Below are 71064 nucleotides of genomic sequence, written 5' to 3' on the forward strand. Positions count from 1 at the left end.
CATACAGTCAGCACCAGAGGTCTGGATTGCCACTTTAAAGCCAGATAGTAAATAAAGTCCCTCGTTTGGTTCATTTGTGTAGCGTGGAGCTCTTGGTACCAGCACCCCCAGATCTCCACAGATTTGATCAGCCACAGTTTCTGCTCCAGGTTGCAGGGTCAGAGGACAACTGCAGCAGATCAATGCCTAATCTGGCCGATAGCCAACACTGCACAGAATGAAGATGGAACTGTGTGTCTGTCTGTTTCTGCACGACTCACTCTCTCCCTTCCCTCCTCCCCTACATGGTCATCTCTGTTCTGTGTCACCCCCCCTTCCCCGACCCCTGTGTGTCAGGGTACACCAATTACAGAGCAGGTCACAAGTTAATCCACTAAAACAGGGGGTGTACAGATACTAAACAGAAGACATTTTGCTTTGAGCAAAAAAAAAAAAAAAACATTTGCTTCACATACAAGATTACATCACAAACATTTATTCTTTTTTTATATAAAAATACCAAGGATTGTTAATATTAATACATGTTAGATACAAGTGAGGATACATTTACAAATTCTTTATTGTGCCCAAAGGCTCCGATTTAAGGCATTGTTTGTAATACAAAACATAACTCCATTTTTATTATGCATCATTAGAGTTAAAATATGGCAACCCCATGTTCCTCGTCTCTAGCTGAAATCCTGCTGCCAATGCTCGCAGTTTTAATAACAAGGTAATCTCAGTGCAAAGGTGCAAAGTTCCCACATTCCCTGCAGAACCAATGAACCCATCAAACACCGAGGTGCTGGAAATATTTAGGCTCCCTCCTTCCTTCCTCTCCATCATTTATCAATGCCTGGACTCTCAGATCACAGGATGTCAGGGTCAGATGAACATCTGCATATTTTAATTATATTTCCTTTGCATTACAGCCCTCTGCAGTCACTGGCTCTCAGGGGAGCATAGGCAGTGAGAATGCCAAACCCAAAATCTCTCACAATTCACACACTAAACAAGTGTACCCGATTATCACCGCCCACACAGAATCAATCACCCTTCCCTAACAAGCATAATCATCCATGAAACACATTCACTCACTACTACCACAGAGTTTCGATCTAGGGCTTTTGCTGGGTGGTGTCCCACTAATTTGGTAATTATGGATGTGGTTTTAGTGAGAGGAGGCTGGAAAGAGAACGGTGCAAGCAGACGCCGAGCAATATTTAATGTCATCAGTGCAGCAGTGAACTAAATCAAACATTATGTAGTGGTGATAAGAGATCGAAAGTGCCAGGGCCATTGCAGACAGGATATAAATTAAATAACATCCTTCAGTATAATATGTGGACTGCAAAACAAAGAGGCCTGGCAATTTAAAAAAAGATTCAAATCTATTTGAATGATTCATATTATTTTCCAATTGCAGCCTTACAATTGTAAAGCAAAACAAATAAGATCAATTTCCCAGGAACAGCATCTCTTTCACCCCAGGCAGTGCCACAATCACATAGAAGCAAAGAACTGCAGATGCTGATTTATACAAAAAGACACAAAGTGCTGGAGTAACTTAGCAGATCAGGCATCATTTCGCCGAGTTACTCCAGCGCTGTGCCCTTTAGTGCCACACACATTTGGCAGACACTCAGGAGCTAAGTGTGGGAAGAGCACATTGGTGGAATAGGATGGAGGAGATTACAAGGGGCAACTTATTGAACAAACATAGGCTCGTCACTCCTGAATGATGTATAAACCACAGGCTACTGAGACTTCCCATGTAATTAATTGCCTGCTCAATCAGTACAGGGCTAACATCCAAATACAAGCATCACTCCCATGTGGTGGGGTCAAATCTTCACCTATTAAAACAAGGAACTACAGATGCTAGTTTACCAAGGAACGACACAAAATGCTGGAGTAACTCAGCGGGTCAGGCAGCATCCCTGGAGGACATGGATAGGTGAGGTTTCAGGTTGGGACTCTTCAGCCTTAGATTTTTGTCTGAAGGGTCCCGACCCGAAACATCATCTTTCTATGTTCTCGAGATGCTGGCTGACCTGCTGAATTACTCTGGTTTTTTGTGTCTTTCAAAGGATACAAGCTATAAATCAAACCAAAAGTAGTAGAGGAACCAGTTTGACCACCCCTCCAGGAACTCAAGATCTCCTGCTAGCAAACTGGCACGGGTAAGATAAAAATCATAGGGGTAATGATGTCTATTTTCATTTATTTGTTTTAAAATAAATATCCGAGATGAGGGAAACAAGATAGTTAACGGACAACCTACAGCTACAGGTTCTCCAACAAATTGTAAAGCTTACTGGATAACTGCTAAAAGAGCCAAATCATTATGGCAAAAGGTCATGGAATGAAAGTTTACAGAATTAGCAACTGTGCTGGGATGGAGAGAAAGCACCAGGTTTGTGCACCCGTTACAATATTATCGTGCTCCAACACTTGTCATATTGATGCCACAATAGGGGTCAACGCCAGAGCTGTTAAGATCCTGGAAATGAATCTTGTGTTTAATGACACCACCCAACAAGGTTAGCTGTGCATTGTTGAGGAGGAAGCTATATTAGGGGAGCAGTGGCTGAAGTAGAATTAGTATCCCAGTTAGAATTCTGAATCCTTAAACCTGCAGTTACAAGAGCCTCATCTGTAAGGCTAAAGCATGGGTTTATAGTTGAAAAAAATCAAATCCCACCCATCCCACTCAATGTAATTCAGACAGGAATATTAAAGGTTTGTATCTCTGGTTAGTTTGTGCAGGTAGAAACCTTGAGGCTCACAATAAATGGACAGAGGGTGTCATGTTCATTTTCAGCAGCAACAGATCCAACAACAGCTGGAGAAACTATTACAAGCTGTGCTGTCCAATGCAGCCCCTTTATGGGAATACAAACTAGCCATAGAGTTGATTTAAAAAGGAATAAACATTTTTTTCTGTTTTGAGTCATTGGCACCAGTCTTTCATGTAGGTATGTATGTCACATTGTTGTCCCATCACGCCAAATTTGTTTTCCTGTTTCGACAGAGCTCCTTTCAAAGTGCTTCAACAGTTCCATACAGATCAAAAAGCAGAGCCAAGCCAAAGACCAAGACAGCTAGGACCAGTGCAGTGTTGGCAGAGTATGTTAACCTTCAGCTCATCATGCCCTTGATTACTTGGATACATACGAGTGACTCATGTTCCTGATAGCTGTTCCCAATCTGAGATGTTCCACTGTTTGAAGGGTACCCGAGTGGGGGATGATTCCATACACCATTCTCCATCCCACAGCAGTAATGCTGCAACTGAGGCTCAAGGACAACTTGTGCTTCCCTCTCGCAGCTTAAATTTGATAAGAGACATTGATTCTCTTTTCAATTAGAGAGCAAATAATCCCCAGCCTCCCCACGTTTAAACCATTTGTGCAATAAAGATCAAAGCCACATCTGAGAAAATTTAACCCCAGGAAATGCTCACTGCAGCAGCCACGTTGCACAGACTCTGCAAAAACATCTCCAGTCCAGAAGATTGGTAACCATTCCCTCCAGTCACAAAATCAGAAATCCACATCTAAATCAAATTGCCCAATGTTGCTGCTAGTTAGTCATCATTTTCCATCAGGACTTTGTTGGACAGTGGCCAGTTGGAGGATAGAATTGGTCAGACAGTTTTATCTCATCCCACTGTGGCGCTTTGAATATTATTATCGCTCGAGTCTCTGGATCTGCTCCACAACACAAGTTTCGACAGGCTGATAAACCACATGGCACGAGATTACATGTGCATCCCAGACCAGGCACACGCACAGCAAACATCCACCATCCTCCATCTAAATCTGTACATTGTGGCACGATCTCCACCTCTTCCTCCATCAGTCTTCCTCTACTTATTCAAAAGAGATTAAGTTTGTGGGAAGCTGCAATAAAAATATACAAGTTAATTATAAAGGATCAGGGGAAAGCCATTCAACCCCCTTGAGCCTAGTCTACCATACAATAAGATCATAAGAAATACTGCTTCATCCACATTATTCTAAGACGATTCCATCTGTTCCCATAAGGGAAACATTCTCCTCAGCATTTACCTTATCAAGTCCCAAAAATATTCAGTTGCATTCTTCAAAACCCACCTGTTCAACTTTCCTCAAAATACAGCTCCTCAATCAGTCCCTCAGTGAACCTTTTCTGAACTGCCTCCATTGATAATACATCTCTCCTTAACAGTACTCGTCGCAGTACTCTAGTTGGCAGAGTATGGTGACACAGTACTCCCTGAACGGCCTTGCTCGAGGCAAATGAGAAGTATTCATTTGATCCTCACCACATTATGCGACTACACAGATTACACTTTGGTCCTCAAGAGAACTTAAACTTTCCCTGCTACCCTCCAGTTCCATTTATAGAATGTCTGTGCTTTCTACGTAATCTTGCTTGATATAGCTCCTCTTTGGCCTCCCAATATATTTCTTAAGATTCGCACCTACATACTCTATATTTCTTGATTCCAGTTGCCTATAGCAGTCATATGCTTCCTCTTTTTCCCCCCCGATCAAACATTTAATATCTAATGTCATCAACAGTTCCCTAATCTTGCTATTTCCCCTCACACTCATACAGAGCATGCTGCCTCCCAGGTTCTTGTAAACTCTTTTAAAAGATTTGCATTTACCAGCCATTGTTTAACCTGAAAGTATCTGCCCCCAGTCTACTTAGACCAGGTGTTTAAGAAGGAACTGCAGATGCTGGAAAATCAAAGGTAGACAAAAGTGCTGGAGAAACTCAGTGGGTGCAACAGCATCTATGGAGCGAAGAGCGAAGGAAATAGGCAACGTTTCGGGTTTTGGCCCGAAATGTTGCCTATTTCCTTTACTCCATAGATGCTGCTGCACCTGCTGTGTTTCTCCATCACTTTTGTCTACTTAGACCAGGTCTTCTTCTTTTGCAATGTTAAAATTACCCAACCCCATTTTTAAGATCATAACTTAAGGACCAAACATATCCCTTTACATTGAAACTTACAGAATAATGGTCATCGATTCTGCAGTGCTCCCGTGATGATATTTACAGCACCTGCCCAGTTCATTTCTTAAAATGAGCAATACATTTAGCTCTTCGACATACAAACCTTTGATTGGGATGCACTAACCTGCCTCCAGTTGATCTTGCAGGCCCTGCTCATGTGCTTGAACCACAGCATGGCATTCATTTTGCTGCCTGCCTGAAATTTATAGGAATTCCCTGCTTTGGGAAACAGAAGGAAACTCAAGGCAGTTTTGAACCACATTTACACAGCACAACACAATGGCAGGCATTACAACGGAGAATCACAAGTCACCATCCAAAGAACCTCTGGGTCACTGTTTTAGGAGTGCAATGTAATCTCTGGCAGCATGAACAGTGGATAGCCATTGACAGTGCACTATTCAGTTCTGCTCTTTTTCTATCAGGCATTCTTCATAACTTAGAAACCAGCAACTAATTGCAAACTTGTCCTTAGATACCTGTGTAGGAAGGAACTGCAGATGCCGATTTACACCGAAGATAGACACAAAATGCTGGAGAAGAGTCTCGACCAGAAACATCACCCATTCCTCATCTCCAGAGATGCTGCCTGTCCTGCTGAATTTCTCCAGTATTTTGTGTCTGTCTTGGATACCAGTGTTCAGCAACTCAAATTCTGGTACATATGAATGTACAGGATTGGTAGAGTCTCCATTTGGTCTGTCCTAGCAAACTGGGCTAAAGGCAGTCTTCACGACCCCCTCCCAATCCAAAGGGCAATGTTGCTTGCAAAACCTCAGTCAAACAGCTTGCAGAAGCATACATTTGTCAAGGCTCCTGACTTTGTGGTTATATAAAGGGCCACTTCAGCATTCCTCCTCTGGAAACATATCAAATGACAAAACCACATAAAAACAACCCGTTTCTCAACCAATCCTACTGTCTACATTGGCCTCAAAGAAAGGCAGGAAGGGCAGGATTGAATAGATTAAATACTTGGCAGTTACAATTCTCTCAAGGACTCCAACCCCCCTCCCTCTTCCAACCACCTCCCACACTCAAAGGAACAGGCTTCCATATTTTTAAATAGGAAGTGCAGAAGAGAGCTTGGACTCACCATGTTCTGGATCCGTGAGCTGGAACATGTCCACATTGTCTGGGTCATCCATCAGCAGAGGTATCCAACCCACGATCGACAAGCTCTTGCTGTAACTTGACTTAAACTGCTCCACAAAGTCAATGTGTTAAATTGATAAATCCAGAAATAAAATGCCAGCAACATTCAAGTACCATGAACACAAGAAAACCACCAGTAGTTATTCGCGACATTTCTAGGGACAAGGGAATATTTTTATTGGGTATTCAAACTTAAGGAAAATACCTTGTCTAGACACCTTTGTTGGAATAGCTTGTTATTCTGGTCAGACAGTGCCAACAGCATCCAAGGCAAGTCGATTAAATATAACTTGTATTTAAATTAAAAAATCCACAGGATGTGGTGGGTTTAGTTTAGTTTAGAGATACAACTTGGAATCAGGCCCTTTGGCCCACCCAGTCCGCACCAACCAGTGATCCTTGGATATTAACACTACCCTACACACACTAGGGACAATTTACATTTATACCAAGCCAATTAACCTCCAAACCTGTACGTCTTTGGAGGGAGGAAACCGAAGATCTTGGAGAAAACCCACGCAGGGGATTGTACAAACTCCGTACAGACAGCACCCGTAGTCGGGATCGAACCTGGGTCTCAGCTGCTGCAAGCACTGTAAGGCAGCAACTCTACCACTGCACCACAGTGCTGCCCTATTGTTTGTTTCTGGAGATTCAATCCAAGCCTCAAATTGTTGGTCTAGTAAGTGAAACAACAAGACACAAAATACAGCAGATGCTGGAATCTTGAGCAAAAAAAAGATTCCGAGGGAGTTAGCAGGTCAGAGGGAATGTACAGATGTTATTTTGGGTCAGGTCTCTTCTCTCTGTTTTTTGGGTAATGTTTCAGATCGAGACCCTTCTTCAGACAGGCAATTCCACCCCCCCAGCAGCACCAACCTGTTCTCTTTCAGTTGATTTCAGGCTTCTGGCTCCATAGTAGACTAGCTGATGGTCACAGAGTGCGACCCAATATGTCGTCCACACTGCCACCTGTGTTAAAGCAGAACAAGACCAGGTTTAGAGTTTCCTACTGCTCCACGACTGAAACAGTGTTACACTCAGCCCCAAGAGAATGAACGGTGATTTCTGATAAGGAAAACTCAATTGCAAACTTATTTTAAGGGTGATTCAAGGGAGTGCAAGTCAAGGGATATTTTTAAGGCAGAGATAGATAGATTCTCAATTAGTACAGGTGTCAGGGATTATAAGGAGAAGGCAGGAGAATGGAGGGAGAGATAGATCAGCCATGAATGAATGGCAGAGTAGACTTAATGGGCCGATTGGCCTAATTCTGCTTCTAGCACTTATGACGTTATGAGTCCAAAGGTATAAAAAAATTGCACAGGATATTTCTGAGTGAGAAATGCCCTAGACCAAAATCCATTCTTCCTTCTCCACAAAACATGTGTCAGGAGTAGCAAGTTAAAACAGCAATTCAGTGAAAATCACCAAATTACAAACAATTCAGAGATTAATCTCAGCGATGTAAATTCCATTGCTTAGCAAAGGATGCAGTTAATGACGTTACCCAGTTACCAGCATGACACCTACCCTAGACTCGGAGGGAAAAGATGTCCCTGTACAAACATCTAAGCACAGTTGAGGCAGGCACTGCAATCATATTGAGAGAGTGCGGCACTGTCCGTTAAACTGGAGCCCCATCTGTCCTTTCACAGCATATAAATCAATCCCATGGCAACTTCCTTCAGATGCTGACCTCAATCTAGTGTCCTGGCCACTCTAGTCATTATCTGCCATTTGGAATTTGCTCTGTGTAAGCTGCTGATGGGTTTTCTATATTACCACAGGAGCAATGCTGCAGATAATGTTTACTGGCTGCAGATTGCTTTAGGACACAATAAAATATTCACTGAGAGACAAACCTTCCTTCCTCTCATCTTTATTATCAGACCTGGAGGTTAGCAGGTAGTGAGGTACAAAGCCTCAAACGCTGGCAGTTCAGTTCCTGGAATATTCCACCATAGCACAAAATAGCTTTTCAAAAAGGTACATTTACAGATTATAAAACAAAGGATCAAAGGGTCTTCAACCTGAAATGTTCACAACAGTCTCACAACAGCTCTTCTCACAACAGTAGCCCAACGCAAATTATTTCTATTTAAACAGGGAATGGGATGGATCTATGAATGGAGCGTCTATTCCGGCTCACAGATCAATTCCATTCCCGGATTGATGGGATCATCAGGGAATGTGGAGTATACATTCTCGATACACATCAAGAATTTGCATAATTTTGTCTTTACTGTCAACATCCAGCGTCTGTAGCTTTTTATTTAAAATTTCATTCACAATAGTAAGGGGTCAGTTGGATGACTAACAAACTTATGTTCTTCAATACAAGAAGAGAAAATACTGGAAACAATCGACAGGAGAGGCAGCATTTATCGAAGAAGAAATAGTCCACATTCTGTAGCATGTCCAGGACTCTTGAGAAAGAGAAAACAAGTTAGTTTTCAGTAGTAGCGAAAGCAATGAGGGATGGGTAGAACCGGGATGCATCCCTTAAGGGGAGTCCAAATGGATTCACCTGGGTAGTTGCAAGTACATTATGAGATTTTGTATCCGTCATGTGTTTTTTGATAGTGCTGATCAAACTATCCAATGTCAATAGATAGACACAAAAGCTGGAGTAACTCAACGGGACAGGCCACATCTCTGGAGAGAAGGAATGGGTGATGTTTTGGGTCAAGACCCTTCTTTCAATGCCCATCCCTCTTTTGCTCACTGATAACTGGTTAATAGAAATAAAAAGGCAATCGATGAGACACAACACGAGGACTACTTCCCTACCAGTGGTTTCTTGCCATTCTTCAGGACGGTTTTCCTTCGTAGAACACTTTCAATGGTTACACATCCTTGACTGTCGGGTAGTACAGGTCTGGGAGAAGCAGAGAAATACAAGAAACCATTACTCTTGAATCAATGGCACAATTTTGTTCATCAAAATCTCCATGACCCACATCCCAACTTGCACCAACTCTCATGTACCATTGCCCCTGTGCTCACTGACCTACAGTGGCACCTGATTGAGCAATGCCTTGAATGCAAAATAACAACTACCCCTTTCCCTATCAGCTATCTCCCTCCCTAATCTATCAGCCTGAAGAAAGTCCCAGCTCAGAACATCTTTCCGGCCATTTCCCTTCACAGATGTTGTTGCCAAGACCCGCTGAGTTCCTTCAGCAGTTTGTTTCTGGTTTAAAGTTGCAGCATCTGCAATCTCTTATCTCCAAAGTAATTATCCCGGTTTTTAAATCTCCTGATGGCAAAGGGTTGTAACGTGGAATGCACGAGCCAGATGGGACTGGGAGATGAAAGGACAAATGCCAGATATTGCCGAGTGTCTCTGAGGATTCACTAACATTGGAGCTAAATGTGTTGGAAATTCATAATAAAAGCACAAAATAAATAAACCTTCCGTTTATTTCCATGACATGGGAGGACAACATTCGGCTCATCCAGTCCATGCCGGCTCCCAGATCAATCCCATTCCCTCGTGGAAAATGAACTCCTTAGCTCAACAGCTGCTCGCCAGGAATCCCCAACTTTCTGAAAGGAGTACCGTGAGGTCAAAAGGAATTTAGAGCTCCGAGGAAAAAGACGCCAAACCTGACTCTTGTATATTGTCGCAGTGTATTATTCTTTTTTTTGAAGGACTTTAGAAATCCAGTGCAGAACCAGGCCCTTCAGCCCACACCAACCTATTCAGACACTTGATTCTACACAGAGTCTTTTACTATAACTGTTTATTACATTCTATTCAGACACTCCCCTAGTAACGCACGGGTTACGTCACATAAACCCTTATGCAAGTCAGAATTTACACCTCAGATTCACCTTAAAACTAGGTAGAAACAAAGAACTGCAGGTACCGAACATAAAAGGACATATAGTGCTGGAGTAACTCAGCAGGTTAGGCATAATCTCTGGAGGACAGGTGACGATTCGGGTCGGGATCCTTCCTCAGACTAATTCAGTCTGCTGAGTTACTTCAGCACTGGGGGTTGTATCATCTTAAAACTAGGTCCCCACGCTGCTGACCTGTGCCAACAAGCCTTTCTTCACGTGCTATCTGGTTGACACGGCTGTTGTGGCTCACGTTGTAGTCCCTGGCCCACAGCGCTTTTTTCAGGCCTCTGTCACTGACAGAATATTCTCCCCCCCCCCCCCCCCCCCCCATTTCATCAGCTGCCACTTCTTCCCATCAACCATCACTTTGTCCATTCAGCCCCTCCACCTCCTCCATCCTCTCCCCCTGCAGTCACCTGTACATTCCTAATGACCAATATCAAGGACATTGATCGACTGTAGACCACAGGCCATTCATTGAAGGTTACATACCCGGCTGAACTCCTGCTGCAGCTCTGCATTCCCCTTGACATGGGGCCCAGAGAACGATAGAGTCGATTCCTGTTGCAGAAAGAAATCCTTGTGAACACACTCAAGGAGCGGGTTGGTGGTAATGAGAGACACATTGGCGCATTCAGCGCCAAACCTGCCCAACCGCTGAGAACACAGCCAATTGTAGCCTAATGTTATCAACTCACATTGGCACTACATCTTCCAACACTTGATCTTAATATTCACACCAAACAACTTAAAGACACTAGATCATGAACAGCAAGGAGTTCCCCACTAGGTTCCCCCATTCTTGTAATCAAAATATCCACTCGGCCCGACTACCCCCAATCCAAATTCAAAGCTTCTCACCTTTCAAAGGACGGCCTTAATCTTTCCTTACCATCACCGCAACTTTCTTCTTGGAAATCTGCAAGATACGAGTGCACATCATTTCTGTTCCAGACAAACTATGTTCTTTTGAATTTCTCCCCTCCTTAGTTAGTTTAATTTGTCACGTGTATTGAGGTACAGTGAAAAGCTTTTGTGGCTTGCTAACCAGTCAGCGGAAAGACAACACATGATTACCCAATACACAATACCCCCCTCTGCGCGCCTCCCATGCATTTGCCCAGACCTTCAACCATTGGGGTGGATGTGGGGGGGGGGGGGGGGGGGGGGTGAGAGAAATCTGGCAGTGAAAGGAGCATGCCCAAGGATGGCACAGTGGCACAGATAATAAAGATGCTCTTTCAGCCCCCGAGACCTGGGCTCAATCCTGACTTTTGGTGCTGCGTGGAATTTGCTGTCAAAAGTTGGCAGCTGAATCAAACATGTCACTGCCAGGTGAAGATCCTCCAGATCCTTACTTGCATGCCAATGTTGTACTGAGGAACTGCTGGATCAGAGATGTTGTGTTGCAGATGAGATATTAATCCAAGTAGATGGAAAAGATCCCATGATATTTTCCACAAAGAGTGATCTCCCCTTTCCTGGCCCAGCATTGGACATCCAATATCTCACTAATAAGAACATAACTTTCTAGAGGATACCACATTTCTTCTGCAGCCACTTGCCGTGTACAAATTAGTGGTCACATCTCCAACTCGAGTGATTACACTTTGTGTATTTCATTGCCTGCTGGCATGAAAAGTACTAGGGAAACATGGGCCTGAAAATGAGCAGAAGGAGAAGGAAATCATTCAGGCAAGCAATGGTCCTATTCACCACCTGGCCACGAGTTACCTGGAGAGTTGTCACAGGCAGGTTGGCCCCTGGTCTGCATCTCACAGACCAAACCATCTTCCATCACACTGTCGTCCAGGAGACTTTGGGGTCGATTTCCTGGGAACGTTGCCCTCTTGGGGTCCGTGATGCTTGTCCGTCTACTGCTATAGAAAATAGGGAGGAATATGGAGAAGGTGCTTATTCTGTAGCCATCCACAAGCCAGATTGCGGACATCAGCAATGCGATGCTGGGATGACAGCGTGACTTTCAGTGGTGGTCAAGTTTCTCCAGCGCCTTCAATGACCAACATCTTTATGAAGTGCAAAGCAATGGCAGGAAACTGGACAGATTTTTGCCAATTACCCACGGCATGGAGTCCATCACTTACTTGTAAGCAGCACGCTGCCATTTCCTATGACGATGCGTCAGGCAGAGACAGGTGGCTGTGGCATCACCATCAGAATATTCAACTGCCTCAGTGGTGGAGCGCGAGCCTGAGACACAGGAGTGGATGGAGTTTAGACACAACCCATTACTCTGTTCAACGTGATGTTCAAGTGTCCAGAATTTACAAATAATATCTTCCTGCCAGAACCAGGTTTCTTCCCTCCTCACTTAAACGTGTTAATACAGTAGGTGGCAATACCACTTGAGATAATTAAGGCTCTTACCTTCAGCTTCTCTTCTGGAGACACGATATGGAGTACATGACACAGGCTCGATCATCAGAGACAATCTGTGGAAAGATATCATGTCACTTGGGAGTCCCTTTACAGTTTAGTTTAGAGATACAACGCGGAAACAGGCCCTTCGGCCCACCGAGCCTGTCATCCATCGATCCCCGCACATTTGCACTATCCTACACACACACACACACTCGTGACAATTTACAATTTTGCCAAGCCAATTAACCTACAAACTTGTACGTCTTTGGAACCCAGAGATCCCGGGGAAAGCCCACGCAGGTCACGGGGATAACGTACAAACTCCGTACAGACAACACCCGTAGTTAGGATCGAACCCGGTTCTCTGGCGCTGCGAGGCAGTAATGATCTACCGCTGAGCCATCATGCCACCCTATTATTGAAAATAATCAATTACTCTGGTATTCTGCAAACAGTGGTAAAGACCAACTTGGCTGTCTTTGAATTTAACAGTAAAAGGAAAAAAAAAAAATGTTTTTTTAAATCACCTTGCGGAATTGTATTGAATGGCAGAAACAATGGCGGGACACACCTGTAGTTGTCTTGTTCCAAGAAGGATTGCAGTTCCTCGATGTATCTCGCAGAATTCAGATACTTCTGGACATGAGGCAATGATGGAAGATCTATAAATAATTCAAGATAGAGGGGAAATGATCAAATCTTTTTCAACATACAAGTATGACTAACATCAGAAAAAATAGACACAGAAAAAATATTGCAAAAAGCCAAATAACATGAATCCGAAAATAAAAACTGAAAATACGTGGTGATGAGCGGTGAGGAAAAAGAAAACAAAACATTAATGTGAAAAATCATAAACCCAGCTTAACGAATCACACACCAGATCTGCAGACTCTGCCATGCTAGGGACAGGCTCTTTGTACTGTTGAATGTCTTTTCCATTGCTGCGACTCAAAGCATTTAGTACCTCTGGATGTTTCTCCAGTTTGAGCAGTCTTGGGCCTAAGATTCCAAAGAGCTGATAATGTTACATTTTTCTCCCCAGAGTTTTCGTCATCAGCCCAAAAGATTTTCTCTGTGTTTCTGGAAATTAACTGATGTGACAAAGCTTGGATGGAGCACTGGTTTTTAGGACCTGGTTGTCAGACATGCAGACAACATGACTTGCTTATCAAAGCTAGATTTGCATGGTCCGAGCCTTGATCTACGGTCTGGATGAATGCTGGTTTACACCGAAGGTAGACACGAACTGCTGGAGTAACTCAGTGGGTCAGGCAGCAAATCTGGAAGAGAGGAATAGGTAACTTTCTTGGTCCCAGAACGTCACCAGTTCCTTTTCTCCAGAGACGTTGCCTGGCCCGCTGAGTTACTCCAGCATTGTGTCTATAGCAGTCTCTTATTCTTTGCCCTTTATTACTCATTCTTGTGAAGGGGCTATTTTTGGCTCCTGCCTAAAAGAATGAGGGGCAACAAGAGAGGCTTTCAGCAGGCGAGTTGAAAGAGGGACAAAGATAAACAAGTGAGAATGCAAAAGAAAAGGGAGAGCCAGCGAGAAGCAACTGAATCAAAGAACAGCAGCTACATCCTCAATTCCATTTACGAGATCAGCAGACAAGCTATTACCGTATACACAGAACTGCTGAAAGTCACTGATAACCCGCAAAACGTTGTTGATCTGATCGCAGCGATGCTCATCTTCTAGAATGCTTGCCGCAGATGGATATGCCGCATCAATGTAGGTGAGATCAGATAAGTGTATACCTAGAAGAGAAAAACAGCCACAGTGAAGAACTATCAGAGGCAGATCTCAAAGTGTAGAAAAATTCAGATCATTTTCCAGAGCTAGTCTTGATTGGACTTTGCTGGCTTGACCTTGCACCAAACTTTATTCCCTCATCATGTATCTATACACTGTAAATGGGTCAACTGTAATCATGTAATGTCTTTATGCTGACTGGTTAGCACGCAACAAAAGCTTTTCACTGTACCTCGGTACACGCGACAAGCTGAAACAAAGCTTTCTCTGAAAGGACAAAAACATCCATATGAAAACCCTCCAGCATCAAGTCTGATCTGTGCCAGCAATCCAGTGGACTTCCAACACCATGGCAACAGTTAACAGATGTCAGCGATCTGGTTATCATCACCCATTGTGGGCGGGTGCAATGGATGCCCGGGTGAAGATACAATATACAGGAAAGCCTTTTATCAGCAGGAATAAATTCTTCGGGTCTCTCTAATCTCCAGAGAATCCAGAACTCCTAATTCTGGCATTTTGCCCACATTTAATCACTCGTATGAGAGGCCATGCCTTCTACTCCCCTTGGCTCACAAACACTCTCCCTGAACCTCTCCACCTCTCCTGCCTGCAGGATGCTTCTCAAACCATTTATCTCTGATCGAGTTTGGTCATATGCCTTAATATGTCAGTCTTTGTTTGATAACCCTCCTGTGAAATGCCTTTATGAGTATTCCCCATATTAAAGCTGCCATATAAATGGATGCTGCTGTATCTTAATTATTAAACCAAATGAAAATATCTTCCACAGTTTTACAAGGGTGTTTATCAACTTCCCATGCATAACATTCGGTATGTATACTACAGCACCACTTTCAGTATGAACATTAAAAGCAATTGGTATCATTTCCTCAGCAGCCAGAGACTGGTTCTAAGTTCACTTACAGCTCTGGAATCTTTCAGTTCTGCAAATCACTGGAATAGTAAATAAACACAGGCTTAAGCTCACAATTTAGTGAGACACTGTTTAGACACAATGGCCAGTGACCCGAATGTATACATTAACATCTGCTCTCATGTCCATTTACGGAAGCCCATCACAAACTAGTTTGGAAAACTCAATAATATTTGAGAACTCCTTTCCCTACCTCCTTCCCCAATCCACCCTCCCCGAAGACACCAACTGACCGACCCTGCACCATGATTCCACTTGGAAGAGGATGGAAAAAGTACAGAGAGTTGGCAGGGAGCTATGGGGGAAAGAAATGTGGTCATTCCCAATTTCTTTACTCCAAGGTTCATTTTCCAACAGCTAATACTGTAACATGAGCTAATAGGAAAGCACATGAAGAAAATTGCTGAACTGAGTATTCTTTTAAACCAATGCTTACACACTGATTGCTGTTATTATGATGACTCTAAAGATTGAAATTCCCTCGTTTGATTTCTTCCCTTTCACTAAAACCTCAATGACCAAGTTTTCAGTCGTCTGCTCTGATGCATCACTCTATGGCCCAGTGTTAATTTTACTTTATTAGCACTCCAATGGAACATTACATGCAATAATGTAAATGAAAGCAGTCCAAGCCATCTTTCCCCACTTATCAAGATGGACCGAGTGATTGGTGCCACTGTCAAATAGTGTGTAAACACTCAGTACACCGACAGACACACTCACACAGACACACTCAGTACACCGACACACACTCACACTCATAATTTCCCCCTATATATTACACAGGATATGCATCTCAAATTATTTTCAGAGATTCATAATATTTCAGTTTACAAATCAGATAAACACAAATCAGAGAATAGGAATCTTGAGGCAATGCAATTTCCTGCCTGGATCAAATGCATCTACATTGCTTTTTGGGGAGGAGTCGGGACAGTTTTCCTGGACTCCTGGCACGGAGACAGCATACCGCCTTCAACCTTTAATCTGACAAACCAAACCTCTAATGGGCGGGGAGATGAGAGGCTGCTGCTTTGAACAAGACTAATAGTAGTGAGCCGAGCTGCACTGTGGCTGCCTCCTGCCTCTCTTCACTGTCCCAAACACAGCCACTGACAAGTTGCAGCTGCTCTCAGCTGCCTTGCTTCAGTATGGAAGCATGAAGAACCAAGCATCGACTCAAATAAGGGGACGATAATCAGACACTGGAGAGATACCTGTGGATGGACTGTACAAGAGCAACCAGGAATCTAGCTAGCTGTGAACATCTACAACAGTATGTTTCACAGGAATTCTTCCCCTTGTCGGAAGCTGAAAACTTTGAGTAATGAAGGTTTGAATATCTGGCAGAGATCACAAGTCTACTGAACAAGGTAGGATATTCACTACAAGATTTAGCATCAGATCAATGTTTATAAGTATGATTGCCTTTTCCATCTTAGAGGGCTTATAAAAGAGCGTTAAAGGTGTAGTAAGGAACTGCAGATGCTGGTTTAAATCAAAGATAGACACAAAATGCTGGAGTAACACAGCGGGACGGGCAGCATCTCTGGAGAGAAGGAATAGATGACATTTCGGGTCAAGTCTGAAGAAGGGTCCCAGTGAGTTACTCCAGCATTTTGTGTCTATCTTTGATTTAAACCAGCATCTGCAGTTCCTTCCTACACCTTTAACACTCTTTTATCTTTGTGTTAAAGAAAGGATTTGTTTCCAATCTGAAAATTTCAATTTTGCTGCTTGGAGATATCAAGACCTGGAGAGTAATGCACAAGAATATCTCAAAGAAATAAATTATTTAAGTATATTTCTCCATTTTCATGGGCTAATAGTAAATGCTGCAATCAAATCTTGGTGTTTAAAGGTTGAGGTTAAACACCCTGCAACTTTGCAAGGCCAGAGAATTATTCCAAACTGCTGGGTAACATTTCTGAAAGAGATATTAAATCAGATATATCTCTCATCTCAGTTCAGCCTGTGTTGCTGTTTTAAGATCCTCCCCAACACATTCCTTCCCTTTCTCCTTCATCTCTTCCAACTGCAACTCTCAGAAGTTATTTTTCACCCCAATCTCAGCTTCCTGATAATCTCCAAAACGAATTATTCCGTTGTTGACATCCGTTTTCTCAGCTGGAAAAGCTATTTGCCTTTAAACTCACTGCATTTGCTCCATTCACCTTGCGTTGTTCAGTATCAATTTTGTTCAGCAATGTTCTGTGAAATTTCTTAAGACTGCTTACGACCTTAAAAAAATGTTTTATGAATAAAAAATTCTTGTAAGAATGGCTGTGGTATTTATCTTCAAAACAGTTCCTGCACTTCATGAAGTAAGTTATCAGCTGTTAAAAAGGTGGAATTAAACAAAAGTCACTCGTCTAAATTATTAGACATGAACAACACATTTATCTGCAAGCAGTTTTACATTAACAAATTAACCATGGGTGGGATGGGGAGGGGCGGGGTAGTGCAGTTCATCTTGTGGTGGCTGATGTCATGCAAAAACTAAGTGCATGAAGCCCAAGCCACATAAAGTGACAGAGTCTAAGTGATTGGACTTGACGCAAAACGTCAAACGTCTATTTAACTTGAATGAATGTGGGGGAAGAGATACTGGCAAAGATCAGAAGAAGAGAGTGTACCACAGGAGGGAGCATCAGGAGTTAAACAATCGGGCCAGGTATCAGGGGGCGGTGGCTGGATCTGCAATTGAAACATACAGAATAGTGAAAGGCTTGGATAGAGTGGAGAGGATGTTTGCACTAGTGGGAGAGTCTAGGACTAGACATCACAGCCTCAGAATTAAAGGACACTCTTTTAGGAAGGAGAGGAGGAGGAATTTCATTCGTCAGAGGAATTCATTGCCACAGAAGCCTGTGGAGGCCAAGTCAGTGAATATATTTAAGGCAGAAATAGATAGATTCTTGATTAGTACGGTGCAGAAGGTTATTGGGAGAAGGTAGGAGAATCTGGTTAGGAAGGAGAGATAGATCAGCCATGATTGAATGGCGGAGCCGACTAGATGGGGCGAATGGCCTCATTGTACTCCTATCACTTACGACCTTATGATAGAGCCAGATGTTTTGGCGAAGGGAGGTAGGACCTCTGCCCCACCTCTTAGGTGGTATTGCCAATAAAGGGTAAAGGTGGGGAAAGTGCACACTAAAAAAAACACTTAAAGCAAGCCTGTCTGCAAGGTTTAAATTCCCTGGCTTCAAACCAGATAAAAGTGGATTTCTTTCAAAGCCCTTTCAGCGTATGTGGTCCATGTCAATTACAAGTCTCCAGCGCACAGAATAATTTTGTGAAAGACATTGAAAGTAATATGGTTTGCTAAACATGCCAAGCAATCTGTAAAATACACCCACCTTACTCCAGAATACAACTTCACTCCCCAAGGAGACATATAGAGATATTTCAGGCAGCTGTGTACTCGACTTAATTAATATAAACACCAAACCCCTCTTTTTACTGAAGGAAGCATAACGTTAAGTCATTTTTCAAGTAGTTTTTGTACAGTGGGTGTATGGAACAAGCTGCCAGAGGAGGTAGGCACAAAATGTTGGAGTAACTCAGTGGGTCGGGCAACATCTCTGGATCACCCCCCTTCCCCAAATTCACATCCCAAAACACTCTCAAACAGTGAGCACAAGGCTGAGAGAAAGGACATAGAAACAAGTCACAAGCTCAGGATTGTTACAAAGCTGTTGGAAGCCACTGGGAAGGAGGGTGAGCAATGGTTTGTGTAGCTGTACACAGGATACAGCTCCTGGAGAGGCTAGAAAATAAACACTCTCGGATGCCCAGCCCCACCACAAATTGAAACTGGTCACAAACTGCAATCTGTAAAGGCTGTTGCATGATACAGTCACAGCAGGGAACAAGGGCAAACAACTCCGGACAAACGGGACCCCCAACTGACCAGATGGCAACTCAAATCTCCGCTGAGACCAAATGTTCACCTTGGAATTTTAATTGTTTCCAAGTCTGTGAGTCTAATTAATTGCTCAAGTTTTCTCATGCATGTCTGGTACATTATCTGTTCCACAAATAGAGTTGTGTAGGAAGGAAATCCAGATGCTGGTTTAAACCAAAGATAGACACAAAAAGCTGGAGTAACTCAGCGGGACAGGCAACATCTCTGGTGATGTTTTGGGTCAAGACACATCTTCAGATAGAGTTCTCAGATAGATAGAACTCACAAATAAAGTTTCTCTTAGGATGCATCCAGCCCCAGTAGATACATTCAAAGGGCTGGATCCTATGTCTGTTGATAGATTATCTCAGTGTGATGGTCAATGGGGTCATGGACCAGTATTCTTAGAATCGGCACCAAGCTGCAAGTATGCAACTCAAATGTTGATAATGGCTTTTCCCCCCAGAACCAAACGGTCTACAGAAACACATTAGATAGACACAAAATGCTGGAGTACCACAGTGGGACAGGCAGCATCTCTGAAGAGAAGAATTGGGTGATGTTTCGGGCCAAGGCCCTTCCTCGAACAGGTTGTTAGCACATGGTGATGATTCTCTGCCCTCTGGAGGAAGCAGTACAGTTTCTTGGCCGGAGGAGCAAGTTGTCCTATGAAAGTGGTCATACCATGCAAGAGTCTTTACAGATGGTACTTGGTGCTTGTGATCGGAATCTAGACACAAAATGCTGGAGTAACTCAGTGAAACATGCAGCACCTCTGGATAGAAGGAATGCGTGACGTATCAGAAGACAACGGGATCGTAATTAAGGGTGCGGAAACCAAGAAATGTTTTTATTGTCTCTCACTCTGGAGAACGAGGCTACCTCTAGCTTGCCACATGTCATGTACCCTGTTGTAAGCTTACACAGCGATCAATGCAGCATATCCTATTCCATGATTGCTGGGACATTCAGATAGGCACTATATAAATGCACATCTGTTCCTGCTTGCAGGAGCTTTTAAAACCTTCAGGAAAAAGTGAGTAATACATGCTGCCTCTGCCAGCAACAACCACGTCTTATAAAATAAAAACAAACCATTAAGCAACATTCCACCAAAGTACACAGAATGCCAACCTGATTGTACAAAGGCTACCGTCTCCATTAAACAAGCTGTGAAACTTCAAAGTGCTTCAGAAATGTTCACAGGGAGTGTGGGGTTACACAGCACAGGGCCAGGTTGAGAAGTGGGTTGCGGTTTCAGCGCATCAATCTCTAGACTTGCATCAAAACCCCACATGTAACAGAGTAAAATCATGGGCAAGTATGTATAAACAATCATAAAAACCACGCAAACTACGTCACTAAGTGAACTAACACACTAGCATGAATATATACAATACCCCCAAAGGAAGCGAAAAGCATCCTTTTCAGTTACATGCTATCACAATTACAATTCAACCACTCTGGACTTGTGTGGGAAGGAACTACAGATGCTGGGTTACACCGTAGATACGAAATGCTGGAGCAACTCAGCAGGATAGGCAGCATCTCTGGAGAGAAGGAATGGGTAAAGTTTTGGGTCGAGACCCTTCTGCAGACCAAAGATCCTACAGCGAGCAAGATGGTCCACTCGACGAAAAAGACGTTGTACGGTCATGGGCAGATTCATGGGTAATTTTCGGCCCCATTTCCGTAACCGGCTTCCGTCTCCGCACCAAAGATCCCGTAGGATACTAGTGCGGAGACGGAAGCCGGTTACGGAAACATCCTCGTAAAAATAAAAGTTATTTGGTAAAAATCTTCTCATTTTCAGAATTTAAATTTATTAACACAAACTGTGCCCCCACATAGTTGATTACACTGCGAGTCGGGTCGGGTTACTGAAATGGATGAAAAAAAGGCCCACGTTCCACTCCGTTTCGTACTACACGTCAGCCCATTGCATTTAGCAGGAGTGGTCTATCTTGCTCCGCTATAGGAACTTTGCTGCAGACCGAGTCAGGGGAGAGGGAAACTAGAGATACGGAAGGGTACAAAGAGAATGTAAGGTGTGAAAAGGACAGATCAAAGCAGACGATGATCAAGGAAATGCAGAATGGTTCATTGTTGGCAGAGGGGAAGGTGACAGATAACAAGGCATACAAACAGTAAAAATAACCAGGGAAAAGAGAGAGAGAGAGAGAGATTACTTGAAGTTAGAGAAATCAATATTCATACTGCTGCCCAATGAGGTGCTGTTCGTCCAATTAGTACTTGGCCTCACTGAGAGTGGGGGATTCTGGATTCCTCTGGATTTTTGCTTTCTTTGTACTACTTGAAACAAAGTTCAGAGGGAAGTTGAGCTTACAGTCAGGATTGAATGATTAAATTGGCTTCACGGGTAATGCTCTCACCACTCAGAACTAAGCTTGAGGATTAAAGACCCACTCAAAAGACGCACAGAAAAACATGTGCTGGAGAACGAGAGTGTGTTGCATTGCCAGAAACAAAACCTTTTGGATGTTAAAACCTTTTGAGTTGTTAAACAAAGGCCCACATTCATGAAAGCTCCTCAAACAAAAATGCAGTGATCATCAGATTTACTTATTTCATTCCCTGGAAAACATTGATCAATCCTTGAATATATTGTGTAACAAAAATGATCATTATCACATTACTGCTTATGGGAGCATGCAGTGCAGAATCTTGTCGTTATCACTTTACAAGATCTTATAACATACAAAGCGTTGGCAGAAAGTGCTTGAGTAACTCAGCGGATCTGGCAGCTTCTTTGGAGAACATGAATAGATGACCTTCCGGGTTGTAACCATTCTTCAGACCAGCAGAAGGGTCCCAATCCTAAAAGTCAACTATTCATGTTCCCCAGAGATGCTGCCTGACCCGCTGAGTTACTCCAACCCTTTGCCGTTTTGTTTTGTAAACCAGTATTTACAGCTCCTTGTGGCTACGATAGTGCTCACATAGAAAATAGGTGCAGGAGTAGGCCATTCGGCCCTTCGCGCCTTCACCGCCATTCAATATGATCATGGCTGATCATCCAACTCAGTATCCCGTACCTGCCTTCTCTCCATACCCCCTGATCCCTTTAGCCACAAGGGTCTCATCTAACTCCCTCTTAAATATAGCCAATGAACTGGCCTCAACTACCTTCTGTGGCAGAGAGTTCCAGAGTTTCCAATTTTGCAACATTGAGTACATTCTACATTTGTAAACATGTTAGAACATCCTGAAAAGGGGCACAAAAGACGCTAAAAAACAAAAATGGAAGCCCAAGATTTTAAAATTGAACTTTTTATTTTATTACAGATTTTGACACTGTTTCAAGCAGCCCAGTTTGAACAATGCTGAAACTCACCATCAGCCTCTTCTTGCTGATCAGATTGGCAGGGGCTGAAAAGGCCACCTCAGAAACGGATGCAGGCAAGCTTGCACAGACTGAGGAGTCCAACAGTCGCAATGCTCGGTCCCCGCAGAGTTCGCCACCCACCAGGTGTACCTACACCTTCATTGTCCCCCAGCAACGGCTGACTGGTGCCATCTGCCTGAGCACCAAGGTACCTGTGAGCGGGTATGACGGCGTGAATAAGAGCGAGCTGCTGGCCGTGAGGGAGGAGATGCACGAGCAGCAGCAGCAGATTGAAGACCTCAGGCAGATGGTGGAAGTGGACGGGCGAGTGATCGACGAAGTCAAGTCTCTCCGCAAAGAGAGCCGCAACATGAACTCCAGAGTAGCGCAGCTCTATGCCCAGCTGTTGCACGAGATCATCCAGAAGAAAGACGAGTCGCTGGAGATCTTCCAGCTGGAGAACAAGGTACTTAACGTCACGACCGAAGTGTTGAGGTTGTCGATAAGGTACAAGGACTTGGAGCGCAAGTACACAGCCCTCACCACCCTCATGAGCAACCAGAGCCGCACGATTGCTCAGCTGGAACAACAGTGCAGCCAAATAGTCCCAAAGCACAATCAACAGAATCAACAGGTAAAAGACTTGAACTTTTCAAGGATAGATATAATTTTACATTCATTCCTCGGGATGCGAGCTTCAATGACAAGCGGGGTGATTATTGCCCAACCCCAAGTGATCTTTCAAACATAGAAACATAGGAAATAGGTGCAGAAGTAGGCCAATCGGCCCTTCGAGCCTGCTCCGCCATTCAAGATGATCATGGCTGATCATCCAACTCAGTATCCTGTACCTGCCTTCTCTCCATACCCCCCATCCCTTTAGCCACAAGGGCCACATCTAACTCCGTCTTAAATATAGCCAATGAACTGGCCTCAACTACTTTCTGTGGCAGAGAATTCCACAGATTCACCACTGTGTGAAAAAAAAAAAATTCTCATCTCGGTCTTAAAAGACTTCCCCCTTATCCTTAAACTGTGACCCCTTGTTCTGGACTTCCCCAACATCGGGAACAATCTTTCTGCATCTAGCCTGTCCAACCCCTTAAGAATTTTGTACGTTTCTATAAGATCCCCCCTCAATCCTTAAATTCTAGCGAGTACAAGCCGAGTCTATCCAGTCTTTCTTCATATGAAAGTCTTGATATCCCAGGAAACGTGGTTGCAAAGCCATTTCAGAGGGTAGTTCAGAGTCATGTTGCTATGTTTGCAGCATCACATGGGCCAGGATGGGAGATTTACTCTCCTGAAGTATATTCGTTGCACACTCTCTGGCCTACCACATCCACACTGGCCACCAAGTACCCAACCGAGCATAGATGTCCAGTCAAAGTCAATTTTATTCGTCTCATGCAGTGAAAAGAATTTGCATTTCATGAATTTTCGTACCTCTTTCAGATGTCCAATTGATGGTAAATAGGATTAATGTCGACATGTACAACATATGGTGAACTGAAGACCCTGTTTCTATGCTGTCTGACTCGCTCACGAATACCCTTGGCAAAGTGCCGTCATGGCCAACCCAGGCACCCCATTCCAGTCACACATTACGTTCCTATGTGATGCAAGATTTGTAAGCGTCGGTATTTATTATCCATTCTTAAATGTCCTCAGAAGGTGATGGTGAAGGAGCCAGTTTATGGATCCATAGCAGTCCGTAAGATAAAACTGCTGCCGCGGGGCTTTTGAGTAGGTTCATCCAGAAGGTAGACCACACAAAGATGAAGGAACAGTAAGAGATTTACAAGTCAAAGGGTTCAAAGTCACAATGGTGTCATTTGAAAAGAGATCTGTCTGCTATCCAAGTCTTCTTAGTGAGATCTGGCAAACCCTCAGCTGTACAAACAATTAATATTCCCCAGCATCGAGTCAACAGATAAATAGAAAATGTAGCCTTGTTGACAGACTAATTAAAACAAAAAATCACTCATAGTGAGAGTTTTGGAATTCTAGAAAACATTCTTAGCAGGCAGAAGGAACAAATAACTGAATTTAGAGTCTGGTCCCGTTACAAGTAAACATGCACTTTGTCTTGAAGGAAGCTGTGAATTGAAGGAAGCTGTGATGTCTGCACCAACCAAAGATAGACACAAAATGCTGGAGTAACTCAGCTGGACAGGCAGCATCTCTGGAGAGAAGGAATGGGTGATGTTTCGGGTGAAGATCCTTCTTCTAACCCTAACCCACTGAGTTACTCCAGCTTTTTTTTGTCTATCTTCGGTTTAAACCAGTATCTGCAGTTCCTTCCTACACATTTTGTCTGCACCAACCATCTGATCCTTTATTCCCCATAATGGAGGTCTGGAGAAGTACAATTGAGGTCAAGAACTAAACAGGAGAAACCTTAGGGATGGATTTTATTCCTACTAAACTAAGCCACATCAGCTGCTAATAACCCAATATTCATTTCTGCTACGTCGGAAGATTTACTCTGCTTGTGGTTTGACCTACAGAAATGTTTCTGCCTTCAACACATGGTCCATATGGTCCGGGCTCTGTGAGTCCTTTCTGGAATACTCCCTCAGATAGTGGTCCATTTCAGCACAAGGGCGCGTTCTCATGCTTTAAGTCAGGATATTAATATTTGTGGTTTTGCATCAGACGGTCCTTTGTACAAGTTGATATCTGGAATTTGTTTACAAGCAGGAGGCAGAACAGATAGCCCTCGTTGCTATCACTGGGAACAGTCTGAATGGCAGCTCCAACAAGAGCAAAGCTCCGGGCTCTGGCAATGAAATATTGAGAGATCAGATATACAGAATGACACAGGACAGACTCAAGAGAATGGAACAGTCTCCTCCCACTACAGTTCCACTTGTGACCACTACTAAATCATCAGGTAAGTGAACAATGACTGAAGAGGGGTATTGACCCGAAACGTTGCCTTTTTCCTTCGCTCCATTGATGCTGCCTCACCCGCTGAGTTTCTCCAGCATTTTTGTCTACCATAATCTACCACGATCACTTGGATCTTGCTGTGCGCTAATTAGCTGTTGTGTTCACTGATCAAATTTCAAAAAGGTACTTAACTGGTTGTACAATGTTTAGGATGCTTTGCAAGAGATGTAAAAGCAATTTTAGATGCAGGGTCTTCTGTAAAAATAAAGCTGAGTGAACACTGCAGCAGTTCATCAAATCTGATCTATCAGAAATTAAAGAATCACAGCACTAAGCTCCCAATGGCACAATGCATCTGATGAAACGGTATACCGGATTTACACAAAGGTAGACAAAAGTGCTGGAGAAACTCAGCGGGTGCGGCAGCATCTATGGAGCGAAGGAAATAGGCAACGTTTCGGGCCGAGACCCTTCTTCAGAGAGGATTTACACATTTGTTTTATGAGTTTTTGAATATTGCATTTGTGTAATTAACACTTAAACCAAATCTACGCACTGAATCATTGAAATAACACACTGACATTTATGCCTGATTAAAAGTACGTTTAATTTAGGCATTTTTGAATGATGCGGCGCTTTTTAAGGAACGTAACCCTCACGTAAATCGTGAGGTGCAGTGTACACTCCTGCACAGTGAGTGAGAAAAGGTTGAAGACTGGGCTTTTTAAAAAAAACCTACATCCCCGACAATTCCCTCCTATTCATCGACAATCTCTAATTTACTCAAGGACTGCATGAGTGTAGGTTGCAACTGTGCTTTGAAGCTCAAAGTAGTAATTAAGAAACTTTAAAACCTATTTACACGAAGCGCAGGGGAGAAAGAACAAAAATGCTTCATTTACCAGTAACGTTGAGCTTTTATTAATTGCCAGTCGCATTTCAGATAACAGAGCATGCCTTTGTCAGCAGCTTTCAGCCTCATTCCCTGTGGAAAATAGGCCGCAGCTATTGCAGAAATGAACTGGACGTAATATGTAATACCAAGTTCCTATTCCCATAGCTCTCATAGTCCCACAATGTAACAAGGTCTGGCCAGCTGTGACTTCTACAAAACTGCAGGTCCGAAGAAGTCGCAACCCAAAATGTCACCCATTCCTTCTATTGGATTAGAGCTATTGGATTAGTTAGATAGAGCTCTAGGGGCTAGTGGAATCAAGGGTTATGGGGAGAAGGCAGGCATGGCGGCCCTTTGTTATTGATTGGGGACGACCAGCCATGACCACAATGAATGGCGGTGCTGGCTCGAAGGGCCGAATGGCCTCCTCCTGCACCTATTTTCTATGTTTCTATGTTTCTATCCAGAGATGCTGCCTGTCCTGCTGAATTACTCCAGCATTTTGTGTCTATCTTCGGTGTAAACCAGCATCTGCAGTTCATTCCTACTCATTCAGGCCATTACTATCAGCCTGCAGAATATCACACAGAAGTGGAAATGAGTGAACCAGTCTGCATATAAACCAGAGTTCTTGTTAGCACTAGACTAGTGGTCAGTCCAGGCTGTACCATCTCTAGAAGTTAAACTTTGACCTCTTAGATTAGATTACAGGCCCAAGCACTACATCAGCTGAAGGGCAGGTCTGACAATTTAATTAGGTACAGCACGGCCAAGTGTTTTGCTGCCAGTAAAATAACCATAGCCACTCAGATGGAAGTTAGACAAACAGCAGGGTCTGATCAACCATCAAACCGACATCAGCAAGAAATTTTGTCTCGTTTCTAAATGCAGGATCACATCAAGCAGAAGGTCACCATAAATGGAATGTAGAATAGTACATCACAGGAACAACATTTGGCCCACAATTGCAAATGTAACTGACAACATCTGCCTGCATGCATCTCCCCCCCCACTCCCCCTTTGACAGCCATTCCAAGCACTCACCATTCAGTGTAAAAGATAACTTGCTTGTCTATCACTCAGCTCAAACTATTTTGCTGTAGCTGAAGGTAGACCAAACTGCTGGAGAAACTAAACGGTTGAGGCAGCATCTATGGAGCGAAGAAATAGGTGACATTTCGGATCGAGACCCATCTTCAGAGTCTGATCAACCATCAAACCTAAATTCAGGATGACATCAGGCAGAAGGAGGTCATCATAAATGGACTCTAGAATAGTACATCACACTGTAGCTGAAGTCTTTTATGTCAGACCAAGGTGTGAATAGATCCCAGACCTTTTGTTTGAGGAAGGAACTGCAGATGCTGGTTTAAACTGAAGATAGACACAAAACACTGGAGTAATGCAGCAGTTCAGGCAGCATCTCCAGAAATGTAGTTTTGGGTCAGGACCCTTTTTAAGACCTTTTCTTTCCAATTTTCTGCTAACCTGCTGGATTTATGAGCAGTTGACCATTCCCTTCCCCCCCCCCCCCCCCCCCAGGTGGTTGGGAAGGCGAAATGGGTACAGTTGTCAAAATAGTTCATGGTAAGGTGGCGTTGGGATGAGGCCCAAATGGGGAGGCAGGTTCACAGTTGTCATTTAAAAATAAATTGGATAGGCAATGGTAAAAGGGAATCATATGGCGAATGCAGGCAGGTGGGACAAGCACTTGTAGGGCCGAGATGGCCTGGTTCCGTGCTGTAATTGTTATATGGTTATATGGTTAAGCTCATGGCCAGAGTAAGCACGTGGATTTTTTAAAAAAAATTTTAAATGCGGGGAATTATGGAATAACAATTTTCATTACGTTGTGACCTCTTGAGCAGGTCCCTGGAAAGACTGTCTCCAGGTTTTAGAAGACGGCCACAGATCCAATGGAATTTATCTAATCAAACCCAAAAATGTCAACCAACTGATGCAGGTGTGGTGTGAACAGCAGAAGGAAGCTGGTGGTTGGACAGTCATCCAGAGGCGCCAAGACGGGTCGGTCAATTTTTTTAGGACTTGGGAGAATTATAAGGTTAGTTAAGCAAGTGTCAAGTATATTGGTCTTGGGTCCATCTCTAGAAGCAAGTATTATGATCAATTGATGGGTAGGTGTGTCAAGGATTTCCTACCCAGTAATTAATGACTATGACAAAATTTGTTCTTTAAAAATAAGAGAGAAAATAATCTAAATTACTTAAATTTATTTTCATTGAGAGGTGGTGACAGAGACCTTGTACTTAAATGGATTTAGTTTAGGTGGCTGGACATATTTTAGATTCGGAGTTGTACAATATAGTCTATGGCTCTTTGGCCCATTCCACATGTACAAATTCCACATGCTTGCAGGACATTCATTTGGCAATTGGGAGGGGAGAAGAAGACCCAAATTGAAGTGTATGAAGATTCAAGGGTTGTACCAGTAAATGGGTAGGTTTGACAATGAGCCTCAATGCTATTTTTCTTAAAATACTGAATAGTGAAGTATTGCAAATTGAAAAATTGAAACAAAGTAAACTATCTACACTAGACAAATGACCTGTGGATTGGTATTGATGTGGCAGATTGCCTTTTAAAGATTGCCTCGTTAGACCTCATTTGGACTACGCAGTTGCAGCATGGGACCCATACACAAATAAAAACATTTCTTCCATCGAACGTGTCCAAAGACAGGCAGCTCGATTTGTTACTAACACCTATGAGAGAGAAGCGAGTGCCACCAAACTTCCGACTTCACTGGTCGGGGTGGAACCCTCTCCAAGACAGACATGAAACTCACCGTTTGACCCGTTTTTACAAAATGTTAAATGGTCAGCTCGACATAGACTACAAGACCTACACCAAACCCAAACCAATTAGGAGCAGACGAGGGCATTTGATCCAATTTGTGATCCCAACTACAAAGACAGATGTGTACAGCAATTCGTTCTTCCCCCGCAAAATTAAAGCATGGAATAATCTCCACCCAACTATAGTTACCCAACCAGATGCAACTACATTTAAAATAGCTCTTTCTTCCCAATAACCCTTTCTGGCTTAAGCCCTCCCTTCACCACCTCCAGTTTAAATTCCATTTGGAATATTTTGGAGGACCAAGAAACCAAGGAAAAAAAAAAATCCAAAATGGGCAGCATGGTGTCGTAGTGGTAGAGCTACTGCCTTACAACGCCGGAGAGCCGGTTTGATCCTGACTATGGGTGCTTGTCTGTACGGAGTTTGTACATTCTCCCCGTGACCAGTGTGGGTTTTCTCCGAGATTTTCGGTTTCCTCCCACACTCCAAAGATGTACAGGTTTGTACAAAAATTACAAACACACACACACAATTTTTTACGACTAAACAAGCTGTTTTCATTTGCAGCAAGGCTTTGGGAACATAGATGGCGAGTACTGGCTCGGCTTGGAGAACATCTACTGGCTGACAAATCAGGATGACTACAAACTCCTCGTCGTCATGGACGATTGGCAAGGGAGGAGAGTGTTTGCCGAGTATGATAACTTCTACCTGGAGTCAGAGAAAGATTTCTACAGGTTGCGACTAGGCCACTATCGTGGGAATGCTGGAGACTCCTTATCATGGCACAACAACAAGCAATTCACCACACTGGACAGAGACCGAGACCAATACACAGGTAGGCTCTTCTCTGCAGTTAGAGCACACAGCCAAAGATTAACCAAAAAGGAGGCTCGTTATATTCATGGACAAAACAAATAATGTCAGTAAGTGATGGACAAAAATCTTTATAGAGGTCATCATACATGAACTGACTTGCTGTGCACAATCATTTTAAAGTTTCAATCAGTTCCAGCATTGATGTATTTTTCTTTCAAAAAACATAAACCCGAGGTGATATTTTAGTACAGCTGCCAATGAGTGTTCGTCCGTTATAACAATTACCTGTAAAATTACCCATTCCTGTAATGAAATAGACTACAAAAATGAGCGATAGGTTCTATAGGTTCTAACGGCATTTCGTTTGGACCTCAAGGGATCCAAATGACAATTAAATGTATCTTGTATCTTGTATTATACATACATTTCAGTAACACCTTCCAAAATGCTTTACAGCCAATTAAATACTTCTAAATATGTACCAAACATGCAGCCAACTGTTGCACTGTAGGCTCCTAACAATCCCAGTGTTAGGATTGAGTAGTACAGTAGACTCTTCTGTCCCTCACTCCTACTCTTTAAATATAAACTTTAAATGGAAAATTACTTCAATTATAAATATAAAATTGAAATATAGTATTTATTCTATGTCTTAACTAGAAGACAGATTTTTTTAATATATCTTTAAAAGTAAAATGTATTCTATGACTGCAACATTAGGTGGAGCTTTCAAAACTGAGAATCTATCTCATCTCTATTAGGGTTTGACATTGAACAATATATGAAGGAACCACAGATGCTGGTTTACACCGAAGATCAACACAAAATGCTGGAGTAACTCTACGGACCACGCAGCATCTCTGGATAAAAGCAATGGGTAATGTTTTGGGTCGATGAAACCTGATGAAGGGTCTCAACCCAAAACAACATCTATTCCTTCTCTCCAGAGATGCTGCCTGACCCGCTGAGTTATTCCAGCATTTTGTGGCTATCTCCAAAATTTCAGTAACCTTAACAGGAATAAATGTTTTCCAGTCTTACTCCTGAAGGGTTCGATATATTATCTAAGCTATTCACGTTGGGGATGTATTTGAATGAATTCTTCAGTACACTATTGCTTTGATCAATATCATTCTATTGTCGTTAATAGGTAACTGCGCCCATTACCAGAAAGGAGGTTGGTGGTACTACACCTGTGCTCATTCAAACCTGAATGGAGTGTGGTACAAAGGAGGGCACTATCGTAGCAAGTACCAAGATGGAGTTTACTGGGCTGAATTCCGTGGAGGAGCCTACTCTTTAAAGAGTGTAGTGATGATGATGCGTCCAAGCTAGTCATCGATGTAACATATTCATATATTGGATTGCAATCATATATAGAATATAATCAATAACTATTATTGATGGGCACCTCTTTATATTTTTTAAATACTGTGTTATAAGCAAAGATACAGACAATATAACTACCAACTTAAAGACTAATCTCTAAAGACAAAAGCAGACCCAAATCTTTCAGGGAATAACCTCTAACAGGCTGAATGTATCAGTGATCTATATGCTGCTTGCTCCTTGTGGTCTGTGACTTTTATTTATGAAGCTATTTTTGGTACAATGAAAAGCATGCTCCTCTGTGTGTATGTAGGAACACAGCCCCTCCCATTGAATAAATCATTTTCCATAAATACATAATTTTCATAAATCAAGAAATGACTGACTGTATTAAAGCGGTAAAGCAGCAAAACAATTTTTCTGCTGCACATGGTGAGTGAATTATACAAAGTGTCTGAAAATGGAGCTTGACATGAAAACACATCTGTCCCTTTCCCTCCACCGATGCTGCCTGATTCGTTGAGTTTCCCCAACAGTGATTTTGTTCAAGTTTCCAACTTCTGAGGTCTCTTTAAATCAAGTTGTCTTTCAATTCTGGTTACCAGCCTGTTAATGTAGGAATTGTCTCGACCCAAAACATCAGGAAGGGTCTCAACACAAAACGTCACCCATTCCTTCTCTCCAGAGATGCTCCCTGTCCCACTGAGTAACTCGAGCATTTTGTGTCTATCTTAATTGTTAATGTAAACTTACACTTCTAAACTTTGTGCAAACAGACCACTGTAAATAGGTGAACAAAAGCATTGTGCTGTATCTTAAGATCAAAGAAGTGCGAGGCAATTAATTAATTTTCAGCGAGAGACCAGGTCACACGCACAAGACAGTAACCTGGATTATTAGACTCAACAGCTATTTTTAAACTGGATGCAAATGAAGTTAGCACCTCACTTCAAATATAGATTCCTGTACTTCCCCAGAGATCACAGCCATACCTCTGCACTGGGTTACAATTAGATTCAACCGCTGTAACTCCAATCTGCTGTTAAGTTGCTTGATGTTAAAGAAACTCTCACCCCAACTTGAAAGCAGCTGATTCCTGCTAAGTCTATTGGTGTATAGCATTTTCTGTTTGTAACAAAAATTATTAACACTCAGGTCAGGCAGCACCGGTGGAAAGAGAAACAGCAATTCAGGTCTGGGACCATTCAATACTGGGTAAGAGAAAAACTTGGATTTGAGGAAGCAGAGAAGGACTAGTTGAAAGAAGGGAACATCCTGGCATCAAGTTGAGCCTGGACATTGTGGCTCAAAGAGACCGTTGGTGCTGTACTGTTCATGTTCCATCTCTTTGGCCATGATCTAATGTGGCCATTATGGAAAAGTGAAGATCAGACTAAACTTCTTAGACTGTACAATATGTTGCTAAATGGTAAAGCTGCAAGATGCTAACAGGCCAACTATACCTCATGAAAAAGAAAGCATTGGAGCTGGTTGCCATGGTCAGGGACAAATTCCCTTTAATGCTTCTTCCTGCTTGCAATCTATCTTCGGTTTAAACCAGCATCTGCGGTTCTTTCCTACACACACCCAGTAGCACTCGAGTGTCTCAATTCTTCTTGAAAATAATCCCAACTTTGATCGGAAGTACAGACTTCCAGATGATTAATCACTCAGCGGGTGCAGCAGCATCTATGGAGCGAAGAAAATAGGCAACGTTTCGGGTCGAAACGTTGCCTATTTCCTTCGCTCCATAGATGCTGCTGCACCCACTGAGTTTCTCCAGCATTTTTGTGTACCTTCGATTTTCCAGCATCTGCAGTTCCTTCTTAACACGATTAATCACTCAGGTTGTCTGAAGAATGTTGCATCTGAACATGGAACACACAACTTTGCTGATAAAATTCAATTGTGCGCAGGTGAGCACGATGGGTGTGAAAGAGGTAAACATCACTTGGAGAAGTTGGCTTCACATCCTGTTCCTATCATTTCCCCATGTTTCTTTCTTCATCCCAAATCATATCACATGGCCACGATTAAATAATGGAAACTATAAACCGACACTTAGTCACCCCATGCCTGTACATTATATTTTTTTTAGTTAATGGCAACCTCCTGCTAACAGTTTCAAAGTCAAAGACTTCTGAGAACCATTAAGCTCTTGAACACATAAATACCATTATACAACAAATTTGTAAAATGCAAGCTTAGGCAGAAGACAAAATAGCCAGACTAAACTGCTGTATATACAGTACTCCCACTGTGCATGAGAACAGGGAAGGCTACATATTCTGTTGTGTTGCTGCAAGTAAGAATTTCATTGTTCCATCTGGGACATATGACAACAAAACACTCTTGACTTTTGAACTGGGCAAATTGGTCAATCATACTGTAGTGATTTTACTGCGGGACAATTGTTTTGCTTTTCCATACTCTTTAAATCCACATTAACTGTACAACATAGAATAGATAGAAAGTTGTCACCACACCAAGAACACAAATCACTGCCTCCAAATACACTCAGAAAACTCATTTGCAAATAGTATCAAGTTTACAAGTAGATAATTACTGTTCACAAGACCCAACAAGCAAAAGCTTTGATAGTTTATAATTTGATTTGTAAATCTGATCTTATTCATGTCTTACCATTTAAGATAGCAATAGTTCAAAGTCAAACATTCATCTGCAAGCTTTAATTAGGAAGGGACACAGCCACCACCCAAGGGGAGGCCTCAGTGTGGCTAAATCTAATCTCCGTGGTTTACTTTAGATCAGCTGGGGTGAAGACAGGGCCAATTAAGTCAAAAATAAAATGCATTAAAGCAGGCAAAATTGCAATCCCTGAAGAATCAGCCTCCTGAAAGAGACATGAAATCAGACTCACCCAAATATGGGATGCATGGTTTATTTCTCAAGCAGTTGATGTAAGTTCTTAGTTGCTTGTAATTGTCTTCTTTGGACATCAAAGTCTCCAGTTTCTCAAATGTAGCCTTATCTTTCCTGCTCAGCAACTACAGTTAAAGAACAAAACAGGACTTTACTGCAACATCTTCTTGCATGTTAAGAGAAAGAATGTTTGCACTTTTCAAATCACCAGCACCATTATTATTTTTAGTATCAACAAAATCACTGGTTAGGGCATCCAGCACAGATTGTAATACTCCAATCTTCCCCACAGACCCGTCAATCTCCGCAATCCCAATGCCCTTCCTACTCTTTAGTTACATTATTACATCAATCTCAAACGAATCTCACAGCCACACTTGCTCCCCAAAGCCCCGTATATATCCAAAAAAATCAACACCAACTCGCTACTTCACCTTAGTTTTACACCAATACAAATTAATCCCACAGACCCATTCTGACCAGAGCCCTGTATCAACCCCAAGATAATACCAATGTCCCATCCTTTCACCACAATCATTTATCATTCCACTAGTGCCACTACCCTTTAAAACAGTCCGTGCAAGCCACGAGGACATGTAATGTGTTATTTTGGTCAAAGTCAGTGGATAGCCACACGAGAAGAAAATTCAAGTTGAAATACATACAAACAAAACCACTGAATAAACTGAGCAAATCCAAAGACACAACATTGGTGAGAATGATTCTGAAAACTAATAATAGGCTGTAGTGACTGTCCAAACAAGATTAATGAATCTTGGGTTTTTTTGTTTTTTATTAATGTAGTTTAATTAGCAAATCAGATTTCTTCTGTCACTTCTACTAACTATAGATTACAATTTATTTTCATTAGTGGCACAGACATCAGAAATCGCTGTCAGATCCCAGCATTTCACAATCTTGCTTTGAAATTATCAAGAGCCTTTCCAATAATAAAACTTTAAAAGTTTGAAATATTCAACTCGGGTAACATGTATGAAGAGAGAAATGAACATTTCCAGTCAATGACCTCACATCATGCTGGAGTCTTGGTGGACAGGTATCCTTATTAAACAAAAGCAGTGAATTATAATCTGTAATATCTCCAGTTTCAGAAGTCACTGGTCAGAAATATTATTTTTCTTTTCCACAAATGCCTTTGAGTATTGCAAGTATATTCGGTTTAAACCTTACAATTCCACCAGCATCTACTATTGATGTACCACTAATGCATGTTAGATCTGCATTGAAGAGATACCACACAAGGCCATAAGACAACATTCTCAGCATGGTACACTTCAGCAATGCAGAAGCTCTCGTGAAAAAAAAATTTAATCAAGAAACTCAAAAAAAGGGCCCTTCACTTGCCATCCATGTTTTTGACAACCTGAATATTGGTGTGCTTTGTAAAGCTGAGATGACCGCCATCAAGCCATGGAGATTATTGAGTTCCTGCAGTTTCTGCAACATGAACAAATATTTACATAATGCTTTACATAATCTCAGAACAAATACTCAATAAAACAATTGGAAGGCTAGTAGAAACAAAGAACTGCAGGTGCTGGTTAAAAAGACACAAAGAGCTGGAGTAACTCAGAAGGCCAGGTCTCCTACCTGGAGAACATGGATAGTTGATGTATTGGGTCAAGAAGTGCCTGAAGGAGGGTCTTGATCTGAAATTTCACCTATCTACATTCTCCAGAGATGCTGCCTGTCATGCTGAGTCAATCCAACACTTAATGTTCTTTGTCTAATTGGAAGGCTAATTTCCGTTTGGCTTTTCCCCCCATTCACGGAATTCACCAAAAACCATTCCACAAATGCCCAGGCACCAGCCCCACACCAGAATCCCATCATTCCCAACCCTTGGGTCAATGGTCTAAATCTGCACCTGGTTTTACATTGTTGAATACTGCCAGCTGTTACTTGATAGCAAACTGATGGAGTGAGATTACAAATAGACACAAGCTGTTCCATTCCCAGAGTCCACTCTCAAATTGCAACCATAACAATATCCATTCAGCTATTGATCAGAGGTGCCGAGCTTCTGCACTCCAATACATCTGACCTTTCCATAAGATCTATATCATTTCAAATAGGTTGACCTTTTTTATGACATGTTGTCCAAGAGAATGAAGAATGGCTCTGCTCAGACTAGTGCAATGGGCTTTGTTCAATTTATTCTCCCAAACCTGGCACACCTTCCATTTCATTATCTTCGAATGACAACGTACAAGGGCACAAATAAGCGTGGGAGTGGGATGGTTAATTCCAAATGGCAGCAACTGGATGCTTAGGGTCTCTTCTGCAGATCACCCAATCTGCCTTTAGCTCTCCCAGTGAAGAGGAGACCATTTTGTGAATATTGAATACAGTCTACACGATTGGAAGTGCAAGCGAACCACTGCTTTGGTCTGTGGATGGTGGGATGGGAAGATGCGAAAGGACAGATGCATCTCCTTTGGTTGTATGGAAAGTTACCATGGATGGGAAATTGTTGGTTTGGATGGAAGAATCAAGTAGGGAGTTGTGAAAGGTGTGATCCTGTTGCAATGCTGAAAAGCAAGAGAATTGTATCTCTTTTTCCTCTACCAAACCACAATACCCTCTATGCACCCCACCCCCCCCAGCCCATAATCTCCTCCCTTAAACTTCTGAACAGATAGTCTGTAACGGAGTTCAGTTAAATTCAGTTTAGTTTATTGTCACATGTACCATGGTACAGTGAAAAGCTATAGGTAGTGAAAAGGATACTGCTGTTGGACATGTAAATAACATGGTCTGGATATTGTAGCAGAATGAGACAAGTGACAAGGGCTGGAGATACTGGCCTGGGAGAGGATGATAACATGTCCTTCCACTTAACCCGAAGGACGCGAGCGCTTAATGTGTTTTATCAGAGCCTTGAGACGCCTTCCTTAGTTCACATCTCATTCGTATATAGGAAGGCAAGGATTACTAGTACCGTATAAATCATTCGTTTTGTTAGAGGTCTGAGGGCAATCAACCAAAGGCTGCACATTGAAGGAATGTTTGGTGAATTTCATCACCAACTCTGCCTTCCCTGAGATGTGCTCCCAATAGATGAGTATTGATCCATATTTTTGAGGATCTCAATGTGAATCCTAATTGCCAGAGGGCAAGCCTAAAGCAGATGGTACAGGACTTTGGTCTGGAGGATGATAACAGCAAGGCCTAATCTCTCATATGCTTATGCAGCAGAGCTGAGAATGTCTTGAAGCAGTGGCTGCCAAGGTCCTAAACTCTGAAATTATCTACCCAGTCTCCTCCACCTCTCCTCTAATAATCTCGTTAAAGTCTACTTTATGACCAAGCGTCCTTCCTGACATTAGCAAGTACCACCATCCTCAACTGTAGAATAGGCTTTCCACGTCACACAAAGTTCAAGTCATGAAGTGCTCCAAACATAGCCATTGGAAAATTGTCTAACAAACCTGGATCTACCACAAAGCAATTCTTGTGAAAAGCACTTACTTTTGCAATTTTAACTGAGTGGCTGAGAACGTCAACTCTTGTTTTAAGCATCTGTTTGGTGAGAATTTCTCTGACCACCCAGAAACTAACCTGCAAAGAGAGAATCACCAGTTTATGCTCATCCTTCATTCTTTTATCTCATTCCAAAGCAATTTAACAAATGTATAAAGCTGACTACTTTCGCCAAGACCTTACAAATATTTAATACTGGTGAATTTCTTCTAATGTAACAGAATAGAATGACTTCAAAGATTAGGATTTCTTCCACTAATTAAACAGATTTCATTTTTAATTGAGATCAAACAAAAACAAGATGTACATTTGTCAGTATTCAGTACATGAAAGTATCCTGGTAAGAAGCAAAGGCTCAAGCTGAGGACATGTATTTCTCCTAACAAAGGTTTAGAGACAACATTGGCGAATTGAACAGAGCGTTAAAATGACTAGTCACGGCCTCAGCTATCCAGGTTAGTTTCTAACCCCCTACAGTGTCTGTGTGTAGTTGCCTACATTCTCCGTCACCATGTGGACTTCCCAGGTGCTCAGTTTCCTCCCACATCATGAAGATGGGCTGGTAGGTACATTAACTTGCCATTCTAAATTACCCTTAGTGGAGGTGGCTGGTGGAAAAATCAGTGAAGTGTTTATGGGCACAAGAGAGAACAGATTACAAAATTGATGGGATTGCTCCAGAAGCCACCATAGATGAAAATATTTTGGTCAAGTTTATGTTGAAATGAATGCGAATACACATTTCAATTATGCATTGGATGAATAAACAGATTTGATCCACATACTGTAACCTACCTTTTGTGATCAAGACCTTGTATATTACTTGACCCTACCTGGTTAAATCTCTGGGTAAAAGCTACTACATTAGGAGCCAACGCATGCTTCCCCCTCTTGTTCCATGCGCAACCAGACAGTTCCTGTGGAGTGGAGGGAAAAAAAAAAGATTTAAATCCAATACAAGTACAAGATTAATTCAGGATTTAAATGGTTTATTTACAACATATTATTTTGCATTCCTGGCAAAAAGGCCTTTTACTTAATACAACAATTCCTATCCCCATATGCAAGCCACATGTGGAATAGTGTGTGCAAAATGAATTACCTCTTTATCAACACACATTATCCAGATTTGGCTGTTCCTTATTTATCATTGGTCAAAGTGAGGAAGCCCTCAACCCATCAGAACTATGGAAGTACCATGACGTAGACCATATCACAGTGCTGGGGCACTACCACCATCCCAAGAGCAATTGGGGATGAATAATAAATGCTATTCTTGTCAGTGCCACTCGCATGGCAGAAAATTTTTTTTTTGTAAAAGACAATTAAATATCTGCCTGAATGTTACACCAGACAAACTACCATTTGCACAACTCAAGCATCATAAGGCTGGGCAGCTAATAGTCAAGAACAAATACAACACCAGCAAATATGGATGGAATTTCCCCTTTACCCCACTCCGTCCAGAAACTGGACACCATATTCAACATGTTACAGGCAGACTTGCATCTCTATAGTGCTTGCCTAAACTCAGGTTATGCCTCTAAAGCTCGTGAACTAACATTAGAAGTGCAGTCAATATTGTAATACAGCAAATAAACGTAGGCAATGTGTTATTTGTAGTAAAGATAATGAACCAGTTAACCTGCTTGTCATGCTGTTTATCAGAGAAATGCTAGCCAGGATAGAGAAGAACACCCTCTCTTGCTGTTTAAAAATAGCAGTACAATTTTATTTTCTGACTTCAATATCTTTTCTGAAAATCTATCCTTCCAACACTACAGCATATCTATCTCTCTCTAGACTGATAGCTTGAATTTTGTGCTTGACAGTCAGGAATGGGACTTGACCCATGAGTATAGACTAATAAGTGAGACTGGCTTATGGAGCCACAGAAGACCCATGATAATTGTGGAGCAAGAAGATGGAGAGACTTTGAAAGTCTTCATTAAAGAAAAGGTATTTGACTGAAGATCAAATAGTTCAAATGCACATAGAACTGGTCAAAGAATCTGTATAAATCAAAGGGGGTCCACCACCTCTACTACACTCACAACCACCAACCCCTACCATTATTGCCAAGCCTTCAAACACCAACCCAAACTAGGAAAGGTATTTATTCATCCTTTATAGAGCGAGCATAATCTAGGGATCAAATTTAGTGAATGATTGAAACACTGACTGATTGAGGCAGTAAACTTGCTTTTAAAATGGGTTCTGTTTCTCCTCAACCATTGCCCAAGAGATTCCCAAACACCAAGCATTTGGAGACTTATTTTAAACTAATTTCCAGTTTTTGCTATTCAGCACCAGGATTTCCGGAACAGGATTTAAACATCAACATCTGGATTGGCAGCTGACCATCACTTAGCTTTGGTTCAAGGGCCTAACAATGCTTTTAAAGGCTGCTATAAAAACAAGATATCAAGTTCAAACTAAAAACATTGCTTATGAATAGAAACGGGTGTTGGAAATACAGGGGAGATTAAATGGTGCAGCAGCAAATTTATAAAGTTAGGTACTCCGAACTACATGTGCTAAACCCAGCAGATAGTGAGGACTATTTTACCAGGGCTTTTATCAATTTATTATTATTTCTTCTTCTTAAGTATTTCCTCAGAATTAAGAATGACATATTTGAGTTAGTTCTGTGGGCTCCGAGGTGGCTGATGAGGGTGAGCACCAGAAGAGGAGCAGGAGGTGTTTGTTTGGGTAGGCGCGTGGGCAAAAGGTTTACCAGCAAAACACATCAGTGTGACTGAACAAAATCTAGAGGTGGAATTAAAAATGTTTTGCCATCTCAAGCTACTCAGTAATTGCAAATGTAAGAAGTGGGAAGAACCATGGCCTGTTAGTAACTAGCTTGTCTTCTCTGGAGTCCCTCAAGATTGAAGATTACTTGTTTCCATTATAATTCAATTGGTCTTAACAGGCACATCAGAACCAATGTGGAATCGGCAGATTCTGCTGTGGATGGGACACGAGGTGTGTGATAGGAGGTTGGATGGATTTATGGGAAGAGGAGCAGAGTCACAGGGTATATAGTTAATACAGGATATATTTATGTAAGCAAGAATCAGCCTCCAAACTACTTTCATTGAATATATCAGTGCTCTCCTTTGAAGTTGCAAGGTGCAACTGCATAATAAAGGCATTAGCTATTTGAAAACACTAATATTATTACAAAACCGAGTAGCACTTGACACAAATCATCGTATTTATCAAGACAACGATCAGTTCTTCATCAGATACGCATGATATGCACTCAACATTGGGACTGAGTAATGTGACATGACCATGAGATATTAACTAATGTTAAAGATGTTAACCAAAATGCTCAGGGAACAAATGTGCAAGCAGCACAGTGTTACAGCAAGTAGAGCTACTGCCTCACAACTCCAGCAACCCAGTTAAGTCCTAACCTCACATGCCGTCTGCGTGGAGTATGCAAGTTTTCCCTGGCTACATGACTTCTTCCAGATGCTCCGGTTTCCTCCAAAATCCCCAAAATGTGCAGGTCAGTAGGTTAATTAATCATCAATGGAGTGATAGATTATAAAAGGGTGTAGGAGTTGATTCCACTCCTCCAAAGAAAAGGGCCAGCAATCCACCAGCCTTTTTCATTATTTTTCTCTTTCTGCCAAAAAACATTTGAATGACATTTCAGACTCCCAGGTTTCTCTGACTGTTGTACCCAGCTATTCCCCAATTTATGTACTCTTTGAATGATAAAATGGATAAAACGATGGATTACATCACATTCATGTGCATTGCAATTCACTTGCTTCAAGTTTACCCATTTGATTACAGAATCTCAGAGGCTGTTCATAACATCAAGTCGTGCTGCTTTCGTTGAGAACATTTCTATATTTAGACCCATTTCCTTACTCCTTCCCACATCCTTCAAATAATTTTCCATTGTGCATTCCACGGATGGGCACCAAATCCTGGCCTCGCCAAAAATGCTCACAGACCAATTTAATTTAAAAGCTGCAGCAGGTCACCGCCAATACATCTTTCCAACACTCTGGACAATGGTCACTCCGCCCTTCCCCGATGTGGAACGTACCTCGGGCTGAATGGACTTGAAGACAGTAATGTCCAGCAATGTGATCTGACTCTGAAACAGTAAAAGAGAATCAGGCATCGCCACGGGCAAAACACATGAAATGTGGAACACAAACAGAAGTCTTTTACAAATCAGCAAAGCTGCCAAACACACCAGCAAGAAACAACCCAGCTAATTCCACGTTATACCAGCAGTAGCATTTTACAACCAGATGGATACCATGCCAGTGCTCTACAAATTGCTACTTCCTCTCCTCATTAAACACCAAGCCTCTCGAAATTCTACCCCGGGCAAAAGGCTTTAAAAGTACAGAACCAAGCTACTTTTCATGGAATCTGCACGACTCCATCCTTTTGTTTTATCCTGCCTTCATTTTCCAGCCCCCTTTCCCAATTCTCATTTTTCTGCACTCATTAGCCACACAATTCCTCCCCAGGTCATTCCAGAAAACGGTTTGCAACCCAGTTTGCAATTCAGAAATACAGCTGTGAAGAAAGTTCCCATAGTGCTGAAGATGCCTGCAGCACTACATCTCTCTCTCCCGCCAGATTCCCAAATGCTCATTCATTTATACAGGCCGTACCCAAGTCAGACATTCTGAAAAGTCCCCACCCAAAACCTCACCTATCCATGTTCTCGAGGGACGCTGCCTGACCTGCTGAGTTACTTCAGCACTTTGTCTTTTTTCAGACATTCATAAGCCTGGGAGATTCTGCTCAGCCTGATTACAGCAGCGACACGTAACTTCATCTGTCTATTTCCCTCCACAGACCTGATGAGTTCCTCCAGAGCTCTGTTTTTTGCTCAAGATTCCAGAATGTGCATTCTCTTGTATTTCCAGGATGTGTATTTTATTTAGTTAAATAAGTTTATACAAAGGGAGATTGCTCTGCACAGCCTTGGAGAAAAACCCAGCCATTAAAATATCCACATCTTCCATTCGGAAGGCACTCATCCTGCTCACTTGTACCCAGAACTGAGGGTCCATCCTTGACACAATGTGTTGGATCTCTCCAGTCAGCATAGTGCTCTATACAACACAACTATAACACCAGAAATGTATCATCTCTGGGAGAGGGCCAAGTGGCGGAAACAGAATAAATATAGAAGGATGCCAACTGGTTGGTATGGTGGACCAAATCACTGCCATGTGACGGATTCATTTTTATTTACATCTTGTCTGCAGTGACAATGTTAAAAGTATTATACGAATGGAAATAAGTTCAGTTTAGGAACAGAGAGATCACTCATATTTGATATATTTCCCAACAATTCTCTGAGGAAATTTAACAAAAGCTCTTTGGATTCAATTCTTTCAGTATCTCATTGGCACCAAACACACTGAAACACCCCATATCCAGCTCATTACATTGGTTCTTCCTTCCCTCTCCCCCACCGTAACTTTTACTCACTGCAAACTGTTCTGGAGACACCTTGAGAACATCAAATACAACAGCATCGAAGCTCTTCCCGAGGTTCTGAGATCCATTTTCTATGGAAGCCACGGATGGACTGCTCTGGAAGTTTTAGGTTAAAAATACAGAAATTTAGCCAGCTGTGGGTGTACCACCCAACAATAGTTACGGACTTTTGTCACAACACTTAGCATATTTCATCCGCCCCCATATTTCATACCAGTTTCATGAATAATTCTCCATATTAACTTTTTTTTTTTTTTTTACAAATTGTCACTGTAACATAGGGACCATAGAGGAACTAATTTGTAATATAGGAACTAATTTGTGCAAAGGAATACAGTAATGTCAAGAGGCAATTTCAACATGTCCATCTCACCATTCAATACAATCATGGCTGCTCTCTGCCCCATATTACTTAACATTTAGTAAACAAAAAAAATCCCTCAATCTCAAATTTAAAGTTAACAACTAACAAATCTTATAGAAACATAAAAAATCCTTAAAGGATTAGATAGGCGAGATACAGGAAAAATGTTCCCCATGTTGGGGGAGTCCAGAACCAGGGGTCACAGTTTAAGAATACGGGATAGGCCATTTAGGACTGAGATGAGGAAAAACCTTGTCACCCAGGGAGTTGTGAATCTGTGGAATTCTCTGCCACAGAAGGCAGTGGGGGCCAATTCACTGGAATGTTTTCAGGAGAGAGATTTAGCTCTTAGGGCTCCCACCCACCATGCATGGGACTTTGGTAGTGCTGATCTAGCAGAGTTTCTAGATTGGATGTTATTTCATATTAATACTCCAACACACTTATTTACTATTTAAAAATAAGATGCTACACAGTAAAATAAACAATTTTTTAGGGTACATGAGTGACGAGATCCTTGTGGAGCTGAATTTAGTAAAAACAGCAGGAAGAAATTATAACATGTACAACCAACTCTAAAGCAATGTTCAAAGTTCAGTCTAAAATAAATATCTTTCAGTTCAGTAACAAAGTACCTACCTCTGGTCCAATATTTATTTTGTCTCTTGCAGTTGGCTCCATACTATTCCTAGAACATTAGTAGCTCAAATTTGACCTGTAAAGAAAGAATGTCACATATTAAACTACAAGAACTTATTATTTGATTGCTCTTGTTTCTGTAATAAATTCAAGGTGTGTATTAACTAAAAGGAATAGCTGTGACAATAATTTGAGTTTAATCATTATCATTTTGAGTGGATGTTCTTATTACAACCTAGCTAATCCATTGAATTACTATCACCAGTTATTTTCAACTATTCTTTACCAGTATTTGAATTCACACCAATCATCTTTTCCTTAAAGTTTAAAGGGGAAATATTTCATTGGAACACCATAATCTCAGCCATATTCTTGGTTGTATCCTTCATCCTTAGATTTCTTCACAGACTGTATCACAGGGGCTTCTTCACCACACAGACTACGCAATTCAAGATAACCACCACCCACCATAATATTCTCAGAAGCAATTAATGATGGGAGACAAACGTTAGCCCTATTAGTACCATCTTCATCGAGAGTGAACGTATGTAAAACTGACACACAAGACTGCCAAGCTGGTTTATTGGTCTAGCCATTTAAAACAAATGATTAAAATACTCTTTCCCACACGTCCTTTAGTTACACCTTGACATTAAATGCTCAATGGTTGAAATACAATTCAATACAAAAATAAAACACCAGATTGTACTGAAGTTTACCAGAATGGAAAATCACAGACTATCTTTGATTGGATCTTACTAGACTTTATCTTGCGCTAAACATTATTCACATCATTCCATTTATCGGTATCTGTAAACTGTAGATGGCTCGATTGAAGTATGCATTGTCTTTCCGCTGACTGGTTAGCACACAACAAAATTTCTTCACTTTCCACATGACAACAAACTAAACAAGCTAGCTGATATCAGAAAAAATATTTTGCTGCACATGTACTCACAATCTGAATCACAACTACTTTAAAATGAACAACTTTTCTTTCTGTAGAGCCTTTAACAAATTTAAATTAGGTGTAACAAAATCAGAAAAATCCAACTTAAAGAGATGGTACAGCACATGTAGTAATGTTTGGACAAAGAGGTGGGTTTTCAAGAGCATCTTTAGAGTAGTGGAGAAGCCCAGATGTGTAACAAGTGAATTCCTGATCTGGTAAAATGCAAAACAGAAAATGCTTGAAAAACTCAGCAGGTCAGGCTGCATCTGCGAGAAGATAAAGAGAAAGATATCTTTCATATCAAAAATCCTTCATCAGAATGGTAAAGGAGCCCCAAAAAGCTTGTTAAGCTGCTGGAAAGAGTGGGTCTCTCATGGGCTAAAGACAGGACGACCATTGGGATAAGTAACAAAGTTAACTGGTCAATAAGTTGCAGAATAATGAGAAAGTAACAGACAAAAGAACACAGGTAGCACAGAAAAGAATGATTACTACTCTTACTGGAACCAATCACAAAGTTCTGTACCACATCCTACACTATAGAAGTTTAGTTCTAAAAGATGCAAAAATAGTAAATCTGAAAAATGAAAAATGCCGGAAATACTCAACTCACATTATCTGTGGAACATGAAACAGTTATCATTTCAGATTTCCAACATTTTGTTTATATCAGGTTTATTTTTAGATTTTTTTTTTTTGATTTTCAACAAAACTAAAACTTCAGAACACCCTTAATGTATGCATTTTCCATACACACCCGTACAAGGACCACTTAGTCACCCTGGTTTTAGCTTTCTCTACATCATCCAGAAAACCAGATACTCAATTGAATGTCCAATCATTGCCCCTTTATCATTGATTATTCCAATTTATGTGCAATTGCATTTGATCCCATAGCCTTGTGATTTGTTAAATTCTGACGTCCAGTCTTAACTATGCAGCCTGGAATAGAATAGGATGGATGGGGCTCTTCGTCTCAAGAGAGAATTGGCATTGTTGTGGTAATAAAACTGCCTCAGATGAAACAAAATCCCTGAAGAGGATGATATGCAAGGAACCAGATAGATTGCCTTTTTTTTAAAGCTCTATGGACAAGAGTTTATTGCGAATAAGTGCATGGGTCCCACCCCTGACGGAGCGCTCTGCTCCTCTGAATGGCGTCAACACTCCACACGACGACCCTCTCTCGTGCCCAAACGGCCGTTGGTCAGCGGCGCGTGCACGAGACCAGGTGCGCACGCAACACGGCGGGAGCGCGCACCATCCTCACCCCCACCCCCACCCCGTCAGGCACACCCGTCCGCGCATGTGCACTCCGGACTTGCTGGCCAGCTCGGTGTGCGCATGCTCCCCTGAGAGCGCGGGAAAAATGCATGTTGCAATTTAAGAAACACACATAATACCCGGCAGATCAGCTGCAGAATGCCTCCAGGTTCAGTATGCATTGGGATATATAGATAGATAGAGATAGATAGATAGATAGATAGATAGATAGATAGATAGATAGAGATGGATAGATAGATAGAGAGATAGAGAGATGGATAGATAGAGAGAGATGGATAGATATAGATAGAGAGATATGGATAGATAGATGGATAGATAGAAATGAATAGATAGAAATGAATAGATAGAGATGGATAGATAGAGATGGATAGATAGAGATGGATAGATAGAGAGAGATAGATAGAGATGGATAGATATAGATAGAGAGATATGATGGATAGATAGAGATGGATAGATAGAGATGGATAGATAGAGATGGATAGAGAGATGGATAGATAGAGATGGATAGATAGAGAGAGAGAGATAGAGATGGATAGATATAGATAGAGAGATATGGATAGATAGACAGATGGATAGATAGAAATGAATAGATAGAGATGGATAGATAGAGAGATGGATAGATAGAGATGGATAGATAGAGATGGATAGATAGAGATGGATAGATAGAGATAGAGAGAGAGATGGATAGATAGAGAGAGATGGATAGATAGAGAGAGATGGATAGATAGATAGAGATGGATAGATAGATAGATAGAGAGATATCTGTATAGATATATATTTATCTGTCTATTTATTTATATATATATATGGGTTTTTTTTAATAAAAGAGAGGCATAGATAGGATAGACACAGTCAACCTTTTTTTCTCCCTTGGATGGAAAAAGCAAATACTAAATGGATACAAGGTGCTGGAGTAAATCTGCAGGTCTGGCAGCATCAATGGAGAACGTGGCTAGATAACATTTTGGGACGAGACCCTTTAGTCTGAAAGTGATGGGAGCCTCGATGTTTTAAGGGAGAATAGGTATAGTCGTGGCAATAAAACAGTTTCAGATATAATCCTTGGAGAGGATATTGGAGGTTAGCAGGATATTAGCAGTGATTACATTTAACAGGGTTAGCTTATATTTTGCACAACCTACACAGACACAGACATGTTTTTAATTTTGATTATTATCCAAGTTATCTTTAAGTGGAAGAAGATATAATAACAATGTGCAATTAATAACATGATGGGACCTCAATACACTTCACCGGATCATTATCAGCAGAATTTCATACTCAGTCATATAAGATATGAGATAAGATGGGGAAATACTAACTTGAAACATCATCTATTCATGTTCTTTGAAGATGCTGCCTGAGTTCTCCAGCACTTTGTTTCCTTTTGTGTATTAACCTGTAACAGCAGTGCCTTGTTTCTACAAATATTAGATTTAGTTTAGATGACATAGCTTTAAGGTGAGATGGGCAAAGGAAATGTGCAGGGCAGGGCATGTTTTTTTTATACAGCATGTGGCGAGTGCCTGGAATGCATTGCTGAAATTGGTGGAGGCAGATACAATTGTCATTTTTAAGAGAATTTTGGATAAGCAGGGAATGGAGGGATATGGATTATGTGCAGACAGATAAGAGTTGGTCTTGTTATCATGTTGGGTACAGATATTGGGCATTGAAGGACCTGTTCCTCTGTTGTATTCTATGTTCTATTAAGTATGTTCCTCTTTAATTTTAGGAGAAGTATGATTTTGCATATCCATTGATGAAGCAGATGAAGGTGGATAGGTTCAGACACTGCTCTTGGATCGCCTACAGTAATATCCAAAGACAGGGATGGTTGACTACCAACAACCACATTATCTTCCCCTGTGCAAAGTATGACTCCAACACTACTGATGTGTTTTGTTGTCTGATTTTTCGCTCTCGGCTGTTAATTGCTGTCTTGTGTCAAGTGTTGCCTTTCTCGCCTCATCTCTTGAACTCGGCTCTTTCATCCATGTTTGATCCAAGGCTAGACACAAAATGCTGGAGTAACTCAGCGAGACAGACATCATCTTTGGAGAAAAGGAATGGGGGACGTTTCGGGTTGAGACCTTTTGATCCAAGGCTGCATTAAGATCTGGAACTCGTTGTCCCTGCCAAAAGCCACATTTGGCACGTGAAAGCAGGTTAATGGTAAGTATATGCGGCTTGATAGCAAAAGCAGAAAATGCGGGCTATGCTCAGCCTGTGAGGTAACATTTTAAAGGGTCAATAACACAACATCATTTAGAATAAGGATCCTGATGTGCAATGCCAATAATCTCATGTTCTCCAGGGATGCTGCCTCAGAAATCACTTCTAATATCCTCTCAGGAATTTTATCTGAAGCAGTTTTATTTCCACGATTATGCCAATTCTTAACATACCGAGGTCCCCATTGCGTTCAGACTGAAGAATGGTCTCAACCTGGAATGTCGCCTATTCCTGTTCTAATGCTGCCTGACACGCTGTGTCTTTTTTTTTGGTAAACCAGCATCTGCAGTTCCTTGTTTCTACACATTGACAGATGAAGTTTAATCCCAATAAGAATGGTGCGAATCATCTTGGGACGTTGAACAGAAGTAGAACTTGTACAGTAACAGGTAGTGTGCAAAGGAATGTTGATGACAGAGGGACCTTGAGGTCAAGTCCATGCTTCCCTGAAAGTGGTAACACAGGTGGACAGGGTGATGAAGAAGGCATATGTTATGCTTGCCTTCATTGGTTTGGCCATGGAATATAAAAGTTGAGGTGTTCTGTTGCAACTTTACACACACTGATTAATATGATGTGCATTTCTTTTCCATGCTAGAAAATGGATGTGGTTGCATTGGAGAGAGTGCAGAGGAGACCCACCAGATGTTTCCTGGATTAGAGATCTTATGGGTAGAGTTTGGATAGGCTTGTAATCTCTGGGGCAAAGGAGACAGAGGGGTGATTTGATAGAAGTATTACAAAGTTATGAGGCATCTATATCTCTAAATCAATAGTGTGTGTCCCTGTGTGCCTGCCTGTGTGTGCGTGTGCCTGCCTGTGTGTGTTTGTGCACGTGTGTCCCTGTGTGCCACTGCATGCCTGTGTGCATGTGCCTGCCTGCGTGTGTGTTTGCCTGTGTGTGTTTGTGCATGTGTGTCCCTGTGTGCCACTGTGCATGCCTGTGTGCGTGTGCATGCCTGTGTGTGCGCGCGTGCCTGTGTGTGTGTTTGCATGTGTGTCCCTGTGTGCCACTGTGCATGCCTGTGCGTGTGTGTATGCCTGTGTGCCACTGTACATGTATTTGCGTGCCTGTGTGTGTAAGCCTGTGTGTGTGTGTGTGCAAAGTTAGACATCAACTGCAATTCAGACTGGTGCCTGCAGCTAACGGAACTGAAACTGGCCTCTTCCCAGTCACATGACATGGGGGAGGTGGGGAAGTGAGCTGTGGGAGGGAAAGAGAGAGAGAGAGAAAAGGAAGGGAAGATCAGACATGGTTTCACCAGCGAGAACGGTGCTTTGAGTACATAGCTGGCTCTGTGTGTCGGCGAGGGCTAGTTTTTATAATCACAAGCGCATCCCCTCTGCTCTTTGCACAAAGCTCTGTCAGTGGAGTGAGGATGGTCTGTCCTCAGAGGAAGGTAAATGCATTTTTTTTCCTTCTCTCCCTTTTCTATATTCGGCTGGAATCAGAGACAGGGCAACTGGGCAGGCAAGGATGATTTGCATGTATCTCTGTGCTGCCGTTGCATCCACTACATTTAAAGCATAGTGCTATTTGTCAAGCTGCCGGCTTCCTGCCCTTCATTCCAGTTATGTCTGTCAACCCGCTGAAGCCAAGGATGAGAAGAAAACGGTAGCTACTAATAAAGAAAATGATTAGTTTATGTGCAATAGCAAATGCCTTCATACACACCAAGTCCTGATCCCCTTTCACTCCTGACTTGCACTGTATCCTGGTTTTAAAATGTTCATCCTTGTTTCCAAATCCTTCCATTGTCTTGCTTCTCCCTGCCTCTGTAATCTGCTGCAGCTCCGTAACCCACTGCCTTCCCTTGGCTGGTGTGTTTGTGGCCTCTTGCTCGTCCCTGAATTTACTTGATCCACCACTGGTGGCAGTATTATTATTCATCACGTCCAGCAGCTCTCAAAATTTACCCCCTCAACCTTTCTCTCCCCCTCTCCAATTCTCTCCCCCTCTCCAATTCTCTCCCTCTCTCCCTCTTCAATTCTCTCTGTGTTAAAATCTTCTTGCCGATCTTTGCGTCAATAGTGTTCTGTCTAATAGTGTTCCTGCTATCAGGAGTTCCTGACTGTGAGTGATGAGCTTTGTCGCTGCATGGAATCAAAAGCTCTCACTGTTATCAGTGCGTTTATATCACAAAACCAGGCGAAAATGAAGGATCTCGACCCGAAATGTCACCTATACCTTTGCTCCAGAGATTCTGTCTGACCCGCTGAGTTACTTCAGATTTTTTGTGTTGATCTTTGATTTAAACCAGCATCTGCAGTTCCTTCATGCACGGTTCAGGAGGTCTGCTACTGGCCTTCTACATTTTTTCAGAAATGTTCTTGTATCTGTAAAGCTACGCCTTTTAATCGGTCATCACCTGTACTCACAATTGTACTGTACAGAGCAAGGCCATAGGACAAGAACAGGCCACTCGGCCCCAAGTATTTGTGCTATCATTCAATTCAATGATGATGATTCAACGGTACTTTTCTGCCACCGGTACTTAGGTGTAGTGAAATTCTTTGTTTTGCATACAATACACAAAAGAGTTGCCAAGTTTCTGACACCAACAAAGTTACAAAAGTAGTCGAGTTACAAGAGTCACATTAGTCCCTCCTCGCTCTTGGCGAAACCCTTTCTTCCGCTCCCCTCCCCGCCCCCCCCTCACCTCCCCCCGCACACACCGACAAGGTCCCTCTTAGCTCTCCACGGTCCCGACCCCACTAGGTCTCTCTAAGTTCTCTGTGGCACGGAACCTTCTCCTAGACCCGACGGACCGCACACAGCCATGTGTCATCTCCAACAGTCACGTCCCCCCTATAGAGTAACACTCCCTCAGCATTGTCCTCTGATAGGAATAGCAATCCCTTGACGGTGCAGCCCATACCAGGACCACTCCCCTGGTGATAGGTACCTCAGTACTGCCCCTCTGATAGTGCGGCACTCCCTCAATACTCCAGCTTTCTGTGTCTATCTTCTGAGCTACTCCAGCATGTTGTGTCTATCTTCGGTTTAAAGCAGCATCTGCAGTTCCTTCATGCACATCAAACTAATTTTGTTTCTCCCAGCGGAATGTTCTCCTGGCGATGGGTGTGATCGGAGGTGTGTCGTTCCTTGTTGCTGTGGTCCACTACATCCACCTGTCTCCCTATCCCGTCATGCTCTCGCAGCTGGCTGGCAAACCGGCCACTGGCGGCCTGAGCCATTTCTTCGGTGCTTTTGGTCAGAATGGCAAGTTGCTGCGAGGCTATGTCAGCCTCCCGGAACAGCAGGTGAGTCCGTGAATCACCTTGGACAGGTGCGTGGCTTCGAGTGATATGGGCCAAACGCAGGCAGATGGGATTAGCTTAGATGGGACTTCTTGGTCGGCAGGGTGGAGTTGGAAAGAGCTGTTTCCGTGCTGTCCACACTATGAACGAGGCTGCTGCTGATAGCTAACCGAGCAGGTCTGAAGAAGGGTCTCAAACCTGAAACATCACCCATTTCTTCTCTCCAAAGATCCTGTCTGCCCCGCTGAGTTACAATAGCTCAGGGGTTCCCAACCTTTTTCGTCCCGTTTACCCCAGGCAAATTTAATAGCACATAACATTGTTATTTTACTTATTTATGAACAACAAATGATGAACAGAACCAAACACAGTCAGTCAATGAGAACAAATACGTACAAATCCAGAATCAACACATTTACCCCCTGGGAAGGTAGAATTGCCCCCTGGGATGGTACCCCATCCGTTTATGTTGAAGGGGAAAAGATTTAATAGGAATCTGAGGGGTAACTTTGTCACACAAAGGATGGTGGGTGTATGGAACAAGCTGCTAGAGGAGGTAGTTGAAGCAGGGACTATCCCAACATTTAAGAAACAGTTAGACAGGTACATGGGATAGTGTAGGAAACAACTGCAGATGCTGGTTTAAATCAAAGATAGACACAAAATGCTGGAGTAACTCAGCGGGACAGGCAGCATCTCTGGAGAGAAGGAATGGGTGACGTTTCGGGTGGAGACCCTTCTTCAGACAGGTACATGGATAGGACAGGTTCGGAGGGTTGTGGACCAAACGTGGGTAGGTGGAACTAGAGTAGATGGGACATGTCGGGAGACTGTATCACTCCATGACTATATGTTCTCTCTCTGTCTCCAGCCTCTAGACCTCGCCTGTCAACAGTGCAGCATCATCTCCAGTTCTGGGCAGATGTTGGGCATGAAGCTGGGAGCTGAGATCGACCAGTCGGAATGTGTGTGGAGGATGAACAACGCTCCAACGGAGGGGTTTGAGTCTGACGTGGGCAGCAAGACCACGGTGCGAGTGGTGTCGCACACCAGCACCCCGCTGCTGCTCCGCCAACAAGCTTTCCTCTCCGGTCTCAACAGCTCCTTCCACGTTTTCTGGGGCCCGCAGCGTAACATGCGGCGTGACGGCAAGGGGATCATCTACAACATGCTCCGCACCGTCCACAGTCACTTCCCCACCGCCAAGATCTACACCCTGACTGAGGAACAGATGAGGCTCTGCGATATCGCCTTCAAGAGAGAGACTGGGAAAGACAGGTAGGGAGAGCAAGACTGGAACTGACGGTAAAACAGAACCGCTGAGAGAGGAGACACCAACTCCTACACCAGGGGTGGGGAACCTTTGCATGTTGGAATACAACATTAAGTTAGCTGTAATCTAACGAGGCCGCATCCAAGAAACTTCAATTAGATATACTTCAAAATAGAAACATAGAAATTAGGTGCAGGAGTAGGCCATTTGGCCCTTCGAGCCTGCACCGCCATTCAATATGATTATGGCTGATCATCCAACTCAGTATCCCGTACCTGCCTTCTCTCCATACCCCCTGATCCCCTTAGCCACAAGGGCAACATCTAAGTCCCTCTTAAATATAGCCAATGAACTGGCCTCAACTACCCTCTGTGGCAGAGAGTTCCAGAGATTCACCACTCTCTGTGTGAAAAAAGTTCTTCTCATCTCGGTTTTAAAGGATTTCCCCCTTATCCTTAAGCTGTGACCCCTTGTCCTGGACTTCCCTAACATCGGGAACAATGTTAGGGAAATGTACATTATTTTGTAAAATTCTAACCTCCATGTACTAACTTAAAAAAAATGGGGAAAAAAATGTTAATTCTAAAGTTACCTAACCTTTTAATAACTTTGTTGTGACTACTTTTTGTGGGAGATTAACGTACATTCTAGAGTCGCATTAGAACTAAATCATAAAAAAACACTAGAAGCAGAATTAATCGACAATTGAACATTTTAATAATGTATGATTGATGTATATGAAAAGTTTTTTTTACTATAATATGTAACTATACTTTACCATAATATGTTTGCTTCTAATAAAAAAATATATTTTTAAAAGAACTAAATCATGAGCAAAACAGGTGTTAAAATAGCCCTCGTGACTTACTAATGTTTTAATTGTGGCCGTCAGTCGGGGAGGATTATTTTGTTGAATCTTCTTTTACTCTGTGGTATTTTAAATACGTTCATTTTAAGATTAAAATAAAAATAATAAAAGACGAACAAAAACATATTAATAAAAATAAAAGGATTTGTTCTAGACAATTTGGATTCATTCAAAAGGCCGAACTTAATGGCCTAGAAGGCCGCAGGTTCCCCACCCCTGTCCTAGAATGTAGACACACAATGCTGACGTAACGTCAAGCATTCCTTCTCTCCAGAGATGCTGTCTGTCCCGCTGAGTAACTCCAGCATTTTGTGTCTAACTTCTACCCATGTACCCGTCTAACTGCCTGAATAAGGGTTTCGGCCCGAAACGTTGCCTATTTCCTTCGCTCCATAGATGCTGCTGCACCCGCTGAGTTTCTCCCGTATTTTTGTCTAACTGTTTCTTAAACGTTGCGATTGTCCCTGCCTCAAATACCTCCTCTGGCGGCTCGTTCCGTACGCAGCATCAACTACCTCCTCTGGCAGCAAGGTGTTGTCTCTGTCAGAGTTCCCCAGACTTGCTCTCCAATGTTAACCTTGTTCTCTGTGTTGTAGGGTGTTGTCTGGCTCGTACCTCAGCACTGGCTGGTTCACTTTCATCCTGGCGATGGAGGCTTGCAGCAACATTCACGTCTATGGAATGATCAACGACACTTACTGCAGGTACCACAGAGGACAACCATTACCTCCCATGAATCACACCGCCCATCGCTCCTTCCCTCAGCCCCACCGCCTCTCCCAAGTGCCTCCCATTTACCCACCACCCTCTTTTTGTTTTGTTTTAGTATCCTACACATACTAGGGACAATTTACATTTACCCAGGCCAATTAGCCTACAAACCTGTACGTCTTTGGAGAGTGGGAGGAAACCAAAGATTCTGGAGAAAACTCATGGGGAGAACGTACAAACTCCGTACAGACAGCACCCGTAGTCAGGATCGAACATGGGTCCCTGGCGCTGTAAAGGGCCTGTCCCTCTTGGCCGTCATTTACGTGACGTGATGCATCATTATGCGTCCGCACAGCCGTCTGGAGCGCGTGATGTCATTTGAAGATGGACACAAAATGCAGGAGTAACTCAGCGGGACCGGCAGCATTTCTGGAGAGAAGGAATGGATGATGGTTCGGGTCGAGACTCTTCTTCAGTCTGAAGAAGGATCTCGACCCGAAACGTCACCCTCCAGAGATGCTGCCGGTCCCGCTGAGTTACTCCAGCATTTTGTGTCCATCTCCAATAGTCTTGGCCCCACTCTGGGAGTAGGAGTCGGGGCGGATCCGCAACGGCCGTGAGCTCCAGGCCGAGCTCGGCGATCGTTTGGCTGTTTCTGTTGCTGTTGAAGGTGAGACGTTGCATCGTGCCAGGGTCTGGGGCCTGTCCCACTTTGGCCGTCAGTTACCCTATCTGTGCCTCTTATTTTACATACTTTTATTATGTCTCTGAACCCCTGGTCTTTCAAAGTAAATAACCCAAGTTTGGCTGGTCCACATGTGTTTAGTAACTTTATTGCAGGATATATACTGTAGCTGGCACTCTGTATCTCCCTTGCAGTGCTGGCTCGAAGGGCCGAATGGCCTACTCCTGCACCTATTGTCTATTGCCCTGTGCATTGAAGTGGTGCCATAGGATCTTGTAGGGTGGGAGTGGGGTAGGTATGATTGTAGAGAACAGCATGTGTGGCCCAGAAGTAACAAAACGTTATCCTATTAGCTTGGGTTATGAATGAATGAATGAATGATGAATGAATGAATAAGTTTACTGGCCAAGTACGTGCACATACAAGGAATTTGCCTTGGTGCTCCACTCGCAAGTAACAACACGACATACAGTAGACCATTAAGAATAAAACATAAAACATTAAACCATTAAAAATAAAACACTATAGTATAAACATGCGAATTAAATAGAATACCAGAGCAATAATAATAATAGTAATATATATTTTATTGTCATTGCACAGAGATACAACGAGATTTGGAATGCACCTTCCATCCGATGTAATAACTTAATTAACTAAAATGTAGACACCCAGAGAAACAAGATTGAGGAGGCAGGGAGGCAGTTTATGGGGGGGGGGCACTCAGCAGGGCCGGTTTTGAGCAGCTATAGCTCTGGAGATGAAGCTGTTCCTAAGTCTGGAGGTGCGGGCATAGAAGGTCTTGTAACGTCTGCCAGATGGTAGAAGTTCGAACAGACTATTGCAAGAGTGTGAGGAGTCTTTGTGAATGCTGACGGCCTTCCTGAGGCACCGTGTATTGTAGATGGCTACAGACCTTTGGTTATTGAGTAGAGTTACTGCTCGTGGAAAAATCTCACGGAGCAAGAAACTCTTGCAAGACATCTAGCCGGGGAAAATAAGCTTGTGTGTTTCTCTCCTGCCTACAGGACCGAAGGCCACAGAAATGTCCCGTACCATTACTATGAGCCCGGTAGCCAGGAGGAGTGCAGGGAATATTACATGCATGAGAACGCACGTTACGGAGGGCACAGGTTCATCACGGAGAAGACCGTCTTCGCAAAGTGGGCGAAGGAGAGGAACATCAAGTTCTCCAACCCCGCTTGGCGGGTCTCCTGACCAAGGCATTCCCTCTGGACTCCACTCCTTGGACATCACTGGTAGTGGTCAGGACCTCACCAACTCATAGCTCCACTCTATCTCCCTATGCCGCAAATAAATATCGCCTCTCCCCGGCCTATTTGTGCCAGCACCGATTTGCAACTTTTCCATTTGTGCTTAAAAGAACAAATGTGTCGGCAAGCGAAAGTCTTGCTGGCGTTTGTAAATAGTGTCTTGTCAAAAATGCCAACCTTCAATTGAGACTTCCTGCGCTGCATCAGAAAAGTACTTTGTTGGCTGTGGAACACTTCGGGACATCCTGAAAGGGACATGAAAGGTGTTTTAGAAATGAAGCTTGTCTCTTAAAGATGGAGGAGGTCACCACTCCAGACAAGGGGATGCAGGAATAATCGGCAGCTGTTCAACATCTTGCAGTCTCTTGTCACTAGAGCCGTGCAGCGTGGAAGGGTTGTCCGTTAGTCTCAGAGCCCAGGTCCGTAAATGTTGCATTTTATTCTCACAGGCGACTTGTTTGTCAACGCCTTGAGATTTTCAGTCTGAAGAAGGGTCTCGACCCGAAACGTCACCCATTCCTTCTCTCCAGAGATGCTGCCTGTCCCGCTGAGTTACTCCAGCATTTTGTGTCTATCTTTAGATCCAACTGTGGGGAATTAACAGAGGGGTCAGGATTGCACCCAAGCTGTAGAAGGATAGAGAATAGGAGCTGGACATCAGCTGAGGGTGGAAATAACCTGGAAGTCATTTAAAATAATAATGGATAATGTAAAAGGTCAGAATTGTATTAAATGCACTATTAGATTCTTGTAAATGCCTTCTTGTTATTGTTTGCCACAATTATTTTCACACAAAGGATGATGGGTGTTATGGAAGAAGCTGCCAGAGGAGGCAGTTGAGGCAGGGACTATCCCAACATTTAACAAGGTGTTAGACAGGTACATGACTAGGACAGGTTTGGAGGGATGCTGGCAGGTGGGACTAGAGTAGCTGGGACATGTTGGCCGGTATGGGCAAGTTGGGCCGAAGGGACTCTTTCCACACTGTATCACTCTATGACAAAGATACAGATTCCAAGTCTTCCACCTCGTCAACTACAGCACTGGTCACCCGGAACAGATCCAAAGCACAATACCGATCTCACAGCCTCGACACCAAACAGGCACCTTTGCACTCAATGTAGCAGGTGAGGGAAACTAATTGAACATGCTTTCAAAGAAATGGTTTCAAAGGTTTGTTTATTGTCATGTGTACCAATTGAGGTAGAGTGATATGTGAATTACCACACAGCCATACTAAAAAAAAGCACCAAGACACACAACTACATAAAAGTTAACATAAACATCCACCACAGTGGATTCCCCACATTCCTCACTTTGATGGAAGGCAAAAAAGTCCAATCTTCTTCCACTTTATTCTCCCGCGGTCGGGGCAGTCGAACCATGCGTCAGGACGATCGGGTGACACCGTACGATGGCAGCCCTGACAACTGTCTGTCTCGTCCTTTTGTTGTCCTTGGTCTGTTGTTAAATGTATGTTTTAGAGTATTATGTGGGAGGTGGGGGAAACTTTCTCTTAATCTCTTTCCTCAACGGAGATGCAACTTTTTCCGTACTGTATCTCCGTCCACGCTGCGGCCTAACATCGTGGAGCTTGCGGTCCCTCTGCTGGGGACCACCTCCGGGAGCTCCAACCGCAGCAGCCTACGGACTTAATATCGTGGAACTCGCGGTCTCTTGGCTGGGGATCGCATTCGGGAGCCCCAACCGCGGGAGCTTCGATCGCCAGCTGCGGGAACTTCGAGCGCAGCGACTGCGGAAGATTTGACTACCCCGACCGCGGGAGAAAAGGAGGGAAGAAGATAATCTGTTATTGCCTTCCATCACTGGGGAATGTGGTGGAGCGCGCTGTGGTGGATGTTTATGTTAATTTTTATGTCGGTGTGTGTCTTGCTGCTTTTTTTGGTATGACTGTGTGGCTAATCAAATTCCTTGTATGTTTTTACATATCAGGCTAATAAATTGATCACAATACGACGACAATGGCTCGCTGCCCCTGGGACGCCTGCTTCAGTAGTAAGATTCTGATGGTACAGGATCTCATCACTAGCCAAGCCAGGTCTTGGTGCTTGTTGGTGATTTATAGCAATGATGCATTATATATATATAGAGATAGATGTACCAGTCTGAAGAAGAGGTGTGGTCTGAAATGTCAACTATTCCTTTTCTCCAGAGGTGCTGCCTGAACCAGTGAGTTACTCTGGCATTTTATGTTTATCTTCAGTGTAAACCAGCATCTGCAGTTCATTCCTGCACTTGTATAAATGGGTATTCATGGGTTCTTGGCGCAGAATAAGGCCATTCAGCCCATCAAGTCTACTCCGCACTTAAATCATGGCAGATCTATCTTTCCCTCCCTCTCAACCCCATTCTCCAGCCTTCTCCCCGTAACCCCTGACACCCGTACTGATCAAAAGTCTGTCAATCTCCACCATTGACTTGGCCTCCACAGCCATTTGTGGCAATGAATTCCACAGATTCACCACCCTCTGACTAAAGAAATTCCTCCTCATCTCCTTTCTAAAGGTCCTTTGATTCTGAGGCTGTGACCTCTGGTCCTAGACTCTCCCACTAGAGGAAATATCCTCCCTCGCCCACTCTATCCAGGCCTTTCACTATTCGTCTTCACTTGTTAGAGCATTCTTTCTGCTTCAAGACGTTCCACAAACTACAAACCCACCAGAGGGCGCCAAAAACTCACATTGTGCTTGCATCAGAGAGAGATGTAAACTTGCATTGGAGTCAATAGTTTACATCTGGGGCAGTAGACACCCCTGTCTGGCCGAACGGCCTGATCCAGTGAGTAACTCAAGACACCCCGAAGGGGCTGTTTCCATGCTATATCTCTAAATTAAACTCTAAACTTAAAACTAAAATACAGTGTAAGGGATTTAGTGCTCTCTACAGACGCTGCAGAGATGAACATCTAGAGGGAGAGAAATATTATGCCTGTCTTCCCTTAATGAATCTCAGATAAATTTATTATTGAGGCTCAGAGCTGGAAAAAAATAGCAGCAAATGTAATTTAAAAGAGGCTGTGTATCATATCAGGGTAAATCTAATGTTTCCTGCACTCAGGATGGGGCTGGGTTGTATCTGTACATGACATTACCTAGGCAACATTTTGCAGTGAAGATAGATACATAAATAGGAGATCTCTCGTCTCTCTGTGGAACATGCAGCTCAATGTGACACTGGTGGGTGAAACGGAGAAAGTGGGGAAGGGGGAGAGGAGGGGAAAGACAGAGTGGGAGGCAGAAAGCGGGGGAGGAAAAGGACAAAGTGAATGTGAGAGAGAAAAAAAACAGCAAGAAAGAAGAACGGGGGAGGGGGGGGGGTGGGGGGTAAAGAAGCAGAGAACATAGGAGGAATAAAGGGGGGAGAGACAGAGGCAGGCCGGGAGAATGTGTGGGGGAATGGGGCAGACAGAGAGAGAGAGTTACAGGGTGAAGTGATCAGTGTAGGGGGAGAGAGAGAGCAAATACGAGAGACAGTGACAGTGAGATTGCCCGTGTGTGTGACTGAGACTGACAGAGAGGGAGAGGGGAGGTGAGAAAACGACAGGGAGAGAGAGGGAGTGAGGGAACGACAGAGGGGAGACAGAGAGAAGGAGAGTGAGAGAACAGAGAGGAGAGAGAGACGGGGAGGAGAGAGAGAGAGAGTGTGGGAAGGAGAAAAGGGGGAGAGAGAACGATAAAAGGGGAGAGATAAGGAGAGTGGTAGGGAGAGAGTGAGAACGACAAACGTAGAGAGAGTGGGAGGGGAAGGGGAGAGGGAGTGAGAGAGGGAGGGGGAGGAGATAGAGAGAGGGAGGGGGGGAGAGGGAGAGAGGGGCAGGGGGAGGAGAGAGGGAGGGAGAGGATAGAGAGGGAGGAGGAGAGAGGTAGAGAGGGAGAGGAGAGAGAGAGAGAGAGGGAGGGGAGGAGAGGGAGATAGAGTGGGGGGGGAGGAGAGAGGGAGGGAGAGGATAGAGAGAGATAGAGAGAGTGGGAGGGGAAGGGGAGAGGGAGTGAGAGAGGGAGGGGGAGGAGGGAGATAGAGAGAGAGAGGGAGGGGAGGAGAGGGAGATAGAGTGTGGGGGGAGGAGAGAGGGAGGGAGAGGATAGAGAGAGATAGAGAGTGGGAGGGAGGGAGAGAGAGAGAGAGAGAGAGAGAGATAGAGGGAGGGAGAGAGAGAGAGAGAGTGGGAGGGAGAGGGAGAGAGAGAGAGAGGAGGGAGAGAGAGAGAGCAGGAGCATCAACCTCACTCAGCACCAGGGAATCCTCGAGCTGGGGCAGCAGAGCCGGGCTGGAACCTGTCACGATGAGCAGCAGTGAAGCGAAAGACTACATCTCTAAAAGGGAAATCCCTCTGCTATTCGAGGTAAGGATTCAACACATTAATTTTCACAAATAAACAAACGCTGTCAATCTAACAGGAGGCTGCTCGCTAACGCGACGATACAGAATGTTAAACGTGAACGCGAATGTGAACTGGTGATGCTGGAATGTTTTTACGGTCTGGGTTGGTGGGAGAGGATTGTACCTGGCTGTTTCCATCAGTCGCCGGTGCTCAGGAGATGCCAGAGATGTCCCCTGTTTGACTTCTCATCCCCACTTCCCTATTGACACAGGAAACTGCAGATGCTGGAATCTTGAGCAAAAAAAAAAGTGCTGGAGGAACTCAGTGGGTCAGGCAGCATCCGTGGAGGGACATGGGCAGATGATGTCTCGGGTCGGGACCCTTCTTCAGGCTGATTGTAGGGGGGGGGGGGGGGGGGGGGGGGGGGGGTAGCTGGAAGCTTCGTTCAACTAGCTAATGTATCTTCATCATTGAAAAAGGGGCCCCAACTTGAAACACTGACTGTCCAATTCCCTCCGCGGATGCTGCCTGACTTGCTGAGTTCTTCCAACACACTTTGTGTTTAGTTTCTATTACCTTAGCTCATCCCCCCTCCCTGTGTTACAGTCCAATAGCAGTGGTGTGTGTGTGTGTGTGTGTGTGTGTGTGTGTGTGTGTGTGTGTGTGTGTGCGTATGTATATACTGTGACTGAATATATATATATACAGGTATATCTATATATATATATACATACACACACACACACACATATATATATATATATATATAGTATAATAATATATGGTTTAAAGACTGCAACACAGAAATACTGTAAGCTCCCCATTCGATCTCATTTTCTAATTAGTTTAAATAATTAATGTACAACTTTTGTCACTGACGAGTTATGACTTCCTTCCAAATTATATTTGATCTAAATCTGTGTAAAATTTCATGTAGTTCCGAGACATGATTTCTTGACACATTTTAGAGCCAAGAAACAGAATTGTTATCGGGACAAGAGGTGACCTCTGCTGTCATTGTCCCATGTGGAGCCTGATATCATGAAACTTGCAGCAAAGCACCAAGCTGAAGGATCCATTTGGCCTGATATATGTTTATTTCATACAGTCTTGAAAAAAAATTCCAGTATGCCGGGTGTTCAGGTTTTCTTGGTGTCTAATAATAAATGATACTCTCTGAAGAAGGGTCTCGACCCGAAACGTCGCCCATTCCTTCTCTCCAGATATGCTGAGTTACTCCAGCATTTTGTGTCTACCTTCGATTTTACCAGCATCTGCAGTTCTTTCTTGCACACACCCACACTCCAGCTTTTTGTGTCTATCTCAGGTAGGAGATGTCACAAAGACACAAAATGCTGGAGTAACTCAGGGGGGACAGGCAGCATCTCTGGGTAGAAGAAATGGGTGACGTATTGGGTCGAGACCCTTCTTCAAACCCAGTCTCACAAACAGCCGGAGTGTGTAAGGAAGAACTGCAGATGCTGATAAAATCAAAGGTATACACGACATGACAATAGACAATAGTCTGAAGAAGGGTCTCGACCCGAAACGTCACCCGTTCCTTCTCTACAGAGATGCTGTCTGTCCCACACACCCATTCCTTCTCTACAGAGATGCTGCCTGTCCCACTGAGTTACTCCAGCATTTTGTGTCTGTCTTCGGTTTAAACAACATCTGCAGTTCCTTCCTACACAGTTTGTGGAATTCTCTGCCTCAGAGGGTGGTGGAGGCAGGTTCTCTGGATACTTTCAAGAGAGAGCTAGACAGGGCTCTTAAAGATAGCGGAGTCAGGGGATATGGGAGAAGGCAGGAACGGGGTACTGATTGGGGATGATCAGCCATGATCACATTGAATGACGGTGCTGGCTGGAAGGGCCGAATGGCCTACTCCTGCACCTATTGTCTATTGTCTATTTGGTAGCGGATGTCAGATTGATCAGTGATCCACCCATGTATTGGAGATGGAGCAGGTAACATTCACTGTCCATTCACTGGTGAGACGGGGGCTAAGATTCCGAAACAGGGCGAGCACCCCTCAACAGCACCGGGGGTGCCATGGCAACACAAGCACACTAAATTAGCACAAGCCATCATTACCAAGAGGCAGGAGGTGAGCAGCTCCTGATATTCATAGCAATTAAGCCGGCGAGGACCGTGAACAAGCGTGACTTAGTGAAGTGAGCTCCAGCGTTGCACTGGAGGCTGGCAATTGTCATTTGTACACTCACTGTATCAGCGACGCAGCCAGCAAACTGGTCGGACACAGTCGCAACCCATCATAGGGAATGTGTCAGAGGCGAGAATAATTACAGTCGAGAGCCAGATACCTACAGAGAGAGGGAGTGTCTTGGAGTCACGGGGTAATTATAGCTGTCAGCCGGTGAAAGCCTTTGCCCTGGCCTCAACAAAGGCAGTGGATAGCACCAGTGACCCGTGACAGTGTCCCCAAGTGTGGTTCGGTTTAGTTTAGTTTAGTTCAGAGCACAGCGCGCAAACAGGCCCTTCGGCCAACCAACGATCCCCCGCATACTAGCACTATCCTTGATGAGACTGAAGAAGGGTCTCGACCTTCCCCTTCGCTCCATAGATGCCTCCTCACCCGCTAAGTTTCCCCCAGCATTTATATCTAGCACCATTCTACACACACACTAGGGACAATTTACAATTTTACCAGAAGCCAATTAACCTACAAACCCGCACGTCTTTGGAGTGTGGGAGGAAGCCCGGAGCTCCCGGTGAAAACCCACGCGGGTCACGGGGAGAAGGTACAAACTCCGTACAGACAGCACCCGTGGTCAGGATTGAACCTGGATCTCTGGCGCTGTGAGGCAGTAAGTCTGCCTCTGCGACACCATGAGGTATATGGTGGTGAGGACGATGCTCCCTGATATTCTGATCAGAGGGAATAGAAACATAGAAACATAGAAATTAGGTGCAGGAGTAGGCCATTCGGCCCTTCGAGCCTGCACCGCCATTCAATATGATCATGGCTGATCATCCAACTCAGTATCCCGTACCTGCCTTCTCTCCATACCCCCTGATCCCCTTAGCCACAAGGGCCACATCTAACTCCCTCTTAAATATAGCCAATGAACTGGCCTCAACTACCCTCTGTGGCAGAGAGTTCCAGAGATTCACCACTCTCTGTGTGAAAAAAGTTCTTCTCATCTCGGTTTTAAAGGATTTCCCCCTTATCCTTAAGCTGTGACCCCTTGTCCTGGACTTCCCTAACATCGGGAACAATCTTCCTGCATCTAGCCTGTCCAACCCCTTAAGAATTTTGTAAGTTTCTATAAGATCCCCTCTCAATCTTCAAAATTCTAGAGAGTATAAACCAAATCTATCCAGTCTTTCTTCATAAGACAGTCCTGACATCCCAGGAATCAGTCTGGTGCACCGTCTCTGCACTCCCTCTATGGCACTAATGTCCTTCCTCAGATTTGGAGACCAAAACGGTACGCAATACTCCAGGTTAGAGAGGGAGATCTGGAAAGTTGGAGACTTGAGGACATGGCAGATTAGCCGTGTTCTTATTGACCGATGGAGCAGCCTGGCTAGGCTCAGTGCCCGGTCCCTGCTCCCATTTTCTTATTAAAAAGCCGCATACGTTCGTTCAAAAACGGGATCAATAGATTTCTGGGCATTAAGGGAATCGAGCTATATGGGGATGGAGCTGGCAAATAGTGCCGCGGTAAAAGATTAGCCAAGGTCTTGATGAATAATGGAGTAGAACCGAAAGGTCACATACCCTTGACCAGCTTCTATTTCTGATGTTTAGTTTAGTTTAGAGATACAGCGTGGAAACACATCCTTCATCCCACCGAGCCCACGTCGACCAGCGATCCCCGCTCACTAGCACTATCCTACACACAATAGACAATAGGTGCAGGAGGAGGCCATTCGGCCCTTCAAACCAGCACCGCCATTCAATGTGATCATGGCTGATCATCCCCAATCAGTACCCCATTCCTGCCTTCTCCCCATATCCCCTGACTCCACTATCTTTAAGAGCCCTATCTAGCTCTCTCTTGAAAGCATCCAGAGAACCTGCCTCCACCGCCCTCTGAGGCAGAGAATTCCACAGACTCACAACTCTCTGTGAGAAAAAGTGTTTCCTCGTCTCCGTTCTAAATGGTTTACTTCTTATTCTTAAACTGTGACCCCTGGTTCTGGACTCCCCCAACATCGGGAACATGTTTCCTGCCTCTAGCGTGTCCAAACCCTTAACAATCTTACATGTTTCAATGAGATCGCCTCTCATCCTTCTATTGTAACGTCTCAAGTATCTTGGATGGGAAATGTTGGTGGTGGTATTATTGTGCACTTGATGCCCTTGCCCTACTTGATCATAAGATCATGTGATAGGAGTAGAATTAGGCCATTCGGCCCATCAAGCCTACTCCGCCATTCAATCATGGCTGATCTATCTCTCCCTTGAATCAATTTCAAGCTCCTCCCTTATGTATACAATGCCCTTAACGGGCTTGCCCCCATCTACATCAAAAATCTGCTAACCCACCATTCTACCTCCAGGTCCCTCAGGCCAGCCAACATGGGGCTACTGACCATCCCGCGGTCCAGGCCTAAGCTCAGGGGCGACCGTGCTTTTGCGGTTGCAGCTCCTAGACTGTGGAACAGCATCCCCCTTCCCATCAGAACTGCCCCCTCCATCGACTCCTTTAAGTCTAGACTTAAAACTTATTTCTACTCACAAGTGTTTCTTGAGGTCCTCTGAGGGAGCTCTGTCTGTATGTATTTATGTATGTATTGTTGATCTATGTAGCACTGTATGTAGCATGTTAGTACTTGCACTGATGTACAGCACTTTGGTCAACGAGAGTTGTTTTTAAATGTGCTATAGAAATAAAACTGACTTGACTTGACTTGAATCCCTCCTACCTTTCCCCATAACCTCTGACACTTGTACAAATCAAAAATTGTCATGGATTGGGGAGATGTTGTCTTATAGAAACATAGAAACATAGAAATTAGGTGCAGGAGTAGGCCATTCGGCCCTTCGAGCCTGCATTGCCATTCAATATGATCATGGCTGATCATCCAACTCAGTATCCCGTACCTGCCTTCTCTCCATACCCCCGATTCCCTTAGCCACAAGGGCCACATCTAACTTCCTCTTAAATATAGCCAATGAACTAGCCTCAACTACCCTCTGTGGCAGAGAATTCCAGAGATTCACCACTCTCTGTGTGAAAAAAGTTCTTCTCATCTCGGTTTTAAAGGATTTCCCCCTTATCCTTATCCTTATGAAGTTGTTATGAAGTTGTTACCCAAGGGAGCACTGGTGATAAAAGGAAGGAATACTTAGAAGATAGACACAAAATGCTGGAGTAACTCAGCGGGACAGGCAGCATCTCTGGAGAGAAGGGATGGGTGATGTTTCGTGTCGAGGCCCTTCTTCAAGGTAAAAGTCTGGGGAGAGGAAGATGAAAGATATGGAACGGTATGTTGTGAAAACCAAGAGATCTAAGGGGATAAAGCTTAAGGAGAATGTAGAATAGATCATTGTTAGCTGAGGGGAAGGTGACAACAAGGTATACAATGTAAAATGTAATCAGGAGGACGGTCGGACTGGTTGGAGAACTAGGATGGGGGAGGGATGGAGAGAGAGGGAAAGCAAGGGTTACTTGAAGTTAGAGAAGTCAATATTTATATCAAAGATAGACACCAAATGCTGGAGTAACTCAGCGGGACAGGCATCATCTCTGGAGAGATGATGTGACGTTTCGAGTCGAGACCCTTCTTCAGACTGAATATTTATACTGCTGGGTTGTAAACTGAAATATGAGGTGCTGTTAATACTTATGTTTGGTGTATGTGGTGCCAATCTAGCTTTTAAGGTGCCCCGTAGACAGGAGTTGTTGTTATTGTTGTCGAGGGAGTGGGTGAGTTTCTTGGTTGAATAACTGTGGGGGTGGGTGGAGGGTGGGGAGTGTTCTGAATCACACTTCTGTGAACAAACACCTCCACACTCAGCATATTAGCATTCCAAGCAGAATAAGTCCAGTCTCTGCCAGCAGCGCTGTGCCTGATGGCAAGTCAGAGGACAACATTGATCGTTAGCAAATCCTCTTAATGTAAAATATCTGCTATCCTTTCAAAGCTATTAAAAGATTTCAAAAGTGGCTTCTTAAAAATCAATGCTGTCAGTTATTGATTCCTTGATGATTATTTATACATGTGATTAATTAATCCATGTTGGTCAGTCCTGTGGTGCAGTTTTTAACTCCAAATTGATTATCAATACTATATTCATTGTTGATCACAATTGATTATTGATTCTGTGTTGGTAATCATGTGATGCATTTTTTAAAATTCCATTTTGATTATTGATTCGATGCTGATTATTCATCCCGTGATTATTGATTCCATGTTGTAGGAAGGAACTGCATATGCTGGTTTACACCGAAGATAGAGACAAAATGCTGGAGTAACTCAGCGTGACTGGCAGCATCTCTGAAGAGAAGGAAAGGTGACATTTCGGGTCGAGACCCCTCAGTCTGAAGAAGGATCTCGACCTGAAACATCACCCATTCCTTCTCTCCAGAGATGCTGCCTGTCCCACTGAGTTACTCCAGCATTTTGTGTCTATTATTGATTCCATGTCATGTGATGTGATATTTGACTCCATGTTAAATATTGATTCTACATTAATTATTCACTCCAAGTGGTTATTGATTCAATGTTGGTAATCACGTGATGCAGTTTTGACTCCATATTGATTATTGATTTTACATTGATTATTGATCTCGAATAATTATTGATTCCATGCTGTTAATCATGTGGTGTGATATTTGATTCCACATCAATTATTAATTCCTTGTTGATTATTCACCCAAGTGATCATTGATCCCACTGATTATTTGAGCCGCATAAGTATCTGAAGAGGGACTGGGGGAGGGGGAGAATCTCACTGTACCAAGTACATGTGACAATGAAGTATCGGTCAATGAAAGGTAATTATTTGTTAGCAGTGGGAGAGTTGGAGACCGAGGTGCCATCGATCCTCTATCGGACTCTCTTGGGTCGGGCGTTAGTGCCAGGCTGATCCCTGTGTGCTTCTTCCCCAGAGTATGTTGACGGGCCTCATGTACCACCGCCCTGATGAACCTATTGAGTACCTGGAGAACTGCCTGAAGAAAGTGAAGGAGATCGGTGGACTGGAGCGGGTTCGATGGGATACCTTCATCGCTCAGGAGCGGCGGGCATTGCCTCCTGTCAGCGGGAGCCAGGCTAGGAGAGCCCTCTACCGAAGTGGTAACTCCCACTGCCCTCTCTATCCATGTCAGTGAGTCAAGGGCACTGGGCCTGTACTCGCTGGAGTTTAGATGAATGAAGGGGGGGGGGACCTCATTGAAACGCACAGAATAGTGAAAGGCTTGGATAGAGTGGATGTGGAGAGGATGTTTCCACTTGTGGGAGAGTCTAGGACCTGAGCCGCATCAGCAAAACTAGACAGGGATCAAATCAGCAATGATGTTTGTTCTACAACAGCCTCAGAATAAAAAAAAAACATTCCTTTAGGAAGGAGATGAGGAGGAATATCTTTAGTCAGAGGGTGGAATTCATTGCCACAGAAGACTGTGGAGGCCATCAATGGATATTTTTAAGGCAGAGATTGATAGATTCTTGATTAGTACGGGTATCAGGGGTTATGGGGAGAAGGCATGAGAATGGGGTTAAGACGGGGGGATAGATCAGCTATGGTTGAATGGCGGAATAGACTTGATGGGCAGAATGGCCTAAATCTGCTCCTATCACTTATGAACACCCACCCTAAGCCACCCCCCTGGTCAGAAGACCAGCTGGGAGTCCACAAGAGTGGATGACAAGGCTGGTATAAGCTGATGGGATGGGGAGCGTTTTTGACCACTCTCTGATGCAGAACACTATCCTGCTCAACCTCTCTCTATAGCTCAGGCCCTCGAGTCCTGGCAACATCCTCGTAAATCTTCCCTGTACCCTTTCCAGCTTGACAACATCTTTCACACAACATGGTGACCAAACCTGAACACAATATCCTAAATGTGGCCTCACCAACCTCGTAGATAACAGCAGCATCACCTTCCAACTCCTGTACTTAATACCAAAGATCCTACAGCGAGCAAGATGGTCCACTCGATGAAAAAGACGTTGTACGGTCATGGGCAGATCCATGGGTAATTTTTGGCCCCATTTCCGTAACCGGCTTCCGTCTCCGCACCAAAGATCCCGTGGCGGAGCAAAGATACTAGTGCGGAGACGGAAGCCGGTTACGGAAACATTCTCGTAAAAATGAAAGTTCTTTGGTAAAAATCTTCTCCTCATTTTCAAAATTATAATTTATTAACGCAAACTGTTCCCCCGCAACGTTGATTACACTGCGAGTCGGGTCGGGTTGGGTTGGGTTACTGAAATGGATGACAAAAAGGCCCACGTTCCGCTCCGCTGCGTACTACACGTCAGCCCATTGCATTTAGCAGGAGTGGTCTATCTTGCTCCGTTATAGGATCTTTGCTTAATACTATAATAATAATAATAATAAGAATAATAACTTTATTTATAAAGCGCTTTTAGACAACATCAGTTACCACAAAGTGCTGTACATGGGAAGTCAACAAAAAGTTATTACAAACTACTAAAACCATTAAGACGACAGGACTATAAAAACAGTAAAAATTAAAAGACATTAAAAGCACTAAAACAGGAACAATGTCTCAGCCAGTGTCGAAAGCCAGTGAATAAAAGTGAGTTTTTAGGGAGGATTTAAAGATTGACAGTGAAGGGGCCTGTCTGATCTGCAGCGGCAAGGTGTTCCAGAGTGCCGGGGCAGCAACAGAAAAGGCTCTATCCCCTCTGAGCTTCCGCTTAGACCTTGGTACCTCAAGGAGCAGCTGATCCGCTGACCTGAGGCACCGGGTAGGAGCATATAGGTGGAGCAGCTCAGAGAGGTAAGGCGGGGCGAGGCCATTCAATGATTTAAAAACAAATAAAATAATTTTAAAATGAACTCGAAAGTGCACTGGGAGCCAGTGAAGGGAGGCCAAAATTGGCGTAATGTGCCTTGCTCTCTGACCCCATCCCTGCTCTTTGACCCCATCCCCTGCTCTCTGACCCCATCCCTGCTAGGGCCGATGAAGGCGATTGTGCCAAAAGCCTTTCTGCTCCCATGACTTTTTGAACTTTATAATTGATTGCACTATGTTTATAAAGTTCGTCCATCCAACACGGGGATCGTAGAAGCATCTGGAAGGTTTGTCCGATTTCTGGGGAGTGACAGACCTTATGAGTTTTGAGTCAAATTAACTGAAGGTGACACAAAGTCAGATTATAACAGTGGAAACACATTGCTGAAGCGGCAAGAGGAAAATTAAAATGTGACAACACCTTTTACATTAACAAAAGTGGAATGTTGCCATTTAACACTGGCCATTGAAGATAAAAATTCACGTTTGTTTAAGTGATGCTGTGGGCTTAAGTTGAATCTTAGTGGAATTATGTGGGCGTACAAATGCCTGGAGCTGAATGCAAATCAGCCCAGCTACACTGTCAAAGGTGGGGAATTGTACAGTGAGAGGGTGGCTGGGGTTGGTGGGCAAGAGATGGTCGGCCTGTAGTAACAGAAAGAAATGGGGTCAGAAGGAAGGGGTGACACGGCTGTAGAGTTGCTGCCTCACAGCGCCAGAGAACCGGGTTCCATCCTGACCTGTACGGAGTTTGTACGTTTTCCCTGTGACCGCGTGGGTTTCCTCCGGGTGCTCCGGTTTCCTCCCACACTCCAAAGGCGCGCAGGTTTGAAGGTTGATTGGCTCCGGTAAATGGTAAATTGTCCCTTTGTGAGTAGAATGGAACTAGTGCATGGGGTAACTGCTGGTCAGCATGCACTGGATGGGCCAAAGGGCCTTTTTCCACGCTGTATCTATAAAGTCTAAATCAGGGATGGGGTCAGAGAGCAAGGCATGGGGTCAGAGAGCAGGGATGGGATCAGAGAGCAAGGCATGGGGTCAGAGAGCAAGGCATGGGGTCAGAGAGCAGGGGATGGGGTCAGAGAGCAGGGGATGGGGATGGGGTCAGAGAGCAGGGGATGGGGTCAGAGAGGGGGATGGGGGTCAGAGAGGGGGGATGGGGGTCAGAGAGCAAGGCATGGGGTCAGAGAGCAAGGCATGGGGTCAGAGAGCAGGGATGGGGTCAGAGAGGGGGGATGGGGTCAGAGAGGG

The 71064-nt window shown here is 43.5% G+C and overlaps 4 protein-coding genes across 9 annotated transcripts in view; 3 read left to right on the forward strand and 1 right to left on the reverse strand.

Annotated features, from left to right (window-relative positions):
* Window positions 1-462: 462 nt before the first annotated feature.
* On the reverse strand, window positions 463-50322 carry LOC129714528 (ras-specific guanine nucleotide-releasing factor RalGPS1-like). The gene is made up of 20 exons (XM_055664202.1): window positions 50112-50322; window positions 43966-44041; window positions 42954-43058; window positions 41542-41592; window positions 38306-38389; window positions 37461-37550; window positions 35334-35426; window positions 33967-34093; window positions 14002-14139; window positions 12950-13040; window positions 12385-12449; window positions 12102-12207; window positions 11731-11876; window positions 10858-10915; window positions 10489-10557; window positions 8938-9025; window positions 7024-7116; window positions 6086-6191; window positions 5114-5205; window positions 463-3884 (listed from the first exon to the last, which is right to left on the reverse strand). The coding sequence occupies exons 2-20, from the start codon at window positions 44005-44007 to the stop codon at window positions 3855-3857; spliced, it is 1674 nt and encodes a 557-aa protein (XP_055520177.1). The 5' UTR covers window positions 44008-44041; window positions 50112-50322; the 3' UTR covers window positions 463-3854.
* angptl6 (angiopoietin-like 6) lies at window positions 16091-31443 on the forward strand. Of its 3 annotated transcripts, none has more exons than XM_055664192.1 (6): window positions 16091-16444; window positions 22288-22961; window positions 25028-25223; window positions 27983-28179; window positions 29505-29775; window positions 30907-31443. In XM_055664192.1, exons 2-6 carry the CDS (start codon window positions 22323-22325, stop codon window positions 31089-31091), a joined length of 1488 nt encoding a protein of 495 aa, XP_055520167.1. In that variant the 5' UTR covers window positions 16091-16444; window positions 22288-22322; the 3' UTR covers window positions 31092-31443. The 3 variants fall into 3 exon arrangements, with proteins under 3 accessions (XP_055520167.1, XP_055520171.1, XP_055520170.1); XM_055664196.1 differs by having other exon boundaries at window positions 16092-16444; window positions 25031-25223; XM_055664195.1 differs by having other exon boundaries at window positions 16093-16444; window positions 27986-28179.
* On the forward strand, window positions 46230-58228 carry LOC129714526 (alpha-N-acetylgalactosaminide alpha-2,6-sialyltransferase 3-like). Of its 3 annotated transcripts, XM_055664198.1 has the most exons (6): window positions 46230-46349; window positions 47937-48076; window positions 51497-51700; window positions 52569-52975; window positions 54435-54542; window positions 56263-58225. In XM_055664198.1, the coding sequence occupies exons 2-6, from the start codon at window positions 48035-48037 to the stop codon at window positions 56450-56452; spliced, it is 951 nt and encodes a 316-aa protein (XP_055520173.1). In that variant the 5' UTR covers window positions 46230-46349; window positions 47937-48034; the 3' UTR covers window positions 56453-58225. The 3 variants fall into 3 exon arrangements, with proteins under 3 accessions (XP_055520173.1, XP_055520175.1, XP_055520174.1); XM_055664200.1 differs by lacking the exons at window positions 46230-46349; window positions 47937-48076 and adding an exon at window positions 48143-48376 and having other exon boundaries at window positions 56263-58219; XM_055664199.1 differs by lacking the exons at window positions 46230-46349; window positions 47937-48076 and adding an exon at window positions 49623-49836 and having other exon boundaries at window positions 56263-58228.
* A 2504-nt stretch (window positions 58229-60732) lies between these two features.
* Window positions 60733-71064, forward strand: part of LOC129714523 (adenylate kinase isoenzyme 5-like) — a 52337-nt gene continuing 42005 nt past the window's right edge. For both annotated transcript variants that reach the window (XM_055664188.1, XM_055664191.1), the window contains exons 1-2: window positions 60733-60871; window positions 67939-68125. In XM_055664188.1, the coding sequence (XP_055520163.1) occupies window positions 60812-60871; window positions 67939-68125 (247 nt within the window). In that variant the 5' untranslated portion in view covers window positions 60733-60811. The remainder of the gene's footprint in view (window positions 60872-67938; window positions 68126-71064) is intronic.

Source organism: Leucoraja erinacea, chromosome 39 (genome assembly GCF_028641065.1).
Source record: "Leucoraja erinacea ecotype New England chromosome 39, Leri_hhj_1, whole genome shotgun sequence".
Lineage (NCBI taxonomy): Eukaryota > Metazoa > Chordata > Chondrichthyes > Rajiformes > Rajidae > Leucoraja > Leucoraja erinaceus.

What these genes read in the sequence shown, in the direction of transcription:
- angptl6 (XM_055664192.1), top strand. Translation starts at nt 22,323, where the DNA reads ATGCTGAAACTCACCATCAGCCTCTTCTTGCTGATCAGATTGGCAGGG. An exon ending in ACAATCAACAGAATCAACAG is followed by an intron (nt 22,962 to 25,027) that starts GTAAAAGACTTG and finishes TTTGTTTACAAG; the next exon opens with CAGGAGGCAGAACAGATAGC. An exon ending in GACCACTACTAAATCATCAG is followed by an intron (nt 25,224 to 27,982) that starts GTAAGTGAACAA and finishes TGACCTCTTGAG; the next exon opens with CAGGTCCCTGGAAAGACTGT.
- LOC129714526 (XM_055664198.1), top strand. Translation starts at nt 48,035, where the DNA reads ATGGTTGACTACCAACAACCACATTATCTTCCCCTGTGCAAA. An exon ending in AGAGAGACTGGGAAAGACAG is followed by an intron (nt 52,976 to 54,434) that starts GTAGGGAGAGCA and finishes TCTGTGTTGTAG; the next exon opens with GGTGTTGTCTGGCTCGTACC. An exon ending in ATCAACGACACTTACTGCAG is followed by an intron (nt 54,543 to 56,262) that starts GTACCACAGAGG and finishes TCCTGCCTACAG; the next exon opens with GACCGAAGGCCACAGAAATG.
- LOC129714528 (XM_055664202.1), bottom strand. Translation starts at nt 44,007, where the DNA reads ATGGAGCCAACTGCAAGAGACAAAATAAATATTGGACCAGAG. An exon ending in TTAAGGCCGTCCTTTGAAAG is followed by an intron (nt 10,558 to 10,857) that starts GTGAGAAGCTTT and finishes TTTCTGCAACAG; the next exon opens with GAATCGACTCTATCGTTCTC. An exon ending in AGAATGGCAAGAAACCACTG is followed by an intron (nt 7,117 to 8,937) that starts GTAGGGAAGTAG and finishes GCTTTAACACAG; the next exon opens with GTGGCAGTGTGGACGACATA.